This window comes from Lolium rigidum, chromosome 6 (genome assembly GCF_022539505.1).
Source record: "Lolium rigidum isolate FL_2022 chromosome 6, APGP_CSIRO_Lrig_0.1, whole genome shotgun sequence".
In the NCBI taxonomy this organism is placed as follows: domain Eukaryota; kingdom Viridiplantae; phylum Streptophyta; class Magnoliopsida; order Poales; family Poaceae; genus Lolium; species Lolium rigidum.
Window position 1 is genome coordinate 75110954 of NC_061513.1, and position 72089 is coordinate 75183042.

At 45.8% G+C, this 72089-nt stretch overlaps 2 protein-coding genes across 2 annotated transcripts; one reads left to right on the top strand and one right to left on the bottom strand.

Moving 5' to 3' along the window:
• Window positions 1–27411: 27411 nt before the first annotated feature.
• LOC124660078 (josephin-like protein) lies at window positions 27412–27909 on the top strand. The gene has a single exon (XM_047197872.1). It carries the CDS (start codon window positions 27412–27414, stop codon window positions 27832–27834), a length of 423 nt encoding a protein of 140 aa, XP_047053828.1. The 3' UTR covers window positions 27835–27909.
• Window positions 27910–38948: 11039 nt separating this feature from the next.
• LOC124666020 (WUSCHEL-related homeobox 9-like) lies at window positions 38949–39658 on the bottom strand. Its single transcript, XM_047203366.1, has 2 exons — window positions 39265–39658; window positions 38949–39175 (listed from the first exon to the last, which is right to left on the bottom strand). The coding sequence occupies exons 1-2, from the start codon at window positions 39656–39658 to the stop codon at window positions 38949–38951; spliced, it is 621 nt and encodes a 206-aa protein (XP_047059322.1).
• Between the last annotated feature and the right edge of the window lie 32431 nt (window positions 39659–72089).

Genomic DNA, 72089 nt, shown 5'->3' on the forward strand with positions numbered 1-72089 from the left:
TCTCTTTTAATTACTAAGGACTTGAGAATTGATTTTATCTTATACCAATAGATTTCTATTATATTCTTAATCTATTGTTAAAGTAACTAAAGTAGCTATAATTCTTTTTATAGTTAACTTTGGTTATAATGATGAATGTTTTCTCACCATATATATTATAGGCTTTAACTCTAAGCTTTACTTATGAGTTTATATCTTCTACTTCAAGTTCTGAGGGTTTATGATCACTACACAATTTATAATGATCAAGGTTTGGCTTTCTAAGTTATTACTAGAAATATTTAGATATGGTTGTACCAATTACCCCTCTCACTCCACAGGGACTTGGTTTATAATCTAAGGTTCTACTCAAGGAATGATGATGTGATTATCTAGATAGGTGGTCTTCCTTAGAATTTCTACCTTGCTATCTTCCGTAGCTTGTTCTTCGAGAATTCCGATAAACCCGCATCTTGTGGCATGCCTCCACCTCCTAGCTGCTTCATCTTGATCCTAAATATTTTATGGAGTGGCTCAATGTGTTGGTCTTCTTGCATCATGGTGCAAGATGATGAGATGAATGAGGTAGAGGGTTCCTTTTATAGGCTTGGGCATGCTCTAATATCATGACACATGGGTGGATGACTCTTGCTTTAATTTGATGAGTAAGGTGCTTGGTTGTCATGCTCTCATCCATAGCAATCCTTTAAGCATGAGGTGGCATAGCTTAGGATTCAAGCTATGTAGATATTTTCATCCTATGTGGCATTGAGATTATCCTCTCATGTGATTTATTTTTGGATAGCCAAGTGGCTTTTGTTACTAAATATCTTGTGAATGATTTTATGCTTGTGATTGAGTCACTATATCATATGTGATTGTATTTTTATTATTATTGGGATCAAAATGTCAAGGATAAGGATTATACCCCAATTTTGAATGATGATATTTGATTTCACCAAGGCATGATCATATGAGTTTCAAAGTACTCATAGTTTATTTTATTCAAATAGTTTGAACTATAATTCGTAATGTAAATGAATTTAGTTTTGTGATATTCCACATATTTAAATAGTTATGCTTAAAATAAGAATGTGGGGATTTTATGCACTTAGGTCCTTGTGTTTTACCATATTTGGTAATTAGTTTTAAAGTGAATTCAATTATACCCAAGTGTAGTTTCTTAACTTTTAAGTGTTAATAACTTAGAGTTTGATTATTATCTATTTGATGGTTATAGGCTTCTCCCATCTCTAGGGTTTAATGATAAGCTTGTGTTGGTGTTGAGTTCAAGAATTACCATGAGAATCATGGTAAGAAAATGGGTTAGTTTTAAAACATGGAGAAAATAAGTGAGGAATGGGTTCTCCATTTATTATTACTTGATTTCCAATTTAATAGATGTTCTTATGTTATGGCAAGGAATACCATGTTATGATCTTTTATAAGATCAAGCAATTGATCATTGTTTAAAGTCTTGTGGTGTTAGTTCCATTTGATTTAACCCCTTAGATCAAATCATCTCTACCCAAAACAGGTTTTAACGAAGGTCACACTGAGGTTTGTAGCACTTGACTTGATGAGCTACTTCAATTCCACCAAGGTCAAGTGAAACTTCGATTCATCGTGAACTGTTTTACTTTAAAGCGCGAAAATTCCCCAGATTTTCTATGCATGAATGCAATACACACATCTGTTTCATCTATTTTTGTAACCCCAATACCTGGGATATTACAATGTGCCACTCGGTCGTCTTTTCTCCTTAGCTGGGCCACACAACGAGAGAACTTGGTGTGTGTCGTTGAACCTTCATAGTGCCAAGTCCTCGCAACAAAAGAGCGGTCTCACCACTGCTACCAACCTCTAGTGGCAAGAAGAGAGGAGACACACCAACTACATGGAGCTAGGGTTCGGGCGCCCTGGTGCCGCTCAACGAGCATCACATGAAGGAGAGTTTGGATCCTAAATGACTCTAAATTTGTTATTTCTTAGTCAACATTCATAGTCATCAGATTATGATTTCTTATTCCTTTGAACCTACAAGAATGCTACATGATAGGTTATCAGCATTGACTTTGGAACATTATTGATATTGACTTAGAAGTTCATACTATTTCTCAATTCATGAGAAACAGAAAATTTGTTGTTGATATATACATGGTGCGGGGCATGTTAAAATATATACATGCATGGTACAGGGCATGTTAACCGACCAGGCTCAATATTTATCATTTTATATTTGGTAAAATACTTCCTCCATCTCAAAATATAAAGAATAATTTTATACGTTTAAAAAATATACTTTGACCAAAAATATTTAAATAAATATTAATAGTTTATGTGACCATACTATTATCACTAAATTCGTATTTAAACCCCATACCAATACGATTAGTTGTGTGTCAACAGAATATTTGTTAGTCAAATGCTTGTCTTCGTGAAGCACAATACTATGCTTACACTTTTAAATGGTGGAAGTAGTAAAAAGTCTGGCTATCTTGTTTGGCTTTAAACATTTTCTTATTGTAGAACTAGAAGCGTCACTTTAAAAATCGTGTGATGTACCTTAATTGTAAGCAATTATATTTCATAGTATATTTCATAGTACATATAGTATCCTCTGAAGCATTGACCAGTTGGGCCACTGTGATTGAAAAGATTCAAAAGCAAATGAGTGAAATGTCATATTATTTTAGAATCCAGCTATAATGTGTCTCAGAGAAAAAGAAAATTCCAGCTATCAGAACAGCTGTATATTAATCTTAATTGTCAACAACCAGAGAGCATTCTCACCATACATTTGTATGAAATTATTTGGTGCATCTAGTATACTCTGATGCATTGACCAATTTGATCTCTTTATTCAAATGATGAGTGAAATGGTATATTATTTCTGAATCTTAAGCAGTGTTTTGGCAAGAGATCAGATTCAATAATTGTTAGCTCAAATGTTCCCACGGGAGAAGCGCTTCTGTCAACTAATCTTTTTCTTGATCGCGGGACAAAGATTATGTCCTCTTTTTTCAAGTGTACACTGTCTACATTATTGGCAGGTATTTTGTTTAAAATACACATTCAACTAGTAAGGGTAAAAAAGAACACCTAGAATGGATATAACTTGAGTCTTGTACAATAATTGTATTGTTTACTCATATGGTCAAGTTAAGAATTCATGTATATGCTTTTAAAATTATTTGACTTTTTGGTGATTTATCTTTTCTGGGCTGACACTTGGTTGCAGTATATAGTACAACTCCACATGGCATGTGGCAGCTGGCCGGGCATATGTCGTCGATAATTTGAAATGCACTCAGTGTTGAGAAATGGAGTAGCCGGTCGGTAGCGCTCGTGGGCACGAGAAACATGAGAAAAATGGTCAACGGCGAGTGCTACAGAACAGAAGCGATGGTTCTTTTTTCGAGTCTCAAGATATCTGGTCCGTAATCTAAAAATGAGTAAGGATTTGATTCGTGGGCTACAATAACTGGAAGCTACAAAGCCTTGCTCGATGATAGTCCAATCCATCCCATAGAGCGAAAGAAAAGGGTCTTCATCATGGGCCCAAAGAGAAAGAAAAATCCACCGTGTATTCATCATGTGCTGGACTGCTGGCTGATGAGCGGGCCCAGATTGGTTTGGCTGCGGACTTTATTTGTTCGGCGGTCATGGAAAACTGAAGCTTTGCATCAGCATTTGCTCCCCATGGATGTCAGACAATCTGAAACTGATATGAGGGCCCTCAAAACAATCTGAAACTGATATGGGGACCCTCAAATAACATGAGGTCATTGACTTCAGAGCTTAAAAGCCTTGATAATGAGGTGGCCTTAGAGGATCTACATCAGATGACAGAAGGCTAAAGAGATGTTCAAGCAATTTTATTTTCCTCTCGCGTACAGAGAACGGTTGGTACAGAGAACGGAGTTTTAGTTATGTATGGTGTTCTCCGCTGCCAATTTTCGTAGTACATGGCGATGAAGATGAGAAGGATTTGAAAATCCTATTCATATATATTTTATATTGGTTGTGAGAGAACTAACATTTATTTCCTGGACCTGGTTATGTAATATGGAGTAATGAACTGTGAACTCTAATTTCTGAACTTCTATACTTATATATGGTGGATCTGGTTATCTAATATTTATAATTTGGATGTCATCGTTTACTTCAAGTAATCAAGGCAATACTTCCGTGGTATTTCGCAAATTTTACTTTTCAATATAGCATATGGTAGAGCTCAGAGCCTGCCATTTTAAAGAAACCCCGCCGATTAACAATCGACCGATTAGTTTCTAAACTTAAGCTGATCGGAGCAGTTAACGATTACGGATTTGTTAATGTCTTGTAATATTGTTTATACTTTTTACAGAAGCCGTAAAAACTTTGACTTAGAAGGCAAAAGTTATATTAAATTCTAAACAAACACTCCAAAATATTCCGATACAAAACGTGTTTAAAATTATTTTAGCAAAAAAAATATAAATAAAAATATTTTGGTTATTAAACATGATAATTATGTAATATAAGTGTTATAAATAGAAAATTCATTTCAAATCTGTATATATTCAACATCTTCAACACTCAGGGCATTTTAGATATTTCACTCCTAAAACCAACAACAGCAGCCATAAAAAGCACTTCTACCAAACATCAAATCTCGCTTCCAACAGCTACTTCTCACAGCTGCTTTTTCACAGCTCAACAGCTACAGCTGCTTCTCAAAAGCTGCAGCCCAAACAAACAGACCCTTAGAGAGCTCTAGCTCTAGTAACATGCATACCTGGTTTTAGAGTAGAAGATGTCATCTAGGACCGGGAACTGATAATAAAACACAAAAAGAGTTATTTCTGGCCTCTGTTGACAGTCTTCAGAAACAAAACAAAAAGCACTGATACTGTTTCAACATTACAACATGGTACGACGAACCAACTAACAACACACTGATCAGATAGTACTACTGGAATGCATAGTTGGGCTAGTTATTCGTACGAGCATTGCCACATCAATTTGTTTGCTTGGTTTCTGTTGGTCTTACCTGTCTATATTACACATTCGAGGACTCAGCAGACCTTAAGTACACAAGTACTCGATACTATTACCCTACTGCTTCCTATTGTATTTGTTCAGATGCCTGAATACATTGATATGCATAACACCGTAAGTATAGTTCCCTCGGCAAATATTTCCTTACTTATGGAAAAATTAGGAAAAGGAACTGCTTTCGAAGTCAAAATAAATAGTATGGCCTCCCAGAAAAATTATAAACGTCTGGAATTGCAAAAATAACATGATCTGTCATTTTTTTTGAAGGAAAACAAAAGTATAGCTTATTCGATATGACTAGACCTTTTCTTACCACGAAAAAGAATATATGGTGATGTAGAAAACAAGTTTTTGTCAGACTTATGTAATCTGATAATGGTACCACACAGAAAATTGAAAGCTGCCAACGTCGTATTCCCATCGTGAACCCCAGAAGAAGAGGGTCTGCGATGGGCATAAAACGTTAGCAGCTTTCAATTTTAATGTTTGGTACCGTTGTCAAGTTGCAGAAGGCTGAAAAGAACTTCTTTGCAACAGCTCCATGCATTTTGTTTTTGTAGTAACATGATTCTGTAGGAGTCCATAATGCACTACTAGGAACTAGGAGTCTTTGTGGATTGTCAATCAGGGCTTGCTGTTGTTGCCTTGTTGGTATCATTCCATTTTTATGTTCACGCTGGAAGTAACTTTTTTTTATCACTTCTACATATAGACATAATATTTGAGTGGCTGTTTTAGAAACAGAAATTGACGGCAAGAGACAATCCGCAATATTTTAATTGATTGCACCTCAGATGTTCAGATTCTGAATGTGTAACATACTGTTCTGAATGTGCATGATTCCACCTCAGTGAATTAAGCAATTAAGATTACATTCGATAACTTTGGAATATCATAATTATACTCCTCAATCATCGATAAAGGAAACCAACTATAGTTCCTTCATCTTATTCTAACTTAAAAATCTACTTCTTTCAAAAAAAAATCCATTAGCAATTCGGTGAAAATGTTTCGTGTTATTTTCACCCTCTTGAACATGCTTTACTTTGGCGTGTTGATACCGACCTTCGCGTCTCAGCTTAGCAAGATATTCACCAGCCTCCCTCTTTGTAACCCTCTCGGCCACACTTAGAGCATCTCCAGCCGCGTCCCCCAAAGCGTCCCCCAAAGGGATTTGGGGCGCGCCGGACAAAAAAATCGTTCCAGCCGCGTCCCCCAAAGCCCATTTTTGTCCGGCGCGCCCCCATACGGTGTCCGGCGCCCCGAGCCCATCCCCGTCCCACAGGGGACGCACCGGGCACGCCGGTCACAACGAAAAGCGAGGCGGGGAGTGGCGGGGCCGACCCGTCAGCGGCACAGTTAATTTTAACCTAACCGTCGCCTACCTCGCGACGGAAGTTATTCGCGCGCAGTGACACACGGCGGCATCTTTGCCTTAATGGCCACGGAGGGGCAGGCGAGACGTCTCGTCGGTGCTGCGCAGCCTCCACGCGTCGCCGGCGTTCGCACGCCACCGCCCGTTCCCGCGCGATCTTCCCGCCTCTTCTCGCCTGTTCCCGCGCTTTCTTCCCGATGCCAGCGTCTATAAAAGGTCTCCCGGCTCAACGGTAGCCACCACACCCCGCCGGCAACAAACACAGCCCTCGTCGCTCCACCGCCGTCTCCTCCACCACTAGTAGCAATGGCGAACCGCCCCGGCGCTGGCCACTTCCCTCCACCGCCGTCCCCTCCACTTGCGGTCCCGGAAACGCAGGTCGACACCGACCCCTCGGCAGCGGCCCGGGAAGAGCGATGGCGTGCACACCGTCGGCAGCGGCGGGAGGCGATGCGGCGGCGAGGCCCGCCGGCAGCGGGAGGCGGCGCAGGCGGCGGATCCGGCGGCGTTCGCGCCCATGGCCCCGCTGCGGCGAGGCCGCGGCGGTAGCAGCGTGGCAGGAGCAGCAGGACGCCACCGTTGCGGCGTCTGACGCCTCGACGAGACAGGAGGCGCGACGGTGCCGGTACCGAGCGGAGATGGAGCAGCGGTGGGCTGACGAGCGCCAGCGCGGTGAGCGGGAGGCGCTGTACCGTGAACGACGGGAGTCGATAGAGCGCCGGCGGCGAGAGTCGATAGAGCGCCGGCGGCGGGAGTCGATCGAGCGCTAGCAGCAGCTGGCGGCGGAGGAGCGTCATCAGCGGGAGGCGGCGCTGATGGCGTTATGGGGGAGGCGGGCGGACGAGTTGGCGGTGGAGGACGCCGTGTTGGCGGCGGCGATGATGGAGGCGCCAACAGATGTGGAGGAGGAGGCGCCAATGGAGGAGGAGGAGGCCGAGGCGGAGGAGACCGAGGTAGAGGACGACGACGACGACGAGTTCGAGTGGTCCGACGACGACGGGCCGCACCCGGACGAGACGGCCGATCAGCAACGCGCGCTCGTCGAGTCCTTTGACTCGGAGAAGAAGCTCCAGGACGACGCCCGTGCCCGCGAAGAGGCGCAGATTCGTCGCGTCGTCGAGCTCTCCCTCCAGGCGGCCCAGCAGGGGAGGGCGGAGGAGGACGCGCGGCAGGAGCGGCACCGTATGGCCACCGCCGAACGCAAGGAGAGGAGGCGCGCGCAACAGGAGCTGCGGCGTAGGGGAGGCGACGACGGGGCGGGGCCGTCGAACGCACCGCCGGGCGGTCAGTAGTCTAGGTTTAGATGAAATCTAGCCGTTTTCATTCAAACTTTGTAATATATAATCAAAATTGAATGAAAACCATTATTTTCGTGCACCAATATTCATTTGGGGGTGGCGTTTGGGGGACGCGGCTGGGGAGCGACGTCCCCCAAAGGCGGCACGAACAAAACACGTCCCCCAAACGCTCAATCCGGCGCGGTTTGGGGGACGGTTTGGGGGACGCGACTGGAGATGCTCTTAGATAAAACTGTTTCAGCTTCAATATCGAGCTTATCAATCAAAATGAGCAACTTCTCTTTTTCTTTTTGATAAACCCCACTTAATTTTTCCCCATCTCCGTGGAAATTTCCTAAAAGATGTCTAATCTTATGATGCCATCTTTTCACCGGGGTACTACCGGCATGTATAGAATCCGTTATTCTTATACCATGTCATAAAAACTATCACGACGGAAAACAAGATAGTTCAAATGAAAATATGATTTATTCCCCGCATCAGCAAGATCCTTCGCATCGAGACATCACTCTGACTGTGACGAGTGGATATTTATGTTCAAACTCAGCAATAGTGAGGATTCTATCCAGCTTCTCGTAAGTCAGAGTATCTCTCCTACTTTCCCGGGTGAATTTATGTCCCGAAAGGACTGTCTCCTTCAAATCCGGACTCTCAATAATAGTGTTGAGCAAAAATGGTAATCGCGCATTGAAGTTCACTTTTTTATTGTCTACAACTGATATTGAAGTTTCAACCTAACAACATAGGCAAGGACACATGCTCACAAATGCGGACCAAGGTCTGCTAAGAAATCCGGATTTTGTGCATCTTGGGATGCCCTATAGACCGCCACAAATGTCCATAGAAAACCATCCCTCTTTTTTTAACATGGAACTTTACACAAAAGTCCCCCTTTCTCCACCTTTTTGAAAGTGTTGTCATCTTGATTCCAACAAGAGTTTCTCCCGCACGTCCGTGTGGAGTAGACAATATCACAAGTAGTCAAATCCTATGGATAAATGTTTAAGAAAAGGTGCATCAAAATTAGACCTTCCCGTTTCTGACAGATGAAAAAGTCTAACTTATGCTCCTTGACTACCTCATGAATGATGCAGTGCTTAAAAGAATCCCCTAAGCCGTCACTATTCCTTAACAAGTCTTCCATTATGAATTTTTTATTTCAATTCTTAATAACTCTAGCATTGTGCCAGATACTTAGCCGTCTACAAATTTTTTGTTAATGACACATTTCCTCTTAGGACCATCGACCACGGAGTACTGAATCCACTTGATCATCATGAGTTGTGACATCATCTTTTACTAAGTCTTTAGAGAAATTTGAAGCCTTAGATAAAACCAAACTATTTTCATTATCATCATGGTTGCTATTGAAGATTTTATTAAGGATAACAAGATTCTCAGAACTCTCTAAATCCTCAATTAAACAAACTTAACTAGCAACATGTGTTGCAAAATTTCCCAAAGACACACCTAATGGCAGAGCTCTATCAAAAATCACATTATAAGGAATAGCTAAAATGGAATACTTGGATTGTAGATTAGTACCTGACATAACGATGTTGTGACAATGTGCCATATGCATTTCCCACTCCAGCTGCGGCACATCAGCATAAGGTTGTGACCGGGTGCAACCACTTGAATGAACCCCAACCTTCGTACCATCAGGTACGACTCCGAACACCTCCACCTCAATAGTGGATGGCCTCACCACATGTCCCACCATAGGATTTGCCAGAGAACCGTGTCCACAAGACACATTGCGCATTGTCAAGGTCGGAACTCAGACATCAGGGATACCGAGTACCCCCTTTATTTGTTCGATATGGGGGTGACCAGCGAACTCCACGATGAACATGCAAGCACACAAGAACGCACAAGGATTTTAGCCAGGTTCAAACGGCCAGAAAGCTAACATCTCTAATCGCGCATGTTTGATTGGTATTCGTCTAATTGTGGAAGAACATGGGATTACAACAAAGGAGAAGATCTTGCTGGGATTCCTGGGAAGGAAGATCTTCTCCAAAACCTCTAACTCTACTATCCTACCTCTCTTTTTCTATCTTCTTCCCTAAATCCTCCTATTTTGTTCATCAATTGAGATAATCTCTTGGATCTCACTCATGCATTTTCCACCACCTCTCCTTCTAGGCCATGGTCCTCCTTTCATAGCATAAGGTGATACCAAAGTGGCCTATGATGTTCTTCCTTGCCTCTGCCTATCAGGATCATCTATTTGGCATGAGAAGTATGCCCATGACTAATTATCTCTTGATATCTTGTCGTCCTTTGGTCTTGAATCGCCCTCTATTCTCCCCCGGGTTTTGTACGCACCCTCAGATTGGTAGGACCATGCGGTCCCACTTCGCTACACATGGCGACGCGAGTCCAGTGCCGAAGATCAAGAAGATTAGATCCACCTCCAGAGGGAGGAGATGGTATGATGCGAGAGTACAAGGAATCTACCGGAGGGGTTGATCTGCATCCTCGGTGTCGAAAGGGGAAAATGAGGATTTTTGTGGAGGTTAATGAAGGAGGTAACCGAACGTGCGAGGTGACCCCAAACTTTCCTGCGCAGCGCCACCGGGATGTATCCTTCTCTCACCATCTCGCGCCGAGCTCCCGCGTGCATGCAGTTCTTGGTTTTCATCCCGCCGAGCTCCCACACGCACGGTTCTTATATTTCTTCTCTGACTCCTAGCACGTCTACATCGTCTACCATGGCGAGGTAAAACAAAATTCTTCTACTCTACTGTATGGCCTAGTGGTAGATCCATTTACGTACAACTATGTAGGATCGATTTGGACATTCCTAATGGTAGATCGACTCGCTGCATCTCTCATCGTTGTCATTTATGCCTAGATCCTACTGTTGCACAAGAGAGCAATCATGCATACTACATTTCCTTGTCTCACATGCATTCCAATGTTACCACGAGATTAGGAGATGATGGCAAACCTGAACTATGTCTGCAATTACAACGATGTAGAGGCTAGCTAAATGCTTCAGATGAGAGCAAGATAGCATCCATAGATCAATGGGAGAGAAAGTATCCATGTTTCTAATGTTGTGGGTCATAACCAGGAGTTTAGAGTGGTCTATCACACATTTAGGCTATCAATGGACACTATTTCTCGCTACTTTTGGTAGTTGTTGTTTGCAGTTGCACATCTTAGAGGCGAAATGTTCAAGCCACCATCAAGAACACGCCGCCCAAGATGAAGAACATATACACATGGTGGCCATATTTCAGGGTGAGCACTAATTATGTACTTTTGTGTTATCGATGCTACTCATGTGATAGCGAAGCTTTCCAAAGAACATTCTTCAGCATCCAGGAGAAGGAAGCACTACACCAGACATAATGTGCCAGCTGTTGTGTATTTAAATATGAATTTCATGTATGTGTCAGCTAGTCGGTAGGGTTCTTCTCATGATGCAAGCATCCTATCAGACAACTTGTCTATGCCTAATGAGATAAAAAAAAATCAGATGGTAAATTCTATCTAGGGGATGATGGATATGCATGCCGGCCTAGGATTCTACCACCCTTCAGGTACCATCTCAATGAGTTCAGTTTTAGGAACATACCACAAAATTCCAAGGGATCATTCAATCTCAGAAACTCAATCCTTAGAGTCAACATCGAGAGGGCATTTGCAGCTTTAAAGAATAGGTTCAAGGTCCTTGACCAAAAATATGTCCACACTTATAGTCCCAAGTCAAGTTGGTTCTAGCTTCCTACATTATTCACGATTGGATCTTAGCTTGGGGAGGTGATGACTACTTCCCAAAAACCATTGTTCCTGATAAAGTTGAGACAGGCCATGGTGTCGAGCAAGGCAACAACTTTTTTTTCGAAAAGGGGGAAAAATCGTCCCAGCTTCTGCATCCAAAGGATGCACACGGCTTTTTATTAGATTATTCATGAAGCCTTACAAGAAACAATACAAAAGATCACTCTCGAAGCAACCTAACTATACCTACAATAGGATGTATAGGGTGACAATACACCAACTCACATCATCCAAACTAAATGCCTTCCCAAAACGCCCAATAGCAGGTGAGAAGCACATCCAGTCAAGCATACTCTCGGCGCACGCCAACGCCCACGCCACGGGAGTTGCTTCCGCCGTCTTCCTCGACTCCATCTTCAAGAGAGATAATCGCATTAACCTTGCAAGACATGCGCGTCGATGCCACCATGACGCTGAGACGGCTCCACCATCCTCTCCACCAACATCCGCCAACATCCGGCGAGCTGCTCCAAAAACGATGCCCCAAGAGGTAGAACGACGCGAGAGCGCGCCGCCATCGTCCGATCCGGGAGACCCGGACCTAGGGTTTCCCCGGAGCAGCACGAGTGAGAGACCGCAGACTGCGACGACGATGCCTTCAAGAAGGTAGCGGCGTGACACGTCGCCATCGTCCGCCAACCGAGGTCGGAGCACGGTTTTCACCGGCAGCCGCGCATCCCAAACCCGCCGAGTGTAGTGCCAAGACGGGCAAAGATGATGCCTTCGACAAGGTAACGACGTCGCCCGACGCCGCCATCATCCGCCAAGACCGAGGTCGAGGCTCGGTTTTCACCGGCCGCCATGACACCCCGGACTAGATCTCACCGCCACCCTGCCGCCCACACGGCCAGGGCCACGGGCAACCGCTCGCCGCGAAGAACACGGCACCGCTGCCACCATCCGGAGCCGCCGCTCCGGCGTCCAGGGCCCCCACCGAGACCACCACCAGCAGCCCCTCCAGCACCGAAGCCCGCCGCCACCGAGCCGCCGGAGCCCGAGAGCCACCCGCCGCCGCGGCCGGAGGAGCGGCCGCCGGAGTCGCCGACCAAGGGGAGACGCGTCGGGGGTGGAGAGCGTCGCCGGGCAGCGGCCTCAGCCCGGCAAGCCCAGCCTGGCCACCTTCCTCCATGCGGCTGTGCTTGGCGCCGGGGACCGCAGCCGAGGGCCAAATCCCCGCCGCCCCCTTCACCGGCGCCGCGGCCTGCGGCCGGCAGCACCTCGAGGGGCGACGAGGAGGGAGAGAGGGGGGAGGGCGGACGGGGCGGCGGCGGCTAGGGTTTGCCCCTCCCGGTCGCCAGGAGGAGCGACGCGAGAGGGGTACGTTTCCTGGAGAGCAAGGCAACAACTAAGCCTGGAAGAGCAAGAGGATCGAGTGGGAAAAGAAATGGGAGGGCATAGGTGCACCATCTGAGAAGAAGATGAAGATGAAGAATAAGAAACTCTGTTTTGATCCTCCTATGTTGAACTCTCCCTTTGATTACTATCGAAATGTAAGGTTAAACCCCCATTCATAGTAGTTAGGGATTATTCTTATGAACTGTCACTCATAGTAGCTAGAGACTCTTCTTATGAACTCCAATACTCTATGGATGAACTGATGAACTATCATAGCTTCTTTCTGTGTGAAGGTGGTAATAATATGGAAATGTCACCATTAGAGATAAGAGGTGACTGCTGCCGCACAGGGAGCTTTTTGTCCCTAGTGATGTAACCTAGGTTTTGTGGGTATACTTCATGGCTATGCCAACGATGTGGTCTAGATCCGGCAAGGCTGGGTGGCCCATAGATGGTGGTGGTGGCTTACGGCCCACCGGGCGGCCCAGTTGCTGCTGATAGCAGATGGAGGAAGTCCAGCCCAGGAACATGAGCCGGATCCCAACCGACCTACGCCAGGAGTCAGATCCACGGAGGCCCATGAAATGTCCGGATCCATGACGACAAACCAGATCTAGGTGGATTGTTGACGTGCACGACAATGTATATTATGTAGTTAGGTATATTTTATTCCAGCTAGGACTCTCCGTAGAAACCCTAGATCCTGGCGTCTTTATAAGCCGAATCATGGGATTCCTAGAGGCGCATTTCTGGGAGGATTTGGTTTTGGGAGAAAAGGGAACTTCTCCACCTTGTTGTTGCTAGCTGCTCTCATGCTATCGCTGAAATGCTAGCTTGCTGAACGACATGTGAATATTCTCTCCAACATGGTATAAAGAAAAAAACAAATTGATGGACTATGCGGCAGTTCCCAACGCTAAAAAACAATGAGGATAAATCTCACAAGGCCAACCTAATGGAAGAAATGAAAATCATGCTTAGTAATTTTGAAGCTTGGAAAGTGAACCATGTGAGGCGCTTAAACATGCTTGGAGGGACAATCATGCGCATTGCTTCACAAATTAGCGGTAACCAAACAGGTACAAAGTATTCACAATACTTTAGAATACTGCGAAATGTCAAAACCGAAGTATCTACTGCCTACACGATAAAATACTTTAGTATTCGAATACTTCAGTTTTAAAAATACTTTGCTACCAAACTAAGCCTTATTGATATAGGTTGCGTTTTTTCTCACAAAAAATGCAACTAGCAATCCGTTTTCCACATGAGTTGCACATTTGATATGTGCAACTATAGTCAGTTTTATGCTACAAGTTGCAATTCTCTAAAAAAGATGTGCTATTCACAATTTCCCTTTTCTTTTTAAATGAGTTGCATGTTCTCTAAGAATTTTTCATTACCAGACAATTTTCGATATACGTTGTATTTTTCTCAAGAAATGTGGGGGACTCAAACATGAATTCTTACCGATTTTTCGGTCGATTGAGACCCTGCCACTCCCACTGTGCTGGTGCATGCTTGCAAAAGATTTGATGGCACGCGAGGCATCACCATTACTTCGTGCGCAGAGGTAGGCGACGGCCGCGCGCCATGCGAGGCATCGCCATTTACGCGGCCGTAGACTGCCGAAGCGACGCCTCGGCGCCAGTACTGGCGCCGCTGAGAAGACGCATCGACGTTGGGTCACTGCCAGGCGGGCCAGACGAAACGTCCGCCAGATATGAGCGGACACTCTGCGTGTCTGCGCAGCGTCCGCAGAGACGCATCCGAGGTGCATATTTGGGCCAGGTTTGCGTCGCCACGGATGGCCCAGTCACTTTGCGTCGTCCCGCTGAAGGTGGTACCAGACGCATTTTTCGGCCCGGCGGACGGAAACGGTCGCTCAGCGTCCGTTTGCGTCGCCCCGTTGGAGATGCTCTGAGCTCCAATTCTTTCTCTTTGAGCTCAATTTCCCTAGCCTTCATCGAACATGTTGCGGGCACCGGCCGTCGCTGCTGCTCCAAGGTGCTTGGGGGCCTTGGAGTGCGCCGGCGCACGGTGATACCACAGTGGCCTATGATGCTCTTCCTTGCCTCTGCCTATCAGGATCATCTATTTGGCATGAGAAGCATGCCCATGACTAATTCTCTCTTGATCTCTTGTCGTCCTTTGGTCTTGACTCACCCTCTATTCTCCCCCGGGGTTTGTCCGCACCCTCAGATTGGTAGGACCACGCGGTCCTTCTTCGCTACACACGGCGACACGAGTCCAGTGCCGAAGACCGAGAAGATGAGATCCTCCTCCAGAAGGAGGAGAGGGTACGATGCGAGAGTACAAGGAATCTATTGGAGGGGTTGGTCTGCCTCCTCGCATCTGTCGGTGTCGAAAGGGGAAAATGAGGATTTTTTGTGGAGGTTAATGAAGGAGGTAACCGATCGTGGGAGGTGACCCCAAACTTTCCTGCGCAGCGCCACTGAGATGTATCGCGTCGAGCTCCCACGTGCACGGAGTTCTTCATTTTCATCCCGCCGAGCTCCCACACGCACGGTTGTTATATTTCTTCTCTGACTCCTAGCACGTCTACATCGTCTACCATGGCGGAGGTAAAACAAAATTCTTCTACTCTACTGTCTGGCCTAGTGGTAGATCCATTTACGTACAACTGTGTAGGATCGATTTGGACGTTCCTAATGGTAGATCGACTCGCTGCATCTCTCATCGTTGTCATTTATGCCTAGATCCTACTGTTGCACAAGAGAGCAATCATGCATACTACATTTCCTTGTCTCACATGCATTCCAATGTTACCACGAGATTAGGAGATGATGGCAAACCTGAACTATGTCTGCAATTACAACGATGTAGAAGCTAGCTAAATGCTTCAGATGAGAGCAAGATAGCATCCACAGATCAATGGGAGAGCAAGTATCCATGTTTCTAATGTTGTGGGTCATAACCTGGAGTTTAGAGTGGTCTATCACACATTTAGGCTATCAATGGACACTATTTCTCGCTACTTTTGGTAGTTGTTGTTTGCAGTTGCACATCTTAGAGGCGAAATGTTCAAGCCACCATCAAGAACACGCCGCCCAAGATGAAGAACATATACACATGGTGGCCATATTTCAGGGTGAGCACTAATTATGTACTTTTGTGTTATCGGTGCTACTCATGTGATAGCGAAGCTTTCCAAAGAACATTCTTCAGCATCCAGGAGAAGGAAGCACTACACCAGACATAATGTGCCAGCTGTTGTGTATTTAAATATGAATTTCATGTATGTGTCAGCTAGTCGGTAGGGTTTTTCTCACGATGCAAGCATCTTATCAGACAACTTGTCTATGCCTGATGAGATAAAAATTTCATATGGTAAATTCTATCTAGGGGATGATGGATATGCGTGCCGGCCTAGGATTCTACCACCCTTCAGGTACCATCTCAATGAGTTCAGTTTTAGGAACATACCACAAAATTCCAAGGGATCATTCAATCTCAGAAACTCAATCCTTAGAGTCAACATCGAGAGGGCATTTGCGAGCTTTAAAGAATAGGTTCAAGGTCCTTGACCAAAAATATGTCCACACTTATAGTCCCAAGTCAAGTTGGTTCTAGCTTCCTACATTATTCACGACTGGATCTTAGCTTGGGGAGGTGATGACTACTTCCCAAAAACCATTGTTCCTGATAAAGTTGAGACATGCCATGGTGTCGAGCAAGGCAACAACTAAGCCTGGAAGAGCAAGAGGATCGAGTGGGAAAAGAAATGGGAGGGCATAGGTGCACCATCTGAGAAGAAGATGAAGATGAAGAATAAGAAACTCTGTTTTGATCCTCCTATGTTGAACTCTCCCTTTGATTACTATCGAAATGTAAGGTTAAACCCCCATTCATAGTAGTTAGGGATTATTCTTATGAACTGTCACTCATAGTAGCTAGAGACTCTTCTTATGAACTCCAATACTCTATGGATGAACTGATGAACTGGCATAGCTTCTTTCTGTGTGAAGGTGGTAATAATATGGAAATGTCACCATTAGAGATAAGAGGTGACTGCAGCCGCACAGGGAACTTTTTGTCCCTAGTGATGTAACCTAGGTTTTGTGGGTATACTTCATGGGTATGCCAACGATGTGGTCTAGATCCGGCAAGGCTGGGTGGCCCATAGATGGTGGTGGTGGCTTACGGCCCACCGGGCGGCCCAGTTGCTGCTGATAGCAGATGGAGGAAGTCCAGTCCAGGAACATGAGTCGGATCCCAACCGACCTACGCCGGGAGTCAGATCCACGGAGGCCCATGAAATGTCCGGATCCATGACGACAAACCAGATCTAGGTGGATTCTTGACGTGCACGATAATGTATATTCTGTAGTTAGGTATATTTTATTCCAGCTAGGACTCTCCGTAGAAACCCTAGATCATGGCGTCTTTATAAGCCAAATCATGGGATCCCTAGAGGCGCATTTCTGGGAGGATTTGGTTTTGGGAGAAAAAGGAACTTCTCCACCTTGTTGTTGCTAGCTTCTCTCATGCTATCGCTGAAATGCTAGCTTGCTGAACGACATGTGAATATTCTCTCCACATGGTATAAAGAAAAAAACAAATTGATGGACTATGCGGCAGTTCCCAACGCTAAAAAACAATGAGGATAAATCTCACAAGGCCAACCTAATGGAAGAAATGAAAATCATGCTTAGTAATTTTGAAGCTTGGAAAGTGAACCATGTGAGACGCTTAAACATGCTTGGAGGGACAATCATGCGCATTGCTTCACAAATTAGCAGTAACCAAACAGGTACAAAGTATTCACAATACTTTAGAATACTGCGAAATGTCAAAATCGAAGTATCTACTGCCTACACGATAAAATACTTCAGTATTCGAATACTTCAGTTTTTAAAATACTTTGCTATCAAACTAAGCCTTATTGATATAGGTTGCGTTTTTTCTCACAAAAAAAATGCAACTAGCAATCCGTTTTCCACATGAGTTGCACATTTGATATGTGCAACTATAGTCAGTTTTATGCTACAAGTTGCAATTCTCTAAAAAAGATGTGCTATTCACAATTTCCCTTTTCTTTTTAAATGAGTTGCATGTTCTCTAAGAATATTTCATTACCAGACAATTTTCGATATACCTTGTATTTTTCTCAAGAAATGTGGGGGACTCAAACATGAACTCTTACCGATTTTTCGGTCGATTGAGACCCTGCCACTCCCACTGTGCTGATGCATGCTTGCAAAAGATTTGATGGCACGCGAAGCATCGCCATTACTTCGTGCGCAGAGGTAGGCGACGGCCGCGCGGCATGCGAGGCATCGCCATTTACGCGGCCGTAGACTGCCGAAGCGACGCCTCGGCGCCAGTACTGGCGCTGCTGAGAAGACGCATCGAGGTTGGGTCACTGCCAGGCGGGCCAGACGAAACGTCCGCCAGATATGAGCGGACACTCTGCGCGTCCGCACAGCATCCGCAGAGACGCATCCGAGGCGCATATTTGGGCAAGGTTTGCGTCGCCGCGGACGGCCCGGTCACTTTGCGTCGTCCCGCTGGAGGTGGTACCAGACGCATTTTTTGGACCGGCGGACGCAAACGGTCGCTCAGCGTCCGTTTGCATCGCCCCGTTGGAGATGCTCTGAGCTCCAATTCTTTCTCTTTGAGCTCAATTTCCCTAGCCTTCGTCGAACATGTTGCGGGCACCAGCCGTCGCTGCTGCTCCAAGGTGCTTGGGGGCCTTGGAGTGCGCCGGTGCACGGTGATACCACAGTGGCCTATGATGCTCTTCCTTGCCTCTGCCTATCAGGATCATCTATTTGGCATGAGAAGCATGCCCATGAATAATTCTCTCTTGATCTCTTGTCGTCCTTTGGTCTTTACTCGCCCTCTATTCTCCCCCGGGGTTTGTCCGCACCCTCAGATTGGTAGGACCACGCGGTCCCTCTTCGCTACACACGGCGACACGAGTCTAGTGCCGAAGACCGAGAAGATGAGATCCTCCTCCAGAAGGAGGAGAGGGTATGATGCGAGAGTACAAGGAATCTATTGGAGGGGTTGGTCTGCATCCTCGCATCTGTCGGTGTCGAAAGGGGAAAATGAGGATTTTTTGTGGAGGATAATGAAGGAGGTAACCGAACGTGGGAGGTGACCCCAAACTTTCCTTCGCAGCGCCACTGAGATGTATCCTTCTCTCACCATCTCGCGTCGAGCTCCCACGTGCACGGAGTTCTTCGTTTTCATCCCGCCGATCTCCCACACGCACGGTTGTTATATTTCTTCTCTGACTCCTAGCACGTCTACATCGTCTACCATGGCGGAGGTAAAACAAAATTCTTCTACTCTACTGTATGGCCTAGTGGTAGATCCATTTACGTACAACTATGTAGGATCAATTTGGACGTTCATAATGGTAGATCGACTCGCTGATCTCTCATCGTTGTCATTTATGCCTAGATCCTACTGTTGCACAAGAGAGCAATCATGCATACTACATTTCCTTGTCTCACATGCATTCCAATGTTACCAAGAGATTAGAAGATGATGGCAAACCTGAACTATGTCTGCAATTACAACGATGTAGAAGCTAGCTAAATGCTTCAGATGAGAGCAAGATAGCATCCACAGATCAATGGGAGAGCAAGTATCCATGTTTCTAATGTTGTGGGTCATAACCAGGAGTTTAGAGTGGTCTATCACACATTTAGGCTATCAATCGACACTATTTCTCGCTACTTTTGGTAGTTGTTGTTTGTAGTTGCACATCTTAGAGGCGAAATGTTCAAGCCACCATCAAGAACACGCCACCCAAGATGAAGAACATATACACATGGTGGCCCTATTTCAGGGTGAGCACTAATTATGTACTTTTGTGTTATCGATGCTACTCATGTGATAGCGAAGCTTTCCAAAGAACATTCTTCAGCATCCAAGCATCCAGGAGAAGGAAGCACTACACCAGACATAGTGTGCCAGCTGTTGTGTATTTAAATATGAAGTTCATGTATGTGTCAGCTAGTCGGTAGGGTTCTTCTCACGATGCAAGCATCTTATCAGACAACTTGTCTATGCCTGATGAGATAAAATTTTCAGATGGTAAATTCTATCTAGGGGATGATGGATATGCATGCCGGCCTAGGATTCTACCACCCTTCAGGTACCATCTCAATGAGTTCAGTTTTAGGAACATACCACAAAATTCCAAGGGATCATTCAATCTCGAAACTCAATCCTTAGAGTCAACATCGAGAGGGCATTTGCAGCTTTAAAGAATAGGTTCAAGGTCCTTGACCAAAAATATGTCCACACTTATAGTCCCAAGTCAAGTTGGTTCTAGCTTCCTACATTATTCACGACTGGATCTTAGCTTGGGGAGGTGATGACTACTTCCCAAAAACCATTGTTCCTGATAAAGTTGAGACAGGCCATGGTGTCGAGCAAGGCAACAACTAAGCCTGGAAGAGCAAGAGGATCGAGTGGGAAAAGAAATGGGAGGGCATAGGTGCACCATCTGAGAAGAAGATGAAGATGAAGAATAAGAAACTCTATTTTGATCCTCCTATGTTGAACTCTCCCTTTGATTACTATCGAAATGTAAGGTTAAACCCCCATTCATAGTAGTTAGGGATTATTCTTATGAATTGTCACTCATAGTAGCTAGAGACTCTTCTTATGAACTGTCACTCATAGTAGCTAGAGACTCTTCTTATGAACTCCAATACTCTATGGATGAACTGATGAACTGTCATAGCTTCTTTCTGTGTGAAGGTGGTAATAATATGGAAATGTCACCATTAGAGATAAGAGGTGACTGCTGCCGTACAGGGAGCTTTTTGTCCCTAGTGATGTAACCTAGGTTTTGTGGGTATACTTCATGGCTATGCCAACGATGTGGTCTAGATCCGGCAAGGCTGGGTGGCCCATAGATGGTGGTGGTGGCTTACGGCCCATCGGGCGGCCCGATTCTTCTGCGATAGCGAGATGGAGGAAGTCCAGCCCAGGAACATGAGCCGAATCCCAACCGACCTACGCCAGGAGGAAGATCCACGGAGGCCCATGAAATGTCCGGATCCATGACGACAAACCAGATCTAGGTGGATTCTTGACGTGCACGACAATGTATATTCTGTAGTTAGGTATATTTTATTTCAGCTAGGACTCTCCGTAGAAACCCTAGATCCTGGCGTCTTTATAAGCCGAATCATGGGATCCCTAGAGGCGCATTTCTGGGAGGATTTGGTTTTGGGAGAAAAAGGAACTTCTCCACCTTGTTGTTGCTAGCTTCTCTCATGCTATCGCTGAAATGCTAGCTTGCTGAACGACATGTGAATATTCTCTCCAACATGGTATAAAGAAAAAAACAAATTGATGGACTATGCGGCAGTTCCCAACGCTAAAAAACAATGAGGATAAATCTCACAAGGCCAACCTAATGGAAGAAATGAAAATCATGTTTAGTAATTTTGAAGCTTGGAAAGTGAACCATGTGAGGCGCTTAAACATGCTTGGAGGGACAATCATGCGCATTGCTTCACAAATTAGCAGTAACCAAACAGGTACAAAGTATTCACAATACTTTAGAATACTGCGAAATGTCAAAACCGAAGTATCTACTACCTACACGATAAAATACTTCAGTATTCGAATACTTCAGTTTTTAAAATACTTTGCTACCAAACTAAGCCTTATTGACATAGGTTGCGTTTTTTCTCACAAAAAAATGCAACTAGCAATCCGTTTTCCACATGAGTTGCACATTTGATATGTGCAACTATAGTCAGTTTTATGCTACAAGTTGCAATTCTCTAAAAAAGATGTGCTATTCACAATTTCCCTTTTCTTTTTAAATGAGTTGCATGTTCTCTAAGAATTTTTCATTACCAGACAATTTTCGATATACGTTGTATTTTTCTCAAGAAATGTGGGGGACTCAAACATGAATTCTTACCGATTTTTCGGTCGATTGAGACCCCACTCCCACTGTGCTGGTGCATGCTTGCAAAAGATTTGATGGCACGCGAGGCATCGCCATTACTTCGTGCGTAGAGGTAGGCGACGGCCGCGTGACATGCGAGGCATCGCTATTTACGCGGCCGTAGATCGACTGCTGAAGCGACGCCTCGGCGCCGCATACTGGCGCCGCTGAGAAGACGCATCGACGCTGGGTCACTGCCAGGCGGGCAGACGAAACGTCCGCCAGATATGAGCGGACACTCTGCGCGTCCGCACAGCGTCCGCAGAGACGCATCCGAGGCGCATATTTGGGCCAGGTTTGCGTCACCGCGGACGGCCCGGTCACTTTGCGTCGTCCCGCTGGAGGTGGTACCAGACGCATTTTTCGGCCCGGCGGACGCAAACGGTCGCTTAGCGTCCGTTTGCGTCGCCCCGTTGGAGATGCTCTGAGCTCCAATTCTTTCTCTTTGAGCTTAATTTCCCTAACCTTCGTCGAACATGTTGCGGGCACCGGCCGTCGCTGCTGCTCCAAGGTGCTTGGGGGCCTTGGAGTGCGCCGGCGCACGGTGATACCACAGTGGCCTATGATGCTCTTCCTTGCCTCTGCCTATCAGGATCATCTATTTGGCATGAGAAGCATGCCCATGACTAATTCTCTCTTGAGTCTTGATCTCTTGTCGTCCTTTGGTCTTGACTCCCCCTCTATTCTCCCCCGGGGTTTGTCCGCACCCTCAGATTGGTAGGACCACGCGGTCCCTCTTCGCTACACACGGCGACACGAGTCCAATGCCGAAGACCGAGAAGATGAGATCCTCCTCCAGAAGGAGGAGAGGGTATGATGCGAGAGTACAAGGAATCTATTGGAGGGGTTGGTCTGCATCCTCGCATCTGTCGGTGTCGAAAGGGGAAAATGAGGATTTTTTGTGGAGGTTAATGAAGGAGGTAACCGAACGTGGGAGGTGACCCCAAACTTTCCTGCGCAGCGCCACTGAGATGTATCCTTCTCTCACCATCTCGCGTCGAGCTCCCACGTGCACGGAGTTCTTCGTTTTCATCCCGCCGAGCTCCCACACGCAAGGTTGTTATATTTCTTCTCTGACTCCTAGCACGTCTACATCGTCTACCATGGCGGAGGTAAAACAAAATTCTTCTACTCTACTGTCTGGCCTAGTGGTAGATCCATTTACGTACAAGCCGTGTAGGATCGATTTGGACGTTCCTAATGGTAGATCGACTCGCTGCATCTCTCATCGTTGTCATTTATGCCTAGATCCTACTTGTTGCACAAGAGAGCAATCATGCATACTACATTTCCTTGTCTCACATGCATTCCAATGTTACCACGAGATTAGGAGATGATGGCAAACCTGAACTATGTCTGCAATTACAACGATGTAGAAGCTAGCTAAATGCTTCAGATGAGAGCAAGATAGCATCCACAGATCAACGGGAGAGCAAGTATCCATGTTTCTAATGTTGTGGGTCATAACCAGGAGTTTAGAGTGGTCTATCACACATTTAGGCTATCAATGGACACTATTTCTCGCTACTTTTGGTAGTTGTTGTTTGCAGTTGCACATCTTAGAGGCGAAATGTTCAAGCCACCATCAAGAACACGCCGCCCAAGATGAATAACATATACACATGGTGGCCATATTTCAGGGTGAGCACTAATTATGTACTTTTGTGTTATCGATGCTACTCGTGTGATAGCGAAGCTTTCCAAAGAACATTCTTCAGCATCCAGGAGAAGGAAGCACTACACCAGACATAATGTGCCAGCTGTTGTGTATTTAAATATGAAGTTCATGTATGTGTCAGCTAGTCGGTAAGGTTCTTCTCACGATGCAAGCATCTTATCAGACAACTTGTCTATGCCTGATGAGATAAAAATTTCAGATGGTAAATTCTATCTAGGGGATGATGGATATGCATGCCGGCATAGGATTCTACCACCCTTCAGGTACCATCTCAATGAGTTCAGTTTTAGCAACATACCACAAAATTCCAAGGGATCATTCAATCTCAGAAACTCAATCCTTAGAGTCAACATCGAGAGGGCATTTACAGCTTTAAAGAATAGGTTCAAGGTCCTTGACCAAAAATATGTCCACACTTATAGTCCCAAGTCAAGTTGGTTCTAGCTTCCTACATTATTCACGACTGGATCTTAGCTTGGGGAGGTGATGACTACTTCCCAAAAACCATTGTTCCTGATAAAGTTTAGACATGCCATGGTGTCTAGCAAGGCGACAACTAAGCCTGGAACAGCAAGAGGATCGAGTGGGAAAAAAAATGGGAGGGCATAGGTGCACCATCTGAGAAGAAGATGAAGATGAAGAATAAGATACTCTCTTTTGATCCTCCTATGTTGAACTCTCCCTTTGATTACTATCATAATGTAAGGTTAAACCACCATTCATAGTAGTTAGGGATTATTCTTATGAACTGTCATTCATAGTAGCTAGAGACTTCTTATGGACTCCAATACTCTATGGATGAACTGATGAACTGTCATAGATTCTTTCTGTGTGAATGCGGTAATAATATGGAAATGTCACCATTAGAGATAAGAGGTGACTGCAACCGTTTCCTGGATGCAACCAAACATCCAACATTGCATTGCTAAGGCCATTTAGGCTAGGCTGCATGCAACCAAAATCACAGGGAGCTTTTTGGCCCTAGTGATGTAACCTAGGTATTGTGGGTATACTTCATGAGTATGTCAATGACGTGGTCTAGATCCGGCAAGTCTGGGTGGTCCATAGATGGTGGTGGTGGCTTACGGCCCACCGGGCGGCCCAGTTGCTGCTGATAGCAGATGGAGGAAGTCCAGCCCAGGAACAGGAGCCGGATCCCAACCGATCTACGCCAGGAGTCAGATCCACGGAGGCCCATGAAATGTCCGGATCCATGACGACAAACTAGATCTAGGTGGATTCTTGACGTGCACGTCAATGTATATTCCGTAGTTAGACATATTTTATTCCAGCAAGGACTTTCTGTAAAAACCCTAGATCCTAGCGTCTTTATAACCCGGATCCCGAGATCCCTAGAGGCGCATTTCTGGGAGGATTTGGTTTTGGGAGAAAAAGAAACTTCTCCACCTCGTTGCTTCTTTGCTGAACGACATTTGAATATTCTCTCCAACATGGTATAAAGAAAAAACAAATTGATGGACTATGCGGTAGTTGCCCAACGCTAAAAAACAATGAGGATAGATCTCACAAGGCCAACCTAATGGAAGAAATGAAAATCATGCTTAGTAATTTTGAAGCTTGGAAAGTGAACCATGCGAGGCGCTTGAAGATGCTTGGAGGGAAAATCATGCCCATTGCTTCACAAATTAGCAGTAACCAAACAGGTACAAAGTATTCACAATACTTTAGAATACTGCGAAATGTCAAAACCAAAGTATCTACTGCCTACACGATGAAATACTTCAGTATTCGAATACTTCAGCTTTGAAAATACTTTGCTACCAAACAAAGCCTTATTGATATAGGTTGTGTTTTTTCCAAGGTTTAAAATAGCGTGCTAAATGAAATAGCGCCGGTCTCTTTCAAACGCTATGGACGCTATATCGTGCTAATTGCGTGCTATATTTCAAATAGCGTTTTGAAAAAAATATCAAATATAGTCTAAAAATAAAGGATTTCGCTAAAAAGTTTGGATATTTAGTCCAAAAAATGACTGAATCATACATACATAGCCACATACAACAAATAGATCTCGAATTTTTCAGAAGGCTAACATCAGTATTCCACAAGGCGACAACATAGTATAAATTATTTATTAAGAATCATCAGCATTAGCGATATTAAGTCCTAATCTAGAAGAGGAACCAACATATTGCAGTTCATCATCACGAAAAAGTGAAAGTAACTTTGCCTGAAAAAATAGCGCGCTAACGCTATGAAGTTTTAGCACGATATATCATGCTATTTCACAAATAGCGCCATAGCGAGTAAAATTATTAAAATTTAACGTAGACCCTCCAAATATGCTATTGCGTGGTATTAACGGAGAAATAGCGCGCTATTTTAAACCTTGGTTTTTTCTCACAAAAAAAATGCAACTAGCAATCCGTTTTCCACATGATGTGCAATTCACAATTTGCCTTTTCTTTTCAAAATGAGTTGCATGTTCTCTAAGAATTTTTTATTACCAGCCAATTTTCGATATACGTTGTATTTTTCTCAAGAAATGTGGGGAACTCAAACATGAATTCTTACCGATTTTCGTTCGATTGAGACCCAGCCACTCCCACTGTGCTGGTGCATGCTTGCAAAAGAGTTGATGGATAGTTTGTCCTGTATCGACATTCCCAGATTCGTTCAAAAAACAGTCATGCCCCTTCCCAAGAAATACACATGCAGTCTTTCCAATTTCACAAGGGAGCAATCATACAAACATGAATTCATCGCAAGGGGCAACGGCGCCCGGTCCAGTCCAGTCCAGTCAAAGCGTAGGGATGAGATTCTCCAAACGACAAGAAAAACCGCACCTCCCATTCTCCAAGGGCGACCCGTCACACCATGAAACCTGTACCAAGACAACTCAGCCGGAACAATCGGTATCCGAAGAAGCGATGAATACGAAGACGAAGGGGAGGGAGAAAGGAAGAAAGCAAAAGATGAGTGCATGCAGAGCCAGAGCGCTGCCGGCACGCCGCCGTACTGCAGCTCTGCAGCGATCTGTCTGCTCAAGCTCGCACACAGACACGGCAGGCCCAGAGGCCCTGCCTGCCTGCCCATCGATCGGCGGCGATGCATGCAGCGTCCCGTTTCCCCAGGAAAACGTTGCACAATGATTGGTGCCCGCGGCGGCCATGCCACGGCCACACACGTCGCGTCCCATGTCGCCGTGCCTCGAACGGCGCGCACGCCGCCCCGGCCCCCACCCTGTCGCTCGCGGCGAGCACCGCAGAGTGTGTCCCGGCCGCCTCGTCCTGTCAATTCCGTGTTCCCCCAGCCGCGCGCGCCGTCGCCTTGTGCGCGCGCTCCGGCTGTTGCGCGGCGGCGTCTTTCGCCGAGCCGGGGGTCCGGCCTGCCGGGCCTCAAAAGAGCCGCCCAGTCCAATGTTCCATCGTTGCGTCGACCACGTCCTTTTCGCCCTTTCCCTTTTCTCTCCCCATTCAGGGCACCTCTGCGAGATCTGCTTGCTTGCATCGCCCGCTTCCACGCCAGATATGCTCCGACGATCCGGCCACCACCACCATCGTCCTCGCTAGACAACAAGAATATACCGCGCCGGTGCGCCCCACACACACATCTCTCTCCCTCTCTCTCATGTTTCCTCTCCGTTAAAGCTGCAAGCTAGCCTCGGCGGTTCCGCCGGTGGTCATACTCAACGATTTGGAAGAGCTGATGCGTACACTTCTCATCGAGTTGCGTGATCTAGTACTGCCATTTTGGTGGTCAATTGGACCAAACTTTTCTTTCACTAGCTTACCTCTTTTTCTTTACCCGCGCTGTGCCTTTCATGCTCTTGTCACAAACTTGGAGTACCGGTCTGCTTTTCCTTTGAGCAGAGCGATACCCTGCCTGCCCCGTATAAAACCAGCCGAGCCTAGGCCACCCTGGGCAGATACGTAGTGGACACTAAACAATCCGCCATCTTGGGCTAGCTAGGCAAGGCATCGTCTCACGACAAGCCATGAGGAAGGGGAGTGAGTGTACGAGAATCAGCCCGGAGATCACCACCAGCGGCGGCAACCCCATGTTCTCCCGCCAGGCCAGCAGGTCCGACCACCACGGCCGGACGGCGCAGTCGTCGGGCCGGGACACGCCGAGGCAGGCGCGCGGAGGTTGCCGCCTCCTGAGGAGCGCGCGGTGGACGGCCGCGAGGCTCTGCCGGCGCGCGAGGGTCAGCGTCGTCACGGCGTTCCGGTCGGCGCCGAGCAGGAAAGGCTCTCCCGGTTCCAGCGCCGCTTCGCGCTCGCCGGAATGCACGCCGGCGAGGAACAGCAGCAGGCGGCAATCCGGCCCGGTGGCCGTCATCCCCGATGACTCCCACAAGAGCGAGGCGGTGGAGGAGTGCATCAGGTTCATGAACTCCTCGTCCAGGAAGTACCGCTAGTAGTGTTTTGTGGTTCGATCTACACCCTGTGTGCGCGGATGCTAGCGTCTCCCCTTGTAATTTCTCCCATTTTGGCCTTTCATCTATGTGCGCATCTCATCTCATGTACTTGTGGAAAATCATACGTACGGCTCGCTGCTTCTTTCCTCTTTGCGTACGTGCTCTGAAATCTCTCGTTTTTACGTTTGTGCTTGTCAATATTCGTCGCCTTATCCGAGCGCTGCCATCGACATAAGCTTTCTGTGATATTTTCAAATTCCGGAGATCCTGCTGTTAAATGAGTGTCATGACTCATGATACCATGAGTTTCAAAGTTCAAGAACAATAAAAAGGATTACTCTCCCAAAATTACACGGCCCAAATGCTTTGCTCCCGCGGCGAACCAAAGCCTAAGCTCCGTTTTACTACCTCCAACCCAAAGCTAAAGACTTATACTCCCTCCGTTCCTTTCTATAGTGCCTATAGATTTTTGGCACGAAAATTAGCGAAGTGTATTTTTTATACAAGATCCCCTGGCTGAACGATTTGAGATCAGACTAAAATTAGGGAAATCGATAACTTCCTAATTTACCGTAACAAATATCATAAATCTGTCTAGTTGACTCTCCATATATGTGCAGCCAGATTTAATTAAGGAAAGAAAAATATTGCTTCCTAAATCTAAGCAATCCTTGGAGCCATGCATTAGGAATCTCAATTAATTGTTTCCTATTTTGTATTGATTTTTTTTTCATGCATGTCATGTGGGAGTTGACCGGTGGAGGGGTAATTGAAAAAAGCCAAGTTACAACCTTATATTCTAAAACAAATGCCAAAAAAATCTATAGGCACTATAGAAAGAAATGAAGGGAGTATTATTTTTAGAAAGTCAAACTATGTCAGGTTTAACTTAGATTTTACCAAAAATTATTAACATGTAAAATACAAAATTAATATCATTAAATAAATAATACAATATATTTTGTATGGTATCTACAAAATATTATATTTGTTGATAGATTGTTCTGAAAGTTTAGTCAAACTTTACTTGATTTGACTTTTCAAAGAAATACAAACCTTAAACTTTAGGATGAAGGTAGTATGGATGGAAGTAGAATTGGTGGTGGAGCAGATTTATTGTTGTACACTCAATTTTTTTTTGCTCTTTTCAAACCGTCCAACTTATGAGCATGATGATGAAGGCCATAATTTTTAGGCTTGAAGAAGTCACCAAAGTGACTATTTGATGATGAATGCCACATGAAGGAGGCCATGGAATACACTACATCTTTTCTTTTTTTTATAAAAGAACACGACACTTTATTGACCAGGTAGCATTAATATAAAGAGTATTCCGGATACAATCCAGTGCAAAATCATAAATGAAGCCTAGGCTACAAACATCACAAATTCAAGCAGGAATGTGTGCCACCAGCAGACACTTCATGGCCATCACCATTATGCACACCTCCTTTATTCTTTTTGTAAGATGTTTTAGCAACTTAAATTTCTATGGAAATGGAAAACTCTGGCATCCACATCAATGGATGCATACAACATTTGATTATATTATTAAAGCATGTCTTACATAACATTTCATGAATCACAAAGAGTTGGTACATGCTACATGAGCCATCTAAAGAACCTTTGAACCTGCCGCCTTGGTATCAACATGCTAGTCGTCTACCCGCAAGAAAACATGTTAGTTTTCTATCAAATACTTTAGCAGCTTAATTGACTTTCCAAAAAAAATTATAACACGAAATGACTATTATGAGTTGACTCACAATTAACTTCATTCTCATTCATAGTTGTAACTCATGTTGCAACTGATGACTTGAGGCCGAACAACGAAATAATCTGACGGTATATTTCTCTTAGTTTAACCGATGTTACAGTTCATGACTAGCACATATCACAAATAAATTCAACGGGTCGAAGCATTTTTCGCAGCTGCAATTGGTTTGTAAGTACTCCCTCAATACCGGTTTACTGGGTAATTACTTCAAGAAAAAAATTGACTACAAATTTAGTTAATAAAATATAAGATATATGCAACATAAATTATACCATTGGATTCATATTTAAAAAAAGTTTTCAGTAGTATAATTTCTTTGATATATATCTTATATTTTGTTGATCAAATTAGTAGTTAATTTTTTTTCTTGAAATACGTAATAGCCCTGTAAACCGGTATGGAGAGAGTAGTAAATTGGCAGACACAAATCACAAGGCAACCAAGCTGTCCCATGGTCGACTGAAAATTTACCGAAAATTAGCGAAACCATTCATAGAAAGAAACAAACAAAGAAAGTACTATTCAATACTGAGACAAGATCTTTTTCTTTAAGCTAAGATATCAACCATTTTTTTTCTTACGGTAGCTACTGAGGCAGCACTGCAGCAGGGTACCTCTTCGTACAAACATTGTAGTCAGGCAAAAAAAAAGAGGCGGAAGCTCTAATCGAGTAATCGGTACGCCATCCGATGGTTTGTACATTTCGTCCTCTACAAGTTCACGAAAAAAGAGGTGCAGCGGAAAGCATGCTCAAGTGCCCGAGCGATAAATCTTCTGACCAACCATTTGAGACGTGTCTGAACTGTGAAAAGCTGGTTAGAGGAAAACAACATGGTGTGAGATTAGAGGCAACACCTTCAGTTCGACGGGCAACTGATTCCATGCCACACGTAACAAATTAATAAGAAGCTTTTCCTATCAAGTCCCGTAAACTTAAGAGACACAACATAGCATTCGCGATGACCATATTCATATCAATTGCCAAAACAAATCGAACGAAACGATTCCAACTAGTTCCAGATATGTGATTGCCAGCGGCTGGGTCAATCCCCCTTGCGGAGCTAAGTGTAGCCCGTGTCAGAAGAAAACAGAACGAGGTGGCGCATGTGCCTTGCACACCACGGAAGACGGGCCAAACTTTCTGCTTTTGATGTTTCATGTCTCCAACTTGCATTAAGGGCATCTTTAACGCCACGATCTAAATGGACGTGTTGATCCATCCGTTTTGAGCAGTTTGGGTGGTCGCGCGGACACGCAAACCGCGTCCGCTTGTTCATTTGGGACACACGCTGCATCCAACGCAGCGACCACCCTTTGCTCATTTAACCTATTTCTTTTGAAAATAGGTCAGCCACACATACTTATAAATAATATCTAAAAATATAGAATAATATAGAATAATATCAAATAATATAGAATAATATCAAATAAAATGCAGCATGGTCAAGAAACGAAATGTGCCATAGTTTGAACTTAATTTGTGCGCTCTAGGATCTCCTTCTGCCTTTTCTCGAACCAAGTTCTCTTCACCTCATTTATGGTGGTCAAGTCGGCGTTCATGATCATGTTATCCTCGGCTTGCTGTTTCAGCTCAATTTTCTTCTCCTTCAACTCCACCTCTTTGGCCCTTGCCGTTGCAATGAGGGCATCTCCAACGGGGCGACGCATATCGGACGCCCAAAAGTGGTCTCGAGCATCCGTTTGCGTGCCCCGTGGACATATTTTGTCCGCGCGTCCGTTGCGTCTGGGTGTGCTCCCAGCGGGGCGATCTATTTTTAGATTTGCAACATATTTAGAAAAAAGTATAGAAAGTAGTACATTCAAACTATACAAGTAGTTCTAGAAGCCTAGACTACTTGCTGCCTGACGGGTCGGCCCCGTAGTTGTGTCGCTCCCTCGCCTGCTTCTCTACCGCCTGCCGTGTGGCCGCTAGGGCTCGGTGCGCCGCCACATCCTCTAGTAGGCACTGCCGCAGCCTCGCGTTGGCGGAGTCGTCCTTGAGCGTCTCGAAGGGCTCGACTAACACCCTCTGTTCCGTCGCCTTCTCCTCCGGAGTAGGCGCATCAGGGTCATCGGAAGACCATGAGATGTCAGAGTCGGCGTCCTCTGTGGTTGCGGTGGCCGCCACCCTGCGCGGTTCCATCTCGGCGTCGAACGCCGCATGGGACACCCGCTCCTCCTCTGCTTCCTCCTCCGCGAGAGCTAGGGCCTCGGCGTCCCTGACCGGGTGGAGGAGGTCGTCGGTGCTGTCGTCGAACTCCTCGTTGGAGCTCGAGGCCGGGGGAGGTAGAGTGGGAGGTGGAGGTGGATGCGCGGCAACCGGGCCGCGACCGGAGCTGCTCATGCTGGCTCCGGTGGAGGTTGAGCGGCAGCAGGCGCTACGATGGAGGTTGTGTGGCGGCTAGGGTTTAGTGGGGAGGAGATGAGAGGCCCGCGCCCCTGTTTATATAGGTCGGAGGCAGGGCGACGGCTGCGACATGCGTGGTATCGCCATTACTTCGTGCGCAGAGGTAGGCGACGGCCGCGCGCCACACGAGGCATCACCATTTACGCGGCTGCAGACTGCCGAAGCGACGCCTCGGCGCCAGTACTGGCGCCGCTGAGAAGATGCATCGACGTTGGGTCACTGCCAGGCGGGTTAGACGAAACATCCACCAGAAGAGAGCGGACAATTTGCGCGTCCGCAAAGACGCATCCGAGGCGCATATTTGGGCCGGGTTTGCGTCGTCGCGGACAGCCCGGTCACTTTGTGTCGCCCCGCTGGAGGTGGTACCAGACGCATTTTTCAGCCCGATGGACGCAAACTGTCGCTCAACGCCCGTTTGCGTCGCCCCGTTGGAGATGCGCTGAGCTCCAACTCTTTCTCTTTGAGCTCAATTTCCCTAGCCTTCGTCGAACATGTTGAGGGTACCGGCCATCACTGCTGCTCCAAGGTGCTTGGGGGCCTTGGAGTGCGCCGGTGCTCGGTTCAGGTCAATGGACGAAGGCGACGGCCCCGTCGTGGACTCGCCCACCTTCGGTGACCCATCCCGGGAAGGGTACACGTACCGCCCTGACGGTGCCACCATTTTCCTGCGCGTCGGGCGTGTACCCAAATGGGGCAGTCGGTGGGGCTGTTGACCTTGGAGGAAGGGGCCGGGTCACGGACGAGGCGGAGCTTCCTACCGAGGCCGTGCCGGCGCCCGGGACGATGATGTGTTGAGCGAGCGCTGCGTGGCCATGAAAGAGCATGGCATGCTCTTCCATGGCCTTCGCCTTCGCATCTGTTTGGAGTTGGAGGAGCTGCTCGGCCACCCTCTGCTGCTCCTCCGCGGCAGCGACCTCCTTCTTCCGTTGTTCGTGCGTCCTGCGCCGGTCAGCCCGCTTCTTGCTCTCGATCGCCCTCTACTCCGCGGTGAGCTTGGGCTTTGCCTTCTTCGTCACCACCGCGGGCGGCGGGACCATGATGTCTACGCACGCTTCTATTCCTGTAGACAGTGTTGGGCCTCCAAGAGCAGAGGTTTGTAGAACAGCAGCAAGTTTCCCTTAAGTGAATCACCCAAGGTTTATCGAACTCAGGGAGGTAGATGTCAAAGATATCCCTCTCAAGCAACCCTGCAATTACGATACAAGAAGTCTCTTGTGTCCCCAACACACCTAATACACTTGTCAGATGTATAGGTGCACTAGTTCGGCGAAGAGATAGTAAGATGCAAGTGATATGGATGAATATGAGTGGTAATAACAATCTGAAATAAATATGGCAGCAAGTAAACATGCAGTAGAACAGTAAATAAACGGTGATTCGATATATGGAAACAAGGCCTAGGGATCATACTTTCACTAGTGGACACTCTCAACAATGATCACATAAATAAATAACTTTTCTTCACTTGTGCTACTTTCTCACACTCTCTTGTTGGATAACAAACACCATTCATTGTGTAGGGCTACAAGAGCACCCTCAAGCCGGAGTAAACAAGCTCCACAACTTCATAAAGGAATCACACACGATGCGCACACTGTCACCGTCACACCGTGGAGAGTGAATCCGAAGTTCATATTAAAGTAACCTCTAGAGTGCATAATAGACTGTTGCAATTTAGACCGAGTACTAACATAGCATACACACTATCAACAATAGCTATGAAAGGGGGAATAGATCGCATCAATACTATCATAGTAATAGTTAACTTCATAATCCACAAGAGATTACAGTCATAACCTATGCCAAGTACTACATGATGCACACACTGTCAACATTACATCATGGAGGAGGAATAGACTACTTTAATAACATCACTAGAGTAGCACATAGATTAATAGTGATACAAAGCTCATGATCACATAAAGATCACACCATGGAAGAGAGAGATGAACCACATAGCTACCGGTAGAGCCCTCGGCCTCGGGGAGAACTACTCCCTCCTCATCATGGGAGACAGCGATGGCGATGAAGATGGCGGTGGTGTCGATGGAGATGACTCCGGGGGCAATTCCCCGTCCCGGCGGCGTGCCGGAACAGAGACTTCTGTCCCCCGAAACGGAGTTTCGCGATGGCGGCGGCGTCCCTGGAGTCTTTCTGGAGTTTCGTCAATTGGTATCGAAGTTTTAGGTCACGAGGGCTTATATGGGCGAAGAGGCGGCGCAGGAGGGGCACCAGGGCGCCCTCCCCACCTAGTGGCGCGGCCAGGCTTGGGCCCGCGCCCAGGTGTGGTGTGGTGGCCCCCTGGCCCGCGCCCAGGTGTGGTGTCGTGGCCCTCTGGCCCGCCTCCGACTCTCCTTCGGTGATCTGGAACCTTCCGGGAAAAATAAGATATTTGGTCTTTGTCTCATCGAATTCCGAGAATATTGCCCGAACAGCCTTTCTGGAACCAAAAACAGCAGAAAACAACAACTGGCTCTTCGGCATCTCGTCAATAGGTTAGTGCCGGAAAATGCATAATAATGACATAAAGTGTGTATAAAACATGTGAGTATCATCATAAAAGTAGCATGGAACATAAGAAATTATAGATACGTTTGAGACGTATCAGACCACAAGAGTGTCCAGGACAGGAGCCTCCTCCACGGCAAGAGCGACAACGGCCGCGAGCTGGGCCTCGTCTCCGATGGTGGTGGTGGCGGCGGCAGTAGCTTCCTCGGCCATCTCTAGGTTTTAGGAGTGAAGTGGAGTGGGTGTGTTTTGGGAAGCAGACATGCGGGCTAGGGGAGGACAAGGGGAGGACGCGAGAGGGTAGCCCTCCGTGTCCGCATTCACGCAAATGTGGCCCAGATTTGGGCCGGCTTTGGGTCGTCCCAGATGCCGCGGCCATCCGTTTTAGGGATGGGTCCGCGCTGGGCCAGGTTTTTGTCCAGTTCGACCCATCCAGATGCACCGGCGTAGGATGGGTCGCCGCGTTAAAGATGCCCTAAGCAACTGATTGCTCGTTATTGTACAAGCCTTTTGGTTATCTCCAACGACTGCCCGAAAACATACAAATTGTGTCAGTTGTTGTCCGCGAAGGCAAAATGCGAGGCCCAAGAACGACTTTCAAACAGGCCGCGCCCCGCTGGACACGTTAGGGTTAGCACATTCTCATCCCAATTTTTGTTTGGTTTGCGGTCCAGCAGACAGCTCACGCGTCCGCGTTCCGTGAATATTTATCCGCCCTGTGTTCTCCAGTGAGCCACACTTTCCCTTCCCACTCTCTTCCAATGACCGGTAGCGTTCGCCTAGACTGATCCATGGAGATAACACCCCCCCTCGCCTTGCATGAGACCACAATAGACGCCACTCATGTTGCCAAGGCCACAACTCACGGCACCGTGGCCACAGATCCCACCACCGTGACTACAAATGTTGCCGCTATTGGTCCGGCTCTGACTCCTGGCCGTGGTCGCCCAAGAAATCCCACCTTGCCTGATTTGTTCAAGCCGCAGAAGGAGCTCATGCCGAAGGAGAGGGAGGAGGAATATGAGGAAGCCAGCTGACCGCATACGCAACATAAAGACCAAACTTATTGTGTCTGCAGCCACCCAAGAAAGGGCCGAAGCCTTGGCACATGCTACCCAAGTTCAGAACGACGCTAATGTCGAGGCAATGGCGGCCCAAGCGGCCCTTTTGATCAACGGCTTCTTGTTGTACGGAGTACTGATTTTGATCATTTGCTACTTTTTAGCATTTACTTGAATGGAAATACTTTTGTACACCCACGCATGGGTGTGGATGTTTACTTGAATTTGAAATGTGGATATAAAAGTTGGCTAAAAGTACTTGAATCACTCATGCGCATCCAAGAAGGACTTTCTGATCACACACCCATCCTCAAAATCGCTCCTGATCAAGCACGCTTAACCTTAAAATTCTTTAGAGTTAAGCTTGTAGCAGAGAAGTTAAAACTTATTAGTATGTGTACCATATCAATCCTAATGAGCCATCGGTCAGGATGTCAGAGTTTCCATGTAACAACCTATCTTACCAACTCACGTCAACCTATTATGGTGTGAGAAAGGGTATTTTTATTTTTCATCTAATTTTTGATTTTTTCTATTTTATGACCATTTTAACTGTTACATTATGATTTTTCCAAAGTTGATAAAATATATTCTAAAGTTTTACATTTTCCATGTTAAATAAAATATGAAAATACGTGCATTTGGAACGGTTAACATGTTACTTGAGTAATTTTGAAAAGTACATGTGCATTTCTACATATTTATTATATATTTAAAAATAATTTATAACAAGGAAAAATTACGTAATCTATACATTTTCATGAGTTTCATTAATGTTTCATATGTAATATACAGATATTGTTCATGTATAATGGAAATGAATTCATCAATCCCACGAACAAATTGCTAAAACAAATGAATACTTGTTTTTTTTCTATGATGTGGTCAATACATTTTCTACATATTCATGTTTACCATGATTTATAAATTTTCTATTCATTATTAGCTAAGATGTTCTCCTCAATGAATTAGTTCTTTTCCGGAGAGATCAAAAGAAATAGCAGTATCGGGAACAAGAACGACCCACGTAATTTTTTGTCGGACCTAGTGGCAGGGACGGAGCTCCTGGTAGGCAATGGTGTCAGCTGACACCAATGGATGTTAGCAAATCCTTCACTAATTGATGTTAAATATTAGTAATTATAGAGCATGACACCAATGAAAAAGATAGGAATTAAAGCTGATCTCAGTGCCAAAAATTTCTAGCTTCGTCCCTGCCTAGTGGCCTACGTGTTGCGAGAAATAGTTGATGCATCACCTCAACTCAATGGTGTTTAAAATGGAGCCATTGTGCTAACCATCTAATAGACATGCCTATTGTATTTTATTTTTAAAAATGAATAGTAAAATCAATTTCATAAAAAATAGTATAATGGCATGTTCCAATTATTTTAAAATTTCAGATGAAAAATATATCCATGTGTCTTTTTAATTTGTTCATATAGCTTGAGATATCATTTCATACATATCGAATAATTATATGCATATATGCATATATGTTTTCACAAATTCGAAATTGTTCAAGTATAAAAAATGTACAAATTCGAAAATTGTTCAAATATGAAATTGATTCAATTCAAAAAAATTCAATTATAAAGATGGTCCAAATTCAAAAAAATTCCAAATTTTAAAAGTTGTTCAAAGTTCTAAAACATTCAAATTCAAATTGCTTCGTATATAAAAAATAAAAAATTCGAACATAATGTTTCTCAAATTTTAGAAAATATACAAATTTAAAATATGCTGATTTAAAAAAAACGTTCGAATTTAGAAAAAACTGGTTTAAAAAAATTACTCCGTATATCCGAAAAAGTTTAGATTTTTTTTAAATCTTTAAAAGAGGAAAAGAAACAGGAGAAGAGGAAAAAAAAAAAGGAAAAACAGGACGTGTCTGGGCCGACCCAACACCCACCTTGGGGTGTGCGGCACGCGGTCGGTGTATAGCACATTTCCTTCTTACTGGTTCTATAGGCCAATGTTCCGAGCGTTTAACAAGAATGATGGGCCGTGGGCTAGGTTTATGTACTTTTCCGCTGAAAAAACACCATCATTTATTTTCGATTTAAGATACTCCGGCAATTTGATACAAATATATGATCTGTACATGGCAGTCAAGTGGTTGCATGTACATTGATTTTTGACATCTCATACGCGGGTTTTCATTAAATCTACTCTTTAATAAATACGATTTTTTAAAGCTGTGGAACTCTATTTTTAGTGATGTTTAGCTGGGAAACTCTTTACAGAGATCTGGTCATCTTGCCATTTTGTGTGTGAATGGAGCCTAACTTAAGTCTTGGCTTGCTTTTGGCACCAACTAATTAAGCTGACATTCTGCAGAATGTATGCAGTGGTTCTGCAAGTTTGGCACATCGAATGTTTGCCATACATTTGAGTTCATGCAGTGTGTGCACGTCCACGTTAGCCAGTGTGAAAGACTGAGAGTCAACAAACAAGACGGTATGGATCAGATGGCCGGAAAGTTAGCTGCAAAGTTTGAAACTCTAGGTCCAACGACAAGCCCCCAAAACAGCTGATCAGACGGCAACTTCCTAGAGGGAAGCATACGCGGTTGACTCTCACATGCACTGAGCGAGTCAGAATTCTTTTCTGAAAAAGGCCACGGACAAGAAGTACGTACTCCCGGTACGACAGTCTAATGGATAAATATAAGGTGGGGCTTATATAGGACGACATTTTGAATTCAATGTACTATGTCAAATCATGTGTTCATACTGCATCTTTTCACCTACTGCCTTGGGTTTGAATTGCAACCAAGTTTTTTTTTTAAATGTTACTACCTACTTCCATCAATGGACATATATATGAGAAATGTCGTTCTACCATGCACGGTAGATAGCGTGCGTTCATCCATTTTTTTTTTCTGTTTCAATCAGCGTGTTTTTTTTTTACAAAACTTGAGGAAACAATGAAATAGCAGCACACAAAATTGTAGACGTCAATGGATTAGGAGACGTGCACGACTAATTCACGGCTCTCACATATATAGCTTTTGATAGTAGGTTTCTAAGGTTTGATAGGGCAAGATACACATCTCCATGAAAAGTACAGGAATGGTAATATAATCAACAAGGTCAATTAGTGTTGAATACAAGAAGCGTCACATCTCATGATGAAAAGGGTGTGGAAATCTGATTTGCTTGTTTTTTGTTCTCATCTTGTCAGATTCAGCTGGAGACCACGTACGCTACGGTCATGCCGTATCCCATGTCATACACCTTTTAACGTGGATAGCTAAAATCACAGAGAGAGACTAGGTAATGATGCCTTCGTGTGTGGCATGGTCAGGTACAAGCAGCTAGCGCTAACTCGAGCTACATGCAGGCGTTCGTCGATCTAGCTAGATGCCGAAGCTGCAGAGCCTGAGCTCCAGCGGCGGATCCCGTCCGGTGGCCACGTCGAAGAAGGAGATCTCCCTGCACTGCTGCTCGCCACCCCTGACGTACCGGACCCTGTCCGCCTCCAGGTCGTAGGCCTTGAGCGGGAACAGCTCCAGCGTCTCCACCTCCCTCGTCATCGTCGGTCGCTCCCACATCGTCTCCTGCTCCACCACGTCCCTCACATAGCCTGCATGCACGAACAGAAATCAGCACCTAAATGATCTACGGAGTAGTGGAGTAGAAGGAGGTATGAATAAAGACGACGTGGATGCTTACATGCCATGATCCGTTGATGGTGGTTGTAGCTCCTGGCCTCGCGCTTGCTCTCCGGAGGCTGGAACACGAGGTCCACCGGCTCGGCGTCGCGGACGACGGCGGCGCGAAGGCCGTTATCTTCCTCGTTGCTGCTGCTCTCGGGGGAGCAGGACGCGACCCGGCGGCGCTTCTTGTGGTGGTGGCGCTCGCGGGCCTTGTGGTTCTGGAACCAGTAAAAGACGTTCTTGCTCTCCACCTTGCCGAAGGCGCCGAGGTGGGTGGAGATCCGCTGGATCTGCTCCGTGCTCGGCGTCCGCAGCCCTGCCCGGAACAGCTCCGTCAGCACCTTCACCTGCTCCGACGTCGGGTTCCACCGCCCGCACTTCACGCCCACCCGCCCGCTCAGCGCCTCCATCGACACTACCTGTATGTTAGATCGAGCTTCGGTTGATCACTATGGTGTAGACGCGATCGGTAGCTCAGCTCGCTCTATCCAACAGCTAGCTACAGCTTGAAAATGCTCTCTCTCTTTCTATGATCTCCACTTTGTGGTAGCTATGGTTTCTGGTTCTGATCTTGTTTCTTCCGGGATCTTCTTCTGGTCAGAAGCAATGCTGAAATCAATAGATGCGCAGAGGGGGCCCTTATATAATTGGGCAGGGCCAGCTACGGCCGAGGCGGTGGTCGTGGCAGTGGCGGATTCGAAGGTCTCAGTGCGTAGTTTCTTTCCTTTGTTTTTCTCCAACACACACAGCAAGGGATGGAGGAGACATGCGCAAAAGCGGCCACTGTTTTGCAAAACGCTAGTATTAGCCCGTCTCGTGCACCGTGCCCGACATCCTTAAGCCCGAAATTAACAATGAGGCCTTGGTCGCCCGTGCATGCAGATCTAAGCGCCATCGTGTCGCGTAGCATCACACTACAGGAATGGCGCGATACGCCGAGGGCCTTTTATACGCCGACGGTCAAAAGTCGGGGCCCTCGGCGTATGGCCTGGCCTGGCCAGCCTCCTCATCCGATCCTCGACGTAGCGCGGCCGTCGGCGTAGCGAGGTCTACGCCGAGGGCAACCCTCGGCATATCTTTGGCCCTAGGCGTAGACGGGGCTACGCCGAGCGGCCACCCTCGGCGTAGCCATTTTTCAAATTTGTCTAATTTTGTAAAAATCATAACTAATTCATATGATGTCGAGAAAAATGCGTATGAGGTATCAAAATGTTCATAAAAACATCATCTATCCATTCATGTCAAAATCATGCATATTTGAATCATGTACAGTACCATGTTAATATAGAAACAATTCAATCACTTTCTTATATGTCCTCGGGTTCTGTTTTAGCCGGATGGCAATTTAAACGAAGTCAAAAAATCTCGCGGAGCCGCATGGCATCATTTTATGTGTCTTAGTAACCACTCCAAAAGATGGAATTGGGATACACCAATTATTTTGGAAAACCTTTCACAAACAGGGGCTATCACGTCCGGAGTTCTATGGCTTTTAGGGCAAATGAGTAGGAAACGGCCCGTGACACCACATAGTTTGTCGGAACGAGGCCATATTTCGCACGTGCGTGGTCCACGGGATGGGAAGCAAGGCACCGAGAGCGGATTTCCAATCCGACCCATGGGTGATGGTTTTTTCATTTTCGAGGTGCCAAAACGGGTTTTTTTGTGAAGCGACTACATGGGACGCATTTTAGTATTACGCGAGACCTCCGCGTAGTGGTAGGACACCGCCTCCGCACCATATATCACATGGCATATGTACGCGCTAGCTATGCGGGAATTCATGCGGCTTCTGCGGTGTCCCGCCGAATCCATTTGGAAAGTGACATGATTTGAACTAGGGGTACACTTTCCGTCGCTCAATAAATTCCGGGAAAAATGTTTTTAGTTCTAGGACATATCACTTTATGTGTGAATTTTTTTCCGTTTAGCGCGATGGTAAACGGGGGCACCAGCGCGCCGGTACGGCCATACCGCATCTCCGTGGGGACCCGTTTTGGTCAAATGGCAATTTAAACGAAGTCAGAAAATCCCGCGGAGCCGCATGGCGTCATTTTATGTGTCCTAGTAACCACTCCAAAAGTCGGAATTAGGATACGGCAATTATTTTGGAAAACCCTTCACAAATAGGGCTATCACGTCCGGAGTTCTATGGCTTTTAGGGCAAATGAGTAGGAAACGGCCCGTGACACCACATAGTTTGTCGGAACGAGGCCATATTTAGCACGTGCGTGGTCCCTGGGATGGGAAGCAAGGTCCCGGGAGCGGATTTCCAATCCGACCCATGGGTGATGGTTTTTTCATTTTCGGGGTGCCAAAACGGGTTTTTTTGTGAAGCGGCTACATGGGATGCATTTTAGTATTACGCGAGACCTCCGCGTAGTGGTAGGACACCGCCTCCGCACCATATATCACATGGCATATGTACGTGCTAGCTATGCGGGAATTCATGCGGCTTCTGCGGTGTCCGCCGAATCCATTGGAAAGTGACATGATTTGAACTAGGGGTACACTTTCCATCGCTCAATAAATTCCGGGAAAAATGTTTTTAGTTCTAGGACATATCACTTTATGTGTGAATTTTTTTCCGTTTAGCGCGATGGTAAACGGGGGCACCAGCGCGCCCGATGCGGCCATACCGCATCTCCGTGGGGTCCCGTTTTGGTCAAATGGCAATTTAAACGAAGTCAGAAAATCCCGCGGAGCCGCATGGCGTCATTTTATGTGTCCTAGTAACCACTCCAAAAGTCAGAATTAGGATACGGCAATTATTTTGGAAAACCCTTCACAAACGAGGGCTATCACGTCGGGAGTTCTATGGCTTTTAGGGCAAATGAGTAGGAAACGGCCCGTGACACCACATAGTTTGTCGGAACGAGGCCATATTTGGCACGTGCGTGGTCCCTGGGATGGGAAGCAAGGCCCCGGGAGCGGATTTCCAATCCGACCCATGGGTGATGGTTTTTTCATTTTCGGGGTGCCAAAACGGGTTTTTTGTGAAGCGGCTACATGAGACGCATTTTAGTATTGAGCGAGACCTCCGCGTAGTGGTAGGACACCGCCTCCGCATCATATATCACATGCCATATGTACTCTCTAGCTATACGGGAATCCATGCGGATTCTGCGATGTCCCGCCAGAACCGCTGGAAGCCGACCGAATTTGAACTAGGGGTACACTTTCCATCGCTCAATAAATTCCGCAAAAAATGTTTTTAGGTCTATAACACATCACTTTATGTGCTAATTTTTGTCCATTTAGCGTGTTAGCGAACGGTGCACCAGCCCGCCCGATACGGCCATTTCGCATCTCCAGAGGCAGTTTTGGCCACATGGAAAATTGGGAGTCATATTTGGATTCCTCTAATTTTAAGGTTCAAATGATGATATGGATGTTATATTTAGATTCCTCTCATTTTTCTGATCGATTTAGACATATTATTTGTGGAATTTCGATTTTCCGATTTAAAGATATTAATTATTCCATATTAAATAGAAAAAAGACCAAAAAATAAAATCATTTTTTTGTTATTTGAATTTAATATTATTATTACTTATATATTCATTGTTGTCTACTTAAGTAATTGTTTGGGATTTTCCAAAATAAAGAGGTGTGCATCACGGTTCAAGGGTTAATAGGGTTGATATGCTATTATTATCAGCAAGAGTTGTCAATTCTATAACGGAAGCTTATCCGAATGGAACCAAGAAGTTAAGCGTGCTGAGGCTGGAGTAGTGTGAGGATGGGTGACCGACTGGGAAGTTTAACCATGATTGTAATTTGACCTAAGATTAACTGTAGTTAGAGTTAAAAGTGTATTGGGTCAAAGAAAAAAAAGAAAAAAAAAAGAAAAAAAGAAAAAAAATTGTGTAAAAGAAATTAAAATTTCAAAATTTTTAAAAGTCTATGCCTAGGGTTTTACCGTCGGCATATAGAAAAAAATATTTTTTTTTTCGAATTTTTTTTTTTTATTTTTCGGAAAATGGAAATTTGAATTTTTTAAAAGTCTATGCCGAGGGTTTTGCCGTCGGCATAGCATGCTACGCCGAGGGCCGGGCTACGCCGACGGCGATAGTTGCTTTGCCGAGGGAGCTACATGCCGAGGAGCTATGCCGAGGGCGGCCCTCGGCGTAGCCTACGCCGACGGCCAAAGCAGCCTACGCCGAGGGTTCACGGCCCTCGGCATATAGCTCCATTCCTGTAGTGTCATGTCTTAGAATGCATGAGATCGATCAGCCCCTGCTCGATCGATTTTGGGGTTCATTATTCCATACTCCATAGAGATCTCTGGCTCCTTGCATAGGTCGCGACTGGTCGAAGAGAATCGTGGTGAGGACCAGGCTCATCATGCATGGACAATCTCGTTTTGGAGTTCGCTCGTCTGCTCTAGGATAACCCAATCGAAGTGCCGACCTGTGCATACAATATAGTTCTTCATAGCTGATGAACAAGTTAAATAGCAACAAGACAGATTTGCATTTTTCTCATGGCAAAGTCAGTCACCTGCCACCATGGCGGATGCCAATTTCCCAAATTTACTTCATCTATTCTACTCCAGTATTTTACGATGCACTTGCACGTTACTTAATTATTTGGTAGCTGTGCGCGTGGAGATTTGCTATATGTGGTTGTTGTCAAACCTGTCAGTTGTACGTGCTTGGCAAATTCAAGGTGTGAATGTGATCGGCCATGAAATTCAAATGAGATGTCAGGGCAGTAACATGCTACATATGCCGGTTTCTCTGTTTTAGACAAACATCAACACACCGCGATGACCGATCCATCTATAGTCTCGATCGTCAGTACTACCGGCCGTCCAAAATTTTCAGTGCCTCCCACGTGTCCACAGTCTCACAAAAATAACTCCAAAATAAATTTTCTACCTAAGCATGATATCTGCGTATGTGTAGATCAAATTATTTGATTGGATATGAGATTATGCAAGTTCGTGGTGCAAATTCTCGAGCTGCTGCAGACCATGCATGCAATCTTTCAATTTTGTTTTCCGATTTATTAAAAAATATTGGGACTAAGCTAGGTTTCGCAAAACCGCACCCAAAGTAATATTATCAGAAAGCCATAACTTTTGATAGGTTGTTTCAGAGGATTGAAATCTAACGACTTAGTTAGGGCATATGTACAATGGGGAGTGCTTAGAAAGATGCTTAACAATATAAACCAATTTTTGACTAAGCACGACGCTTATTTACACTAGATAGATGCCTAACTAAGCCCCTATACAAATAAGCACTAGTGCTTAATAAAAAAAACTTGGTTTATTTTTAAGCACCTCACTAAGAACCTTGCATTGTACATGGCCTTAGCTGACGCCCTTTCAATCAGGTATGAGGTGGAAGAGGAGGTTCTTCTCTCAGATTTTTTCCTACACTCTGGACATAGATAGGCTTGAAAAGGATTTTTGATTTTTTTTCAACAATTTGCGACTTTCGGCCAAAATCTATACAAAAGAAATAAACTTTATAAATGTAGTAATTCAAGTAACATGTAGCAAGCAATTAATCTTCGAATGTTTGAGTTGCCTAGTTGGTTGGATTTTTTCGGTCTTTTCCTAACGTTCAACCAAACTTTGTTAAAAAATTCATGTTCTTACAAATTTTGGAAAACCCCAAGTAGTTTAATCCAAGATAATTGATGGGTAGAATTACTATCCTTATGCCATATTTATATAAAAAAAAATTACGGCTTTTATCTAAAAGTTACACAAACTTCCAAATGGCTAGGTTAAATGAGCTCAAAATATTTCTAGTTTTCCCGTTCCATCTATATAAACTAATGAAAGATTTTTGAAAAATAGAAGAGCTCAAATTTTCAGGTTTACTCACTAAGTGTAGTTCTAATTACGTTTTAAACAATTTTAAAACTAAGTTTTGATTTCAAGTCCCATCGAAAAAAGTTATGTTTTGTTCAAGCCTGGTTACAAAAATAACTTGAAGACATTTCTGAACTATTCGATTCAAGTACAACCCTGGTCTGGTATGACAAAAAGGGAAATAAATTGCCCCATTTGCCACATGGCATTTTACTTATGGCCCAGATTCTCATAAATGGTGTTAATTCATTAAATGTGATATTTGGATTTTATTATAAAATATATAAGTTGTGATTTTAACTAGAAAAAGTTGTGAGTGAGCACAATGCCATGTACACCCCCACTATCTTAAAATTCTTATTTTTACACTCAATCAACATTAAAAAAAGTTGTGTAGTACAAGATTATATTATGTCATGAAAAATATTTAAAGGGAAAACTTATCGTATGTGACCTACAAAAAAATAATAAGTTGAAGCAAATATAAAATTATTGGAATGTTATCTTTTTTTGTTTTTCGCATATAGCACACCCTATTAACCTTTAAATTCAAAGATTTATATAACTATTCTAGTTCCTCTGATCTACAACAAGTTTCTTTTATTTAGGGCAAAGTTGTACTAAGGTGTATTAAATCAACGACACTTATTATCTATTGGACGACATATTTTTTCAATATTTTTTTTACACCAAAGATGTGTAAAATGATTGAGGGTTTAGGTGCAGCGGTGTAAACAGATCATATATTGCTATTTTCATATCCTTTACCACAATTGTTTTGAGGATTTGGATCGGAGCATATAATGGTCGGATGAAGATTCGAATGTGGATTCTATCGGATTGCGGATATGGAGTGGATTTGGTGCAGACTCAGATCATAAACGGATAATTGAAAAAATATAACGTAAAATTAGGATTTTATTTCTTTTGTATAAGAAAACGTGAGGAGAGAGAGTGTGCGACTAGACTATAGCCATATATGTACACATGTTAGTACAACACAACAATTTACGTGATGCCACAACATCATAATAATCCAAAGATAGCTGTCCACATTAATAATGAGCAACAATAATAGTGTAAATGTGCAATATTGATACTAGGATGACATGGTGAGAGGAGGTAGCATGATTGTTGGGCCAATCTTTGTCTGGTAATTTGGAGTTGGACTAATTTTATCGGATAATCCCCCTTGAGGACCTTTGATAATCCGCAAAAAAAAACTGGAGAATTCGTATCCATCGGATATTATCAATATTATATCTGCATATCCAACGAATTCCTATAAGTGTTTATCATATCCTGAAAAATGGATTTGAATGCGGATCTGGAGCGGAAATTATCCGTACCATTTACACCCCTATGTAGGCGTATCTATGCTTAGGAAAAATCCATCAAGCTAATTTTCTTTGATCGATTATGTTATTTTGTGTGTGAAGCCCTAGCCCTAATAGTTCTGGTTTTGTGATCTTTACTGGATTTTTAACGACAATCACAGACCGCACCAACTAGACACGCCCAATCATACCAAGACATGCATACAAGTTGATGCAAAACGCAGGCACCGTACGTGCATGACACTCGATTCAGCTGAATTCCTGTCCGCTAGCTTTGCATGCACACACTCACATCAGCAAGGAAAAGGGTGGTAGGGTTCATCCAAAACCGTACACACGGCACCACATAATTAAGGTAAACATGCAGTACGTACGTGCCCTCGGGAAATCAAGGCCAGGGCATGCACTCGATCCTGTTTCGCGTGACTCGCCGTCGATCGATCCGGCTTGTTCCGGAGTGCCTTCATCCACCACCACCGATCTATCGAACGCCGGCCCGTTGATGAAAACTTTCCGGCGACCTCCTGAAAAGTTGAGGAAGATGTCACACTTTTGGGGCGTCCTCCGGCCAGCAGATACCAATTATATTCCGGCAGGGCCGGGCAGCCGGAATGAGATCACGAGCGGCCGCTCCGGAAAGCCACCTAGTTCCCTTTGCTTTGCCGCGTTTTTTAGGCTTCCCCAATGCCGTTTGAATAATGGCTCCCACCGGATTGCGATCGATGTGCTCGCGCCCGTTGCATCGCCGGCCGGTCGTTGCTGGCGTCGGTCGTGGCGCCGGACGCTCGTCCGCTGCCGGCTTTCCGGCCTTTGGGCGTTCCCGAGCGCGTCGTGCACGGGAAATCCGTGCTGCGTGCGAGCCAATTCCCGAGGCGATCGATCGATCCCAGCGGGTCTCTCAATCTCGCCTCCGATCTTTCGGCCCTTCGGCTATAGCTTTCGGAGATCGCCTGAGACCAGGCGTGGTCCACCGCTACTCTCTGCTAGGGCTAAAGACGTGGTATGCCGAGGCCGAGCCGGCATGCCGGGATTAGTTTTAGCTCGGTTCTCTCGTAATCTCCATCTATCGGAAAAAAAGTCTTCCGTAATCCTCCCTCGCGTGACGAATTGATTGGATTGGCTTCCTCAAGCTTGGTCGATCTAGTCTCGACGTCGACGTGCATATGCATGTGCGTCTTTTCGCGGCGAAAGTGATTGACGAGGGCTGCATGGGGAGATCCATTCCATCATACGCAGGTGTGCCAGGGTTTGCATGCATGGACAGGCTCGAGGAGTTAAAGCTAGCGCCCAACTTGTTTTGGGGCTAATTATCAGGGGTATGGATGATTTGCTGTATTTGGTCGGTACCCCTATAACCACGACTGCTTTTGCCCGACAAAAACAGCTTAGAAAGGTTAAAGCAAAATTGGTATTTGTGGAAATTGAGTGAGCTTATGAACCATCATAGAAGCATGGTTCGTGTGGTTAGCCTTAAACATGATAATAATAGATGCATGCATGCCCACGCAGGACTTGTCAATTTATCTACGCCAAAAAAACTAGCCTCCTGATCATAGCAAGTATAGCATTATTGGTACCAATTGTACTACTCCTAGACAGCAAGAGCAGGGCTGATTAGAGACTATCTCCGTTCCAAAGAGAAAAATGTATCTAGATATGCACATCCGTATCTAGACAAATTTAGTTGTGTCAATTAATTTGTTACAAAGAGAAAATATATTAATTAATTTGGAACGGAGATAATATTAAATTACGATGCGACGGTACGTATGTCGCTCAATTTTGCATTTTAGCCCCGTAGTTATTTGGAAATCAACCTGGCCTACCTCATGGATCTGTGGTTGCCACTTTCGCAATTTTGACCCTGAGTTAAGCGGAATAATCGATACATGAGGACACCCTTGTTGAGGGATGGCCCGTCGTTGGTGGCCATAATGTTGTCTCCCTCAAAGTCCTCCATCATCTATCACGGAAATAGGTTTTGACTCCCACTTCACCTTTGGTGAAGAGCACATGAGAGGACCCTACCCTGGGATGTGCCCACTTGATCGCCGTTTCATTGCAGGCATTACCATACCTGAAGAATCTTCAGGCGGCCATGGAGGTGCAGGCCATCGCCCGTGACAACGATGCCATAGTTTCTAGATAACATCATCGGTTTGTTCACTAGATCTAAAGAGTAGAGTAAATGACCTTCTTTTGGTTGGTCTAATTTGGCCTTCATTTTTGTGAAAGGGGTCTTGACCGGCTATGACCAGTTGTGGGCGTCCATAACTGGTGATGACATGTTGTGGGCACTGGGACAATGGCGATGAATGATTTGGGTGCTCTGGTAAGGAATGCCCCCCAAATTGTCAGGAACAACAAAGAACAATCAGCTTGGCGATGTGTTCATGGACTTCTAGTTATAACCTAAATTTTATTATGTTTGGCTTGGCCTAATTTGGCTTTGTTCAGGTTGAGGAAGGAGGGTGACTCGCACCGGTTGTGGCACAAAGCAAATGAGATTGATTTCATGGATGAGTTGTGTTGGCACTGTTTCCTTCATGCATGATAGTGAAGGCATGCAACTCTGTCTTGTAAACTGAGATGTTGATACTTGATAGGAATATCGATGTAGACATGTGATAGGCGAAAGGTCTCTTATGACTGCAGATGGCATTGTGGCCTGATAATAGTGTTGCATTATAAGATCCAATCCATAGCGGGAGGTGGCAGTAGACAGGAGCTGAGGATCAAGTTCGATTCTTCCTTTTAAACCACAAAGACATGCATATTGCATAAACAAAATCATCAAATTTCTCAAGTTGTGTTACCTATTTCATTTGCAGGGCTATTTTTGTTTTGCAATCAAGGACGTGGAGAATGCAAGGTCTCCATCCATGTGTGTTAGTGCTAGAGGCTTGCAGTGAGCTATCTGGTCTCTCCCAAATTTTGGTACGTTATCATATTTATGATGAGCCTTTTAGCTGCATGCGGCAATACAACATAGAATGGATGGGCCTAGCAACAAAATTAATTATAACTGCTTGTTTGTTGTGTCTCACTACTTCTTCTTCTTCTTCTTCTTCTTCTTCTTCTTCTTCTTCTTCTTCTTTGAACGGAATGCGGTAGGGGAAATCTCGACAATGATTTTTTTCTTGAAAAAAATTAAGGATCCAAATTTTCGCTCGTGGGGAATTGATCCTAGGTGGATGATTGTACATCCACATCCTAACCAACTGAGAAAGGCTCACTTCTTATTGTGTCTCATTTCTATTAGCGGGACAAAAAAGAGAAGTTGTAACAAGGCGAACGATTGGACAATGGCATGTTTGTTAGTAAGATATTCATAAGAAGATTGATCGAGTAGCAATAAATATGTACTCTTTGTTCTTTTTAGATGTCCTCTTTACTGCTACTCATCACAAAATATGTACTAGAGATTCGTTAGCATTGGAAAATACAATGCTGATCATGCAATGTATGCTATGCCAAATGTTTCACTCAAATAAAGCACAACAATTCAATATATCTATATCCTAACTTTTTCTCCATAGTCATGCGTGAGAAATGCTATGGCACATTTTTTTCGGGTCGCCCAAAAGTTCGCCTTTCCTGTGGACGGGAGAAAGGGGAACGGCCAAGGTCCGTGTTACGTTCTTGCCTGCCAAAAAAAAATACTACTCTCCAAGACAACTAGTATTGATTAAACTGGACCATCGGATCTGTTGATTGAGCGGTTAATATTTTCCGGTCCCTACCGTAAACAGCCTCATATTTTTGTTGTTCCGTAACAACGCATGTCATTTAGCTAGTATACGCAGAACCTACAAAAACAATGTGAGCAACGTTGATTGGTACCGTAGATTGTTGAGTGTTGACAGTACAGTACGTACCATAACACGACTATAATTTTTTTACCATAACACGACTATAATTGACTAGTACTGTACTAGCTTACTAAGACATGCCCATGGAGATGGAGCAAGAGCATAAGAGATATGTACTGTATTGTTGTCCTGACTCGTTCGTCCAAAACAGATTCGAGCTCCTCTATCTGAGCACCGCCACAGTTCTTATATCCGCGCGCGCACAACAACCTGGGAGTTGGTCTTCAGCGCGAGGCCTTCCCGCTGTCGGGCCCTGCCTTGCATCTCCCTGTCCTTCTCCCTTGTCTTCCCCAAAATCCACCCATCGACGATCTCGATGTGTCGCCCCACGCCAGCGACTCTGCACGCGCGCCCAACCCCGATCGAATCAACGCCACCCGGCCTTATCTCTCTAAGAGCATCCCCACTCGTTTGGGCTCCCCACGTCCAAATCCGGCGAAATTTTCGTCCGGATTAGAGGAAGATTTGGCGTGGGGAGGCCCATTTTCCCAGCCGCGAGCCCAGGATGGATGGAACGCAATACGACGAATTCAGACAAAATAGGCGAATTCGTTCAAACATAAGCAAAATTTAATGATATTTAACATATAGAGGCGAGTTCGTACATAAATAGGCCGAATTCGTACATATATTTGAATTCGGCGATTGGCAAACTAATACTAAAACTCCTACATGCCGAAATGGCGGTAGAAGGTCGAGTAGTCGCCGCCGTCGTCGTCGTCGCTGGAGCCGGCGTCGTCCTGGGGCGGCGGCGCCTCGTACCAGCGGCTCGTGCCCTGGCCAGCGTCGCCGGCGCGTGGAGGCGACGGCCGGTAGATGTCGTCGTCGCTGCTCTCCTCGAGCTTGATCACCTCCCTGGGCGCGGCGTTCCGCGAGGACGACGACGGTGCGGCGGCGCGGGCGGCGAGTTGTCGCGCGGCGGCCAGATCCAACATCCGCCGCTGACATAGGCATCCCAAATGGGCCTGCCAAAGATAGTACCCGGGGTTTACTGAAGGCCCACTACCCGAAGAATAAGAAGATTCGGGAGCCCAAGATATATCAAGGAAAGTTAAAGAGTTGTAATAGCCTAATAGGGAGTGTTATTTGTAATCTGGCGGGATGAGTTAGAAACCGTCCCGGACTCTGTAACTTGTATAGCACGAATCCCTCGGCTCCACCTCCTATATAAATGGGGAGTCGAGGGACGAAGAATCAATCGAATCATTGTCTGCAAACCCTAGTTTTCATAATCGTCGAGTACTTTTCGGCTGAAACCTTCGAGATCTACTTGCCCTCTACTTCCAACTAAACCCTAGCCTACAATCCATAGGCATTGACAAGTCGATACCTTGTCAATTGGCGCCGTCTCGTGGGAATTAGAGGCGTAAGGATCCGATCTCGATGGCACGCTCAAGATCTTCAACATCGTCAACCGCAAGCAACACAATGGATCGAGGTAAACAGATCGCTGCTGGTCTTGTCGATTTTGTTCCTCACCCACCCTCCCATTTGGATGCATATGCGTATCTGGCGGAGCCCATGGAGATAACGTTCGGAAGGTTTCACTTTCGCGTCGAGAAGGAAGGATCGTATCGTGTCGAAATTCCGATTTCGTCGGGATCGTCGGCGGTCGGTTCCGATTTTTCAAGCTATGCATCATCAACCGAGTCAGGAGAAGAAGAAACCTCGGCGACACGCTACGTCAGCACTAGAACAAGAGAGAAACTCGCCAAGATCTTCAACGACATGTCGTTTGAGTCATCTGCGGACTCACATATAAGCGATGGCTCAAGCGATGTCGACAGTTATGACTTCATCGATAAATCTATCACAGTGGGCGAGGTCTTCATCAATCTCAACGATGATGTCACCAAACCCAACATAGATCTGAGTACAATGTATCATCAGATTTATGCCATTGAAGATCAAGAGGAAACATCTGAGGCTTTCGACAGTCTGGGAAATCCATACGTCGATCCCTCCAATCTGCGACAAGGCCTAGGCAACAAATACATCGGGCCAGAGGCGCGAGACGAGTTCAACTTTCACAAGCAGCGTGGGACGAGCCGCGAGAGCTATGAACGGTACAGAACCAATGGCTACCACGGCCACACCAGAGGAACTACAAGCATATCAATATAGGCTCGCACGAGCTGCCAGGGAATTGGAAAAACAGACAGCTGAGTTGAACAGGAGAAAGGAGGCAGCTTACGCATCTAGCAGGAGGAGGGCAGATCTAAGTCGACAATCTAGAACTTCGGGTGATAGCCACGGGGAGGCGCGGAACGAGCAAGATCAAGGCTGCAACACATACCCGAAGCGTAAAGAGAACACTTGGTCCAAAACCTCGACATGTCCTTCATGTCGATAGATACAAGAGGAAACATCATCCCTAAGACACCGTAAGCTGGGTATATGGCGACACATGCTTTTATCCTCGCATCTAAACCACCTCCAGGTGATCCAAGGGAAACACTATACAATATGGCAGTAGCAGGAGTTGGAGCTATGGGGACAGCGTTTGTATCAACGCCTCCCGAAGTAGCAGCAAGGCAAAATAGTCCACGACCTGCAGCAGCAACAGCGGCGGCACCTGAAGGACCAAGTGGAGCAAGAGACACAGCAGCACAAGCAAGGGTCGACAGAGCGCGGCAAAGCAGAAGGGATCATCGACAATCTCCGGAGCTTAACGACGAAGATATGTGCGGCTTACCATGCTTCACGAGGAGAGTCCGAAAAACTCGAGTCCCCTCAGGATTCAAGTTACCCGATAATTTCAAGAAATTCGACGGCCTTCAAGATCCAGAGGATTGGCTAGTCGATTATCTCGAGACGGTGAAGCCCACGGGAGGAACCAGGGCAACAGCTATGCAAAGCATCCAGGTGCATTTGAGCGGAGCCGCACGATCTTGGATAAAGAAACTCACTCCGAGGATCCATCGACAGTCCGGGAAAGTTTCGAGGATGTGTTCGTCAAGAACTTCAGATCCACGTGCAAAAAACCTGCGTCGTTAGAGGAGTTGAGAGCATGTCGACAAAAGCCAGACGAGTCAATGAGAAAGTACATCCAAAGGTGGAATATCATCAAAAACTCGGCAGAAAATATATCTGACGAGAGAGCAATAGATGCGTTTATCGCAGGAGTCAGGCGTGGAGATTTTGTCGAGGACTTGGGAAGGACCAATCCAAAGACAGTATCCGCGTTAATGGAGATAGCAAATAAATGGGCAGATGGAGAGGACGCCGTCCACAACAAACGACACAGGTCGCCAGAGGAGGACCGTGGTCGAAGCTATCAACCGAGGCGAAGATTTCCTCGGCAGTACCAGAACTATGACGCTCCAGGACAAATTTCGGCAGGTTTTCGGACAAATACAGGAGGAAATAACAGAGATGATTATCGGAGAAGCAAGTGAGCAGCGAGGTGATAACAGGGATGATTCACGCAACGAGCAAAATAGCGGACCTAGGTTCCCAAGGCCTTTCGTGTCCCCCGAAGATATGATGAATGGACCGTGCCGGATGCACTTTTTCCTCGACAACGAACGGTAAAAGACAGATCGGGGCATTTGCGGAAAGACCGTCGAAATTTTCGAGCAATGTTGCGATATGCGCAGAACGCTAACGCGAGGGCAGCACGAGAGAAATCCTCGAGAACCCGTAAGCGAGATTCACTTGCCGCCCCCTCCCGCGATTACGAGAGGACAATCGGCATCAGCTCGGAATAGCGGCAGCACCTCCACCACCACCTTACATTGATCCTAACTCCAACGGAGCGGTGTCGATGATTCGAAGGGAAGGCCGTCCAATAGAGCTCGAAAGTAATCTCACGACAGGTGTTTATGGCGAGAGAAAATGCCTCCACCAACAGTTGAGTACCTTAATTGGTCGGGACAAGATATTGGCTTCACAATAGCAGATCACCCGCAGCAAGTTCCTCGACCAGGGCAGTCAGCACTTATTCGCCGGCAGTTATCGCAGGATTTGATGTCTCTCGAGTGTTCATAGACGGCGGCAGCAGCCTAAACCTTATGTATGCGGATACATTGAGGAAGATGAACATATCCTTAGCAAACTTGAAACCAACGAGACACAAGGTTCCACGGCATCACACCGGAGAAACCAAGTTATCCATTAGGGAAGATCAACCTCGACGTTCGGCTTTGGGACCCGAGAAAATTATAGAATCGAGAGGCTCGAATTTGAAGTCGTGGATTTTCCGTCGCAATACCACGCTCCGTTGGGACGACCAAGCATATGCTAGATTTATGGCGGTGCCACATTATACATACCCGTTGTGGAGGATGCCTGGACCAAAGGGACCAATCACAGTCAAAGGAAGCTTTGCCTTAGCTGATAAGTGCGACAAGGATTTTCACCGGCTGGCAGAAACTTTCGGGATGCAAGCTGAGTACTTGGCGTCAAAAAGCATGACTGATTACGACGTACTGCCAGACGTTGGAAGGCCAAACAAAGAATCAACTTTCAAAACCGAGAAAAATTCAAAAGAGGTGCAGATCCACCCGACAGACCCAAAAAAGACGACATCTATTACAAACGACATGGATATCGCATAGGAAAGCGCGCTCGTCAAGTTCCTCCGTGAGAACTGGAAAATCTTCGCATGGTGTCCAGCTGACATGCCAGGAGTACCCAGGGAACTTGCCGAGCACCACTTAAACTTGGATCCAGTAGCGAAACCAATCAAACAACCTTTGCGGCGTTTTTCGGAACCAAACCGCAAAGCCATGCTTTCAGAAATAAATCGACTTGAGGAGGCTGGTTTTATCAGAGAGATATCTACAGAAGCCACATGGGTAGCTAACCCAGTGATGGTGCCGAAGAAACACACGACAGTCCTTCGCATGTGCGTCGACTTTACGTGTCTCAATAAACATTGTCCTAAGGATCACTTTCCCCTCCCAAGGATCGATCAAATCATCGACTCCACGGCAGGTTGTGAACGTCTTTCCTTTTTGGATGCATACTCTGGTTATAACCAGATCAGATTAAAAGAAGATGATGAAGCCAAAACAGCGTTTATTACACCTTACGGCGTGTTCTGCTACAAGACAATGCCCTTTGGTCTAAAAAATGCGGGAGCAACATATCAGAGGATGATGCAGAAGTGTTTAGCGACACAGATCGGCAAAAATGTGTAAGTATACATCGATGATGTCGTCATAACGTCAAAAAAGGGGGCAACGCTGATCGAGGATCTCAAAGAAACTTTTGACAACCTCGACAAATTCTGCCTCAAACTGAACCCGACGAAGTGTTCTTTTGGCGTCCCGGCAGGAGAACTTCTGGGGTTTCTAGTTTCAGCAAGAGGGATTGAAGCAAATCCCGACAAAATACAAGCCATAGTAACAATGAGAAAGCCAACAAAGTTGAAAGAGATACAGCAGCTAACTGGGCGAGTCGCAGCTTTGAGCAGATTCGTCGCCAGGCTGGGAGAAAAAGCGTTACCATTTTACGCTCTGATAAAGCAAGGAGATAAATTCCAATGGAACGAAGAGGCCGACAGAGCTTTCGAGGATTCGAAGCGCACAATTTCGACACCACCAATCTTGGTGGCGCCAAAGGAAAAGGAACCTCTCCTCGCTGTATATTGCAGCCACACCCCAAGTGGTTAGCACGGTGTTAGTTGTCGAAAGAGAAGAAGAAGGGAAAATCCATGGAGTACAGTGCCGGTATACTTCGTGAGCGAAGTTTTGTCGCCCTCAAAACAAAGGTACCCTCGGTACCAAAAGCTAGCATATGGAGTGTTCACAACAGCACGAAAATTGCGCCACTATTTTTCGGCACACCCGATCATAGTGGTCAATGAAGCTCCCTTGTCAAATATACTAAACAACCCAGAAGCTACGGGTCGTGTCTCCCTTTGGGGAATAGAACTTCCCCTCGGGACATCACGTATGAAAAAGAAAAGCAATCAAGTCGCAAGTACTCGCCGGACTTCATCGCAGAGTGGATGGAATTGCAAAACACAGGACCTCCGGACTTGTCGAGGACCTGGACCATGAACTTTGATGGGTCCAAACGACTAGAAGGGGTCAGGCGCAGAGTAGTACTCATATCACCCGAAGGCGACAAGTTGAAGTACATCCTTCGGATGACGTTCCCTAACGCATCTAACAATGAAGCAGAATATGAGGCTCTCATACACGGGATGAAGATGGCGAAAGCATGCGGTGCAACCCGACTAAAAATCTTTGGCGACTCACAGTTGGTGGCTCAGCAAGTTATGAACCAATGTGACGCAGTCAATGATAGCATGATGGCATACAAGGAGGTGTACAATGAGCTCGAGAAGTTGTTCGATGGATGCGAAGTAAATCATATCAGTAGATTAAGCAACGACGAAGCCGACGTTCTTGCAAACATCGGGTCGCAATGCCTTCCAGTCCCGCCGAGTGTATTCGGGAGGAGATAACAGAGAGATCCACCAAACCGACAAAATCAAAAAAAGAAGGAGAAGAAACCCTCGGGGGCTACCAAGGAAAAGCAAGAGGAAGAAGAAGAAGATCAGGACCTGGTCATGGTGATACAGATACCATGAATGCAGCCTTACATATCGTACATCCTCAGGAAAGAAATACCTGATGATCCAGTTGAGGCAAGGCGAGTAATTCGACGCTCCAAAGCTTTCACGGTAGTCAAAGGGGAATTGTACAAGCGGAGTATTTCAGGCGTCCCGCAAAGGTGCGTCACACCCGAAGAAGGAAGAACAATCCCGAAGGATGTACACGAAGGAATATGTGGCCACCACGCAAGTAGTCGAGCTATTGCGGCCAAAGTTTTTCGGGCAGGATTCTACTGGCTGACAGCAATCGAGGACGCCAAGGACATAGTAAGAACTTGCGACGCGTGTCAAAGGTTTGCCGCAAAACCTCACTCTCCAGCAGCAGAGCTAGCACCAATACCATTGTCATGGCCTTTTGCTCAATGGGGACTTGATATGGTGGGCAAGTTACACAAATCCTGGCCAGGAGGAAAGGAGTACATGCTAGTAGCTGTCGACAAATTTACAAAGTGGATAGAAGCGAAGCCGATAAATTCACTCGGACGGAGCATCCGCAGATAAAATTCATAAAAGGCCTCGTCTTCAGATTTGGAGTGCCCCACAGCATCGTCACGTACAATGGCGATAACTTCACATCCCACGAATTCAAGGATTATTGCGAAGAGGTGGGTATCAAGTTGCACTTTGCGTCGGTTGCACATCCTCAAACCAATGGGCAAGTCGAGAAAGCCAATGGCATCATCTCGCAACGGCATCAAGAAACGATTGTTAGGACCACTGGAAAAAGCTCGACATACCCGGCCGGAAGAACTACCAAGTGTGTTGTGGAGCATCCGAACAACACCAAACACAAGCAACACAGAAACTCCGTTTTTCTTGGTTCATGGAGCAGGCGTATTACCAATCGAGATAGAGCACAACTCTCCACGCGTCGTCGAATATGACGAAGAAACGTCGAGAAAAGCGCTGGAAGATGACGTCGACGCACTTGATGAAGCTCGAGATGAAGTACTGTCTCGGGTAACCAAATACCAACAGGACTTGAAGAATTACCATAGTCGACGTTTGCGGCCAAGATCTTTTCGGTGGGAGACCTAGTTCTTCGGCTCACGCAAAAAAGTCATGAAAAACTCGAGTCACCATGGCTTGGCCCTTACATTGTTACGGAAGTAATTGGAGGAGGAGCATACAGGATAAAGGACAAGAAGACAGGGGTGGAGGAGCCAAACCCCCGGAACGTGGCGCAACTCGGGCGGTTCTACGCCTAGAGTTGAAATATAGTCTTTGTAAAACTTCAATGTACCGAAACGCCCTGCGAGTTTTCAGACGCACTCTTTTCCTTTTTCGGGGCACCGAGTGGGGCCGGGAAAGGTTTTTAATGAGGCGGGCTCGCGGTGCTGCAATATAATAAAGATAGTGTCAATATAACCTTTTCTTTATCGACATGCTCAACGTCTTTGCTCTGACGAAATTCAATATAGTTCATCGAAAAAGAAAAGCCTTGCCTTGGTATTAAAATACCTCGTGAGTCAATGAAAATTCAAAAAAGTACTCAATAAAGAAGCTCGGGGGCTCATATTTGCCATAAATACATAAATGCCTTGGTTCAAAACCTCGCAATATACAAATACGAGTAAAGAGTCACCGAAACACTCGGGGGCTAGACAAACATAGAAATATAAGGATTGCTTCACAATATAATCATAGTCATGGGTTACAAAGAAGAATTATTTACGAAAGGAAAATAACTATCCTTGATTCAATATGTCATCAAGGGTAACTCCGTTTTCTTCGAGAGCAGCGCCAAGAAAATCAGCATAATGACCATCGGCAAAAAAGTCGGCGTCCATCCGAAGAAGGTCTTCAATCATTTCTTCGGCTATAGGCGTAACCTTCGTGTTAATTCGATCAACACCAACTCTTCGACGTTTTACCTTCTGATGAACTTTCGCGACAACTTGGGTAAGGTCAAGTTTTGAGTGGCGAGATCCGAAGCATGATAAGAGCAAATGCGGCGCCGGCTACCAATTGAGCTTTGACGAAGTCATGGATCCTGCGAGCATCTTTGAATTTCTCCATCAACTCGGGAAGAGTTTTGGGTTGAACGTTCCGAGGAAACATGGAGTTATAAACCATAGACAAGGTCTTGGTACAGAAGTCAAGGAAGTCGCGAGTTTGAATGGCGCGATCCTGAAATCTGACAATCTGGCGAGTCCTCTCTGGGGTAGCCCAAAACAGAGAACCATGGTCAAGGGAAAGGTTAACAAGAAGGTTCGTCCTAGTAGTTACCCTCTCTTCTTCGGCAACAGCGTCAGTAAAGGAACCTATTAAAGACAATAGAGCAGAAAACTTTAAGAGAGACAGTATGAAGAGGGAAGATATCGGAGGATAAAACAAGCATACCCGACATATCCGCACTGGCCTCAGTCATTATCTCGAGCATGAAATTTTCTCGGGTTGTCGCTTTCTCAGCTTCGGAAGCAGCAACTTCCTTAGCAGCCACAGCCTCGCGAGCTTGCTGAAGTGCAATTTTTTCGGCTTCCGATGATTTACGAGACTGTTCCATCATCACAAGTGTTTGTTTCTTCGCATATCGAAGTTGCTCGTCGAAGTTCATCCACTTCTTGCGACAAGGTATCTTCGACAGGTGCAGTATCAGCACAAGTTCTCCTCGAGCGAGAAGAAGAAGGCGAAATATTGGAAGGAGCGGAAGATGGCGTATAGTTATCAAATATCAACTGAAATTTAAACAAGACAATATCAAACAACAAGCGAAGATGGAGTTTTCATTAATTTCTCGGAATAATTACAAAGGCATTACAGTGGAGCTAAGGAAGTGCGTGTCGCCAAATGACTACTTTGGCGACAAGAGCAAAAGAAACATAGAAAGAAAAATAAAGATGCATGCAACTAGACCTCCGGCCTTGATGAACTAGGAGTCGACGCTGGTTTGATCCCGAGATAGGCCAAGATCTTCTTCGTGTTGGGCTTGGCTGCCTTAATCAGCGACCTCCATCGTGATTGCTCTATTTGCTCGGTGTCGCCAACTTTCGTCCAATCAACAGCCTGTTGACTGTCAGCAACCAAAGCGACAGTGCTTTCGACGGCAATCTTCATATTCTCTTGGCGCATCTTCAGCCCAAGGTCTTCTGGCACACTGAACATCTTGGCAAGGTTAAGGAAAGTCGAGGGCTCCTCTTTCTTCGGGAAGAAGTAGGGGAACAACGCCGACAATCCTGCATTAGCATTTGCCACGCCTTCACGAATCTCGGACCCATGAAGCTCCAGATAAGAAAGTGTGTCAAGGAGAGGGTCGTCGACGGGATTCGCCAGATCAAAATCTTGGTTTGTCTGGTCTACCGCAGGAAACAAAACATTGGTCAACAAAAATAAAGCAGCGGTTTTCATAAAAATAAAAGGGACCAAGGGTATTACTGAAAGTGCGTCGATTCTGTGATTTCAAACGCTTGAGGATCACTTGTTCACGAGCAGCTTGTGCAGCTTTATGCTCGTTTAAGGCAGATGTAGTATCCTCAAGTTTTTCTCGCAGTTCCTCGACACTAGCAGCTTTTGCCTTGGCTTCATTAGCCTCGGCCTTGGCTTCGCTAGCAACAAGTTCGGCCTTCTTACGAGCCGCCTCACTTTGCTCAAGTTTTTGAGCAAGTGCGTCGGCACGTTTGTTAGCCTCTGCAAGTTTCTCTGTCGAGATAAAAAAAAAAGAAAGAGAGAGAGAAGATCAAAAATCGCGACAAGCAACAGGGGCAAACGGTCAAGGAAAAAGAGCAAGTATAAAAGTTGTTACCTTCGGCTCTGCTAGCATATTCACGATACCCAATAAATTGGGATCCGATGCGGAGAAGCTCTTTGATCATGGGCTGATAAAGGAGAACACAGCAAGAGAAACATCGGCATGAAAAAAGAGAGTGAAGGCGTGAAGAAGCAAAATAGAGGAAATATAGATATCGATAAACTTACATCATCTAAGAGCAGATGACAAGGGATTAACTTGTCAATGCCTATGGATTGTAGGCTAGGGTTTAGTTAGAAGTAGAGGGCAAGTAGATCTCGAAGGTTTCAGCCGAAAAGTACTCGACGAATATGAAAACTAGGGTTTGCGTGACAATGATTCGATGATCTTCTCGTCCCTCGACCCCCCTTTATATAGGTGGAGCCGAGGGATTCGTGCTATACAAGGATTACGTAGTCCGGGATGGTTTCTAACTCATCCCGCCGATTACAAATAACACTTCCTATTACAACTCTATCTTCTCCTTAAATACATCTTGGGCTCTCGAGTCTTCTTATTCTTCGGGTAGTGGGCCTTCAATAAACCCCGGGTACTATATTAGGCAGGCCCATTTGGGATGCCTATGTCAGTAGCCCCCGAGATTTTGCTTGAATCATAGAGTCGTGGAAAATCTCTACTCGTTTATTTTTACTCGAAAGCTCTAACTTTCATACTTTTTCTCATAAAATTCTATATTGTACAGGGATATTGGTAGTTGGGGCTAGTTCATCCGACGGATCAGTGTACTAGTTAACTCGCTCTAGTGGCAATCCGCAAAAACCTACTTCAAAATCACGTCCCCGGACATGATTTCGGGATACCGGTGTAAACTTCGACAGCGCCGCTTAAGGTCTTACCATTCCGTCGAGTCCCAGCTAAATTTATTGAGTACCTAACGCGTCCGTTAGGATTTTTCTTCGTATCCGTTGATACGGATAAAAGTAGCAGTAGCGCAGTCTTCGGCGATGCCACGCCCAGCAGAATAGGTCCGGGGTCTTACCTTCGCAATTTTGCGGCTTTCAGAAATTGATCGCAACTTCGGCGTTCTGAGAATATATTGTCGAGTGCTTTTCCGGCTGTTGGAATGGCACATTTTATCGAGTCAAATATGACTTATATTGCTCTCCCGATGGGAGTATATGGAGAGTTAATGATAACTCGAAATATACTCTCTTGCTTGTTCTATTTTTCCTTTGTTAATTTCATCGGGCACGCGACCAGCGTTCCCGATGGGAGTAGCCCCCGAGGCTACAGCCAAGAACTTGTGCTTGGTTGTAGGCTCAACATTTTAGTCCACCTTGTCGCTATATTGCCATTATCTCCTGATATTCTTTCCTCCTTCTTCTTCTCTCTTTCTTTTTTCTCTCTTTTTTTTTTTTTTTTATTTGTCGGGTGCGCGAACAGCGCTCCTGATGGGAGTAGCCCCCGAGGCTACAGCCAAGAACTTGTGCTTGACTGTAGGCTCAACATTTTCTATATTTGCCATTGTCGAAATTTTACTTTTTTCGAAGTAGCCCCCGAGCATTTGGGCAAAAACTTGTTTCTGACCAAAGGCTCCCGATGCATTCAAATAACTTATCCTGTCGCCATTCTCCTTTCTCTTGTCGACATATTTTCCCTTGTCAAATTTTCTTCAACTCTATCAATGGTCGATATTTTTCTCGCTTTGTGGGTCCATCGTTCCCACCATGTTGACACGTCGTGCAAGTGGGGGACACTCGTCCTCCGCTTTTTCTGGCGCACGTACGGTAACGCCTATCTCGAAAAAATACTTTTTTGCCCTTGAATCTAGAAAATCCATTCTCACCACACGATCTCCTCATCCAACGGCACACTACTTCACCCAATTCTTATATAAACCTGTCTTCAACCTCCGTTCATCCCTCGCTTGCGCCGCTCACCTGTTCCTCTTCGCAAATCTTCCCCTCGCGCCCAATCTTCGCCGATTTCCCGCTCTCGCATACATTGCTCAATCCGCTGCCGTGGATGCCACCGCGTGCGCGTTTGACTCGCCACAAGCACTCCGCAGTCCGCGATGGCCGCCGAAGATCTTGAGTGGGAGAGATCCAAAATCTCCAACCAAGACGCCAACCTCGATGAAAAGGCTTGGCCTCGATGAAGAAGGAAGACGCCATCCGCTTTCCCGGTGAAGAAAGCTATCCCAAGCCTCCAATTGAGTATCGGGTTAGTTTTGTTGATCATCTTATCCGCGGCCTCTCTACCCCAATCCATGATTTCCTCCGCGGTCTTCTCTTTGTCTATGGGATTCAACCGCACCGACTGACCCCCAATTCCATTCTTCACATTTCTATTTTTATCACACTTTGCGAATGCTTTCTTGGAGTTGCTCCCAATTGGGCTCTCCGGAAACGCATTTTCCGCCTTCGCCGTAATGGCGCCACCACGCCACCTACAACATAGGTGGCGTAGTTATCCGTGTCCGAACCGATGTCGATTATTTCGACGTCAAATTTCCCGACTCTGTCCAAGGATGGCGCAAGAGGTGGCTCTATATACACGAAGAAAGCGCCAACTCCGTGGAACACAACATAGTTCCCTTCGACGGAAACGCGAAGATTCAACGCCGCCACTCCCGGGACGCCGAAGCTTCCGAAGAAGAGAGAAAGGCGACGAAGCTCTTATGACTCGTGTTCATCAGCTCCAAAATACTCGAGGAAAAGAGTTGTCTCGGTGTCCAAATCATAGCCTATTTTCTTAGGATTAGAGTGCAGCCTCTTCGAGGCTCGCAAAAATCCCCTTTGGACGTATTCTGGTGCCAATGACGCCAATAGGCTCTCCAATGATCTTTCTGTGAAGGACTTGGAGAAGCTTGTTCGAAGAATTACCTCGCTGAGTAAGAAGGATCCTATTCCTTCCTCTTGTCGCGTGGAACCCTACAGCTCCACTAATCCTCTCCCCGAGGTATTTTGCCTTCTCGAATTTTTTACCTTGTTCTGAATTTTTCCTGCATCTCATTGTATTAATATCTCGCTATCTTTCTCTCTGCCGCTATTTTGTTGTAGAATCACCCTACTATGGCTTCCCTTCCTCCTCTTCCTGAGGATGGAGAAGTCGAAGAAATGGGTATTGTTGCCGAAGATACTCAAGGCTCTTCTGTTCCTGGAAGTGAAGTCGCGGGTTCCCACAAATCTGCGGCTTCTCATGAGAGAGAGGTTGAGTCTGAAGCCGATGAATCGACCGAATCCCTTCCTCCTGCTCGTTTCTCCGAAGAACAAAAGGAAAAGGACTCGAAGTCGAGGATTCCGGCATTTCTAAGGCTGAAGAAGTTGTTCCTTCCGATCCGAAGGCAGCCTTATGATCCTTATTTTGAGTCCCTCATCGACTCGTAAGTCAATTTTATCTCTCCTCCTCTTTTTTATGTACTCGAAAGATTTAACTTTGTCTTGCTTTTTGTACTCGTCGATTTTTGTTCACTAGTGATGAGGAAGAAGTACCGATCATCGACGTAGCTCCTCGGACCAGGACGTCACGTACCGTGCTTGTTTCGTACACGTTAGTTGAAGGAGATGAAACATCGCCTCCCCAACAAAACGTCGTCACTACTACTCCACCATCGAGCCCCCTTGTCCCTTCGCCAAAAAGGGCAAGGGTTGAAATGATCGTTGAGCCTCCTCCTCAACCGAGCAGCTATTCGTCGCAGCTCTTGGATGATGTAAGTTTATCGAGATCCATTTTTACTCTTTTTTGTTTTTATGGAGCCTTACTTTTTGTAATGCCGAAGTTTTTCCCCTTCTTTTCTTCTTCTTTGACAGCCTATGATCAAGGATCTTATCCGCATCGGGTCCCAATTTATTGGGTACCGCGAGTATGCCAGCAGAGCCGAAGGTAATGACTTTGATACTCGCCCCTTTTTTCCTCGTTTTTTACTCATGCTGCCTGTCGCTGTTTTTGATCTTTCTTTTCCACATCTCAACAGAAAAACTTGCGGAGGCTAACCAACGTGCCGAGACACTTGCTCGAAAACTCGAGCAAAGTGAAACGGCTCGTAAGAAGGCTGAGCTTGCCGCTAGCGAAGCTAAAGCTGAAGCTGATGATGCTAAAGCAAAGGCCGCTAGTGTCGAAGAATTGCCAGCAAAGGCTCAAAGATGCTGAATCTGCCTTACATGAGCAGAAAACTGCACAGGCTGCTCGTGAGCAGGGGGTCATCAAGCGTTTGAAGTCGCAATGTCGACGTACGCTGAGTAATATCCTCAATTTCTTCTATTTTGTTGCATTTCCGTGTCTTGGTTTTCGACTAATATGTTGTCTCGTGTGTCAGCCCAAACAGGCCAAGATTATGATCTGGAGAATCCCGTCAATGACTCTCTCCTTGACGCACTTTCTCTTTTGGAGCTCCATGGACGCGAGATTCGTGAAGGCGTGGCCAATGCCAGTGGGGCTTTGTCGGCGTTGTTCCCCTACTTCTTCCCGAAGAAAGAGGAGCCTTCGACTTTCCTTGACCTTGCCAAGCTTTTCAATACATCAGAAAATCTTGGGCTGAAGATGCGCCATGAGAATATGAAGGTGGCTGTTGAAAATACCGTTGCTCCGGTTGTCGACGGCCAGCAGACTCTCGACCGGACGAAGGTTGGCGACACCGATCAGATAGAGCGATCGAGGTGGAAGTCACTGATGAAGGCGGCCAAGCCCAATACGAAGAAAATCTTGGCATATCTCGGGATCAAGCCAACGTCGACCCCTAGTTCGTCAAGGCCGGAGGTCTAGTTGCATGCCTCTGTTTTTCTTTTGCTTCTTTTGCTCATGTCGCCAAAGTAGTCATTTGGCGACACGTATTTCCTTAGCTCCACTCGTAGTACCCTTGTAATTATTCCCGAGATATTAATGAAGAACTCTATCTTTGCTCGTTATTTGATGTTGTCCTGTTTAAATTTCGGTTGATATTTGATAACTACACTCCAACTCCTACTCCTTCCAATGCTTCGCCTTCTTTCCGCGCGAAGAGAACTGTTTCTGATACTGCACCTGTCAATAATACCTTGTCGCAAGAATTGGATGAGCTTCGACAGCAACTTCAGTATGCGAAAAAGCAAACACTTGTGATGATGGAGCAGTCTCGTAAATCATCTGAAGCCGAAAAAGTTGCCCTTCAGCAAGCCCGCGAGGCTGTGGCTGCTAAGGAGATTGCTGTTTTCGAAGCCGAAAGCGGTCACTCGAGAAAATTTCATGCTCGAGTTAATGAATGAAGCCAGTGCAGATATGTCGGGTATGTTTGTCTCGTCTTGTGATATCTTTCATCTTCATGCTATTGTCTTCTAAAGGTTGTCCCTTCGTTGTGTTGATAGGTGCCTTTATTGATGCTGCTGCCGAGGAAGAGAGGGTAAACACTAGGACAAACCTCCTTGTCAATCTTTCCTTGGACCATGGTTCTTTGTTTTGGGCCACTCCGGAGAGGACCCGCCAAATTACCCGATTTCAGGATCGTACCTCTCAAACCCGTGATTTCCTTCACTTCTGTACCAAAACCTTATCCATGGTTTACAACTCCATGTTTCCTCGGAATGTCCAACCAAAAACTCTTCCCGAATTGATGGAAAGGTTCAAGGATGCTCGCAGTATCCATGATTTTGTCAAAGCACAACCGGTAGTCGGTGCCGCATTTGCTCTTATCATGCTCCGGATCCGCCACTCGAAGCTTGACCTTGCCCAAGTTGTCGAGAGGGTTCATCAAAAGGTAAAACGTCGGAGAGTTGGTGTTGATAGGATTAACACGAAGGTTACACCTATAGCCGAAGAAATGATTGAGGACCTTCTTCGGATGGATGCCGACTTTTTTGCCGATGGCCATTATGCCGATTTTCTTGGTGCTGCTCCCGAAGAGAACAGAGTTACTCTTGATGACATACTCGAATCAAGACTAGTTATTTTCTTCTTGTAGAAATTTCTTCTTTGTAGTCCATGACTATATTGTAAAGCAACCATTATATTTCTATGTTTGTCTAGCCCCCGAGTGTTTCGGTGACTTTTTACTATATTTGTATATTTGCGAGGTTGTGGACCAAGGCATTTATATATTGAAGGCAAATATGAGCCCCCGAGCTTTTACTGAGTACTATTTTGTATTTTTATTTACTCACGAGGTATTTGAATACCAAGGCAAGGTTTTTTTCTTCTTTTATCGATGAACTATATTGAAATTCGTCGGAGCGATGACTTTGGTCACGTTGATAAAGAAAAAGGTGATATAGCCACTATCTTTATTATATTGCAGCACCGCGAGCCCGCCTCATTAAAAACCTTCTCCGGCCCCACTCGGTGCCCCGAAAAAGGAAAAGAGTGCGTCTGAAAACTCGCGGGCGTTTCGAGTACATTGAAGTTTTACAAGGACTATATTTCGACTCTAGGCGTAGAACCGCCCGAGTTGCGCCACGTTCCGGGGTTTGGCTCCTCCACCCCTGTCTTCTTGTCCTTTATCCCGTATGCTCCTCCTCCGATTACTTCCGTGACGATGTAAGGGCCGAGCCATGGTGACTCGAGTTTTTCATGACTTTTTTGCGTGAGCCGAAGAACTAGGTCGCCCACTCGAAAAGATCTTGGCCGCAAACGTCGACCGTGGTAATTCTTCAAGTCCTCGTTGATATTTGGTTACTCGAGACAATACTTCATCTCGAGCTTCATCAAGTGCGTCCACATCATCTTCTAGCGCTTTTCTCGACGTTTCTTCGTCATACTCCGCGACACGTGGAGAGTTGTGCTCTATCTCGATTGGCACATCGCTTCGCTCCATGTACCGAGAAAAATGGAGTTTCCGTGTCGCTGTATTTGGAGTTGTTCGGATGCTCCATAACACACTTGGTAGTTCTTCAGGCCAGGTATGTCGAGCTTTTTCTAGTGGTCCTAACAAGCGCTTCTTGATGCCATTGCAGATGATGCCATTGGCTTTCTCGACTTGCCCATTGGTTTGAGGATGTGCAACTGATGCAAAGTTCAGCTTGATACCCACCTCTTCGCAATAGTCTTTGAATTCATTGGACGTGAAGTTGCCGCCGTTGTCCGTGACGATGCCGTGGGGCACTCCAAATCTGAAGACGAGGTCTTTTATGAATTTTACCGCAGATGCTCCGTCCGGTGAATTTATCGGCTTCGCTTCTATCCACTTTGTGAATTTGTCGACAGCTACTAGCATGTATTCCTTTCCTCCCGGCGACGATTTGTGTAACTTGCCTACCATGTCGAGTCCCCATTGTGCAAAGGGCCATGACAAAGGTATTGGTGCTAGCTCGCTGCCGGAGAGTGAGGTTTTGCGGCAAACCTTTGACACGCGTCGCAAGTTCGTACTATGTCCTTAGCGTCCTCTATTGCTCGTCAACCAGTAGAATCCTGCCCGAAAAACCTTGGCCGCGATAGCTCGACCGCTTGCGTGGTGGCCACATATTCCTTCATGTACGTCCTTTAGAATTATTCTTCCTTCTTCGGGTGTAACGCACCTTTGCAAGACGCCCGAAATACTTCGCTTGTATAATTCTCCCTTAACCACCGTGAAAGCTTTGGAGCGTCGAATTACTCGCCTTGCCTCAACTGGATCATCGGGTATTTCTTTCCTGAGGATATATGATATGTATGGCTGCATCCATGGTATCTGTATTACTAGGACCAGGTCTTGCTCTTCTTCTTCTTCCTCTTGTTTCTCCTTGATAGCCCCCGAGGGTTTCTTCTCCTTCCTTTTTGATTTTGTCGTCTCAGTGGATCTCTCTGTTATCTCCTCCCAAAATACACCTGGTGGGACTGCAAGGCACTGCGACCCGATGTTTGCAAGAACGTCGGCTTCGTCGTTGCTCAATCTGCTAATATGATTTACTTCGCATCCATCGAACAATTTCTCGAGCTCATTGTACACCTCCTTGTATGCCATCATGCTATCATTGATCGCGTCACATTGGTTCATAACTTGCTGAGCTACCAACTCGTGAGTCGCCAAAGATTTTTAGTCGAGTTGCTCCGCAGTGCTTTCGCCATCTTCATCCCGTGTATGAGAGCCTCATATTCCGCTTCATTGTTAGATGCGTTAGGGAACGTCATCCGAAGGATGTACTTCAACTTGTCGCCTTCGGTGATATGAGTACTACTCCTGCGCCAGCCCCTTCTAGCCTCTTGGACCCATCGAAGTTCATAGTCCAGGTTCTCGATAAATCAGGGGTCCCGTATTTTGCAACTCCATCCACTCGCGATGAAGTCCGGTAGTATTTGCGACTTTATTGCTTTTTTTTTTCGTACGTGATGTCCCGAGGGGAAAGTTCTATTCCCCAAAGGGAGACACGACCCGTGGCTTCTGGGTTGTTCAGTATGTTTGACAAAGGAGCTTCATTGACCACTATGATCGGGTGTGCCGAAAAATAGTGACGCAATTTTCGTGCTGTCGTGAACACTCCATATGCTAGCTTTTGGTACGGAGGGTACCTCTGTTTTGAGGGCGACAAGACTTCGCTCACGAAGTATACTGGTCGCTGCACTCCATGGATTTTCCCTTCTTCTTCTCTTTCGACAACTAACACCGTGCTAACCACTTGGGGTGTAGCCGCAATATACAGCAGGAGAGGTTCCTTTTCCTTTGGAGCTACCAGGATTGGTGGTGTCGAGGTTTTTCGCTTCCGATCCTCGAAAGCTCTATCGGCTTCTTCGTTCCACTGGAATTTATCTCCTTGTTTTATCGGCGCATAAAATGGTAACGCTTTTTCTCCTAACTCGGCGACGAATCTGCTCAAAGCCGCGACTCGCCCGGTTAGTCGTCGTATTTCCTTCAACTTCGTTGGCTTCCTCATTGTTACTATGGCTTGTATTTTGTCGGGATTTGCTTCAATCCCTCTTGCTGAAACTAGAAACCCCGTAAGTTCTCCCGCTGGGACGCCAAAAGAACACTTCGTCGGGTTCAGCCTTGAGGCAGAATTTGTCGAGGTTGTCAAAAGTTTCTTTGAGATCCTCGATCAGCGTTGTTCCCTTTTTTGATGTTATGACGACATCATCGATGTATACTTGCACGTTTTTCCCAATCTGTGTTGCTAAACACTTCTGCATCATCCTCTGATATGTTGCTCCCGCGTTTTTTAGACCGAAGGGCATTGTCTTGTAGCAAAACACGCCGTAAGGTGTAATAAACGCTGTTTTGGCTTCATCATCTTCTTTTAATCTGATCTGGTTATAACCAGAGTATGCATCCAAAAAGGAAAGACGTTCACAACCTCGCCGTGGAGTCGATAATTTGATCGATCCTTGGGAGGGGAAAGTGATCCTTAGGGCAATGTTTGTTGAGACACGTAAAGTCGACGCACATGCGAAGGACTCGTCGTGTTTTTCTTCGGCACCATCACCGGGTTAGCTACCCATGTGGCTTCGTAGATATCTCTCCGATAAAACCAGCTTCCTCTAGTCGATTTATTTCCGATAGCATGGCTTTGCGGTTTGGTTCCGAAAACGCCGCAAAGGTTGTTTGATTGGTTTCGTTGTTGGATCCAAATTTAGGTGGTGCTCGGCAAGTTCCCTCGGGTACTCCTGGCATGTCAGCTGGACACCATGCGAAGATTTTCCAGTTCTCACGGAGGAACTCGACGAGCGCGCTTTCCTATGCGATATCCATGTTGTTTGCAATGGATGTCGTCTTTTTTGGATCCGTCGGGTGAATCCGCACCTCCTTAGAATTTTTCTCTCGTGTTGAAAGTTGATTCTTTATTTGGCCTTCCGACGTCCGGCAATACGTCGTAATCGATCATGCTCTTCGACGCCAAGTATTCCGCTTGCATCCCGAAGGTTTCGATAACCGATGGAAATCCTTGTCGCACTTATCGGCTAAGGCAAAACTCCCTTTGACCGTGATTGGTCCCTTGGGTCCGGGCAATCTCCATAACAGGTATGTATAGTGTGGTACTGCCATAAATCTAGCGTATGCTGGTCGTCCCAACAAAGCGTGGTACTCGCGATGGGAAATCCACGACTTCAAACTCCGGTTTCTCGATTCTATAATTTTCTCGGGTTCCAAACCGAACGTCGAGGTTGATCTTCCCTAATGGGTAACTTGGTTTCTCCGGTGTGATGCCGTGGAACCTTGTGTCCGTTGGCTTCGGGTTTGCTAAGGATATGTTCATCTTCCTCAATGTATCCGCATACATGAGGTTTAAGCTGCTGCCACCATCTATGAATACTCGAGAAACATCAAAGCCCGCAATAACCGCTGGGCAGGATAAGTGCTGACCGCCTCGGTCGAGGAACTTGCTGCGGATGATCCGCTATTGTGAAACCGATATCTTGTCCCGACCAATTAAGGTACTCAACTCGTTGGTGGAGGCATTTTCTCTCGCCATAAACACCTGTCGTGAGATTACTTTTTGAGCTCTATTAGATGGCCTTCCCTTCCGAATCATCGACACCTGCTCCGTTGGAGTTAGGATCAACATAGGGTGGTGGTGCGAGTGCTGCCGCTATTCCGAGCTGGTGTTGATTGCCTTCGTAATCGCGGGAGGTGGTGGTAGATGAACTTCGCTCCTAGGCTCCCGAGGGTTTCTCCGTGCTGCTCGTGCGTGAGCGTTTTACGCACATCCGAACATTGCTTGGAAATTTCGACAATCTTTCCGTAGGTGTCCCGACTGTCTTTTCCCATTGCTATCGAGGAAAAAATGCATTTGGCACGGTCCATTTAACATTTCTTCGGGAGATACAAAAGGTCGTGGAAACCTTGGCCCACTATTTTGCCTCGTTGCGGGAGTCATCCCTATTATCACTTCGCTGCTCATTGCTTCTCCGATAATCGTCTCTCGTTGCTTCCTCCCGTATTTGCCCGAAATCCAGCCGAGATTTGCCCCGGGGCGTCGTAGTTACGGTACCGTCGAGGAAATCGTCGCCTTGATCGATAATTTCGACCACGGTCCTCCTCCGGCGACCTGTGTCGTTTATTGTGGACAGCATCTTCTCCGTCCGCCCATTTATTTGCTATTTCCATCAACGCGGATACTTGTTTTTGGATTGGTCCTTCCCAAATCCTCGACAAAATTCCACGCCTAATTCTCGCGACAAATGCATCTATTGCTCTCTCGTCGGATATATTTTCTCGCCGAGTTTTTTATGATGTTCCACCTTTGGATATATTTTCTCATTGACTCATCTCGGCTTTTGTCGACATGCCCTCGGTTCTTCTAACGACGCAGGTTTTTTGCATGTGGACTCGAAGTTCTTGACGAATACGTCCTCGAAACTTTCCCAGCTGTCGATGGATCCTGGCGCAAGTTTTTTGATCCAAGATCGTGCGGCTCCACTTAAGTGCACCTGAATACTTTGCATGGCTGTTGCTCTAGTTCCTCCAGTTAGCTTTACCGTCTCGAGGTAATCAATTAGCTGATCCTCCGGGTCTTGCAGGCCGTCGAACTTTTTGAAGTGATCGGGTAACTTGAATCTCGAGGGGACTCGAGTTTTTCGGACTCTTCTCGTGAAGCACGGTAGACCGCACATATCCTCGTCATTAAGCTCCGGGACCGCCGATGATCTCTTCCGCTTTGCCTTGCTCG

What these genes read in the sequence shown, in the direction of transcription:
- LOC124666020 (XM_047203366.1), bottom strand. Translation starts at nt 39,658, where the DNA reads ATGGAGGCGCTGAGCGGGCGGGTGGGCGTGAAGTGCGGGCGGTGGAAC. An exon ending in CCATCAACGGATCATGGCAT is followed by an intron (nt 39,176 to 39,264) that starts GTAAGCATCCAC and finishes TCGTGCATGCAG; the next exon opens with GCTATGTGAGGGACGTGGTG.
- LOC124660078 (XM_047197872.1), top strand. Translation starts at nt 27,412, where the DNA reads ATGAGGAAGGGGAGTGAGTGTACGAGAATCAGCCCGGAGATCACCACC.